The following is a 60,948-nucleotide window of genomic DNA, read 5'->3' as shown; positions in this document are numbered from 1 at the left end:
TTTTTATGTAAGACTCCTATTCATGCCAACAAATTCATCAAAAGGAAGGTTGGAGAGCTGTAACTTAGAAGTCTCTTCTGCAAATATTAGTAATAATTCAGTTTAGAACAGAAAGTGATGAATTTTGAGAGCAAGGACGTGTTCCACTGCAGGCTACTTTTTTTTTCCTCTCTTGTATTCGCAGTAGGTTTCCACTGCAAATCACAAACTTATTGTAATGGTCTTTTCATCAGAGGCCACATTATTACTGTTTGGACAGACACTACTTGCAAAAAACCCCAAAACCTACATCTGTTTTTTTCTTTTTAAAAACAGAGAATTCACTATTGTGGCTTGGCAGTCTTACTTAAGCACAGTAGTCTTGCTACAAATGAGCAATTCAATGAGCAAGGAGAAATTGTCTTGTACATTAATTACTTTAATATGTGTCAATCAAGAAAGAGCTCAAACATAAAACGAGTTTTAGCTAGTAAACAATTTTACCCTGTTGCCTGACTGGAATTATTTTGGTCATTTGTCACATTTTAAGGATATAAATGATTATAAAAATAAATGCTGCATAGTACAAAGTTTACTCTATTGGCAGAACTATTCAATTTTACTTTAATTTCTATAAATATTAAATTACATCTATAAATACTAAATTACAAGACTGTCCAGTATGTAGATATTCAGCATTAACAGAGATACTAAAAAGAAAAATATTGTTTTGTTTTGCTTTTTTCCTTTTCTTTTTTCTTTTTTTTTTTTTGAGAGTACTTAAAGTGAAAAGTTTATTAAAAATTTGCCTGAATTTGAATACAAAATTTAGCAAAATAGTTTTGTTTTAAATTGACATCATACAATCAGACTTTCCACTTCTATAATAAGCTGATATGACTGTTGAATTCTGGAAGTAATGAATGCACTGTTTGGAATTCGAATACAGCACTTTTTTAAGCTTGGTTGCTAGGTGCACATATTTCAGATTACAAATGAACTCAGTTGACACCTCATTCTTGAGAAGAAAAGCTACTGCCCAAGTAATTCATTATTATGATTACATTAGCAGAAAATTAAAAGCATGACCAGAAAACCCAACAGGAATTCTTATGGAAAATACTCACATAATTGGACTTTTAGTAGGGGAAGACCAGAATGCAAGAAGTAACAGCATTATTTTAGGAAATTAGATGTTTTTCTGCAGCATGCCTGTATCTTTAGCAATTGCTGAGCCTCTTGAGAAAAAAAACTGAGTAGTTTGTATTAACCTACTGGTGTGGTTAGCTCAGTTCTGTACATTTCAGCAGGACCTCTCGTGATGATTATCCAAGCCCTGGGATAATTGGACTCATGACTTAAGGTTGAGGTATTTTGTATGTTTTTATGTGGTGTTTTTTTGTTTTGTTGTTTTTTTTTTTTTAATGGAAAAATGTAAACTTTTAAAAAGTAAAGGGGATGCAAGAGAGTTAGCAAACATGATTTGCATTTTGAAATATGAGTGAGAGAAGAAAGTGAGCTCCTCATAGTTCAAAGTAGTATGTGAGAAGGAGCAAGATCAAAGGAAAAGGTCACTGTACCTGAAACAGTGAAAGGAAACCACAACAGGGTAGCTGAGGAGAATTATCTTGCAGAGGAAAACTAATGCAGAAAATTTTGTCACCGTACTATGTTCTCACTGCCCAGCTCAGTGTCTTTTTCAAAACACCCTTTCTGCTGCTCAGATGGTGTTGGGGAGCTCAGGACTTGTGTCTCAAATACCCTAAGGAAGAGCACAAATTAGATACAATAGGTAATTCACATCTCAGAGCTTTTGTTTAGAGTTCCATGTCTTAATGGAGTGGAGCACTGTAACAGGCATTCTTGACTTATCCACGTTTTTTAACTTTGACAATTGAGTATAATTGCACCTGGGCAGAAGATGATGCTCAGTAGAGATAAATTCTTATGCTGAAATTCAGATATCTGGTTGTTATGACTGTCCTTAGAGAAGGCTGAAGAATGATTGTATGACTAAATCTCTGATGGATCCAAGCTGGAAGTCTGAAAATATATGTGAAGATCACCCCACTCATTTCTTTAAATAGACACCTTTTTCAAGGAAATACATACTTGGAAACAGGTTGCTGTTACTCCCTGAAAGCAGTACAGCAGTCAATGAAAAAGATTGATGTGACAATGTTTGTTTTACATTTAGCAGATCAGGCACTTAATAAACTAATCTGAATATATGAAGCAGTTATCACATTCAGAAGCTGAGTTTTATAATAAATGCTGTAGTTTGACACTAAATTTTAACATTTTATAACAGAAATTAAGTGAAAACAGTGGAAAAAAATTGGCTTTCTTGAATTTCTGTTTCTGATGCATAATTAGTAAAGCTATTGGTTCTGTTTCTTTTTGCTGTATGGTCTTTTATGGAGGTTACAATGCTTCCACAGGAATAATCTTCCTCTCTTGTTAATCAAGCTGTGTATCATTCCCCTCTGTCTCTTCACAAGTACTTTTGATCTACATCATGTTTTTAAGAGTCACCATTTTTTTTGCCTTTTTGGATATCTAATAAAATATTTGCATCTCTTTTATTTTCTCCATTTTCCTTTTCCTCAGTGTGCTTATTCAAACACTCCTGACTCCCTGTTTTGCTTATGTCCTTTTTCACTCTATGCTTGTATTCAGCCCCGTATTTGTTTGGCAAATTATCTCCTTCTCTTGTTACATCTGTTTTTTTTTTCTCCTCTGTTTCTTTTTTAAAATGACACTCCTAATAGATGTGAGTCTTGAAAAGAAATAAAAAGAAATCTGGAACCAGAAGTATTCAACCTCAGTGTTTGATTAAGAGTAACAGTCAGTTTAATTCAACACTATAAGTTTCCCACAAATAATATTCATTCATGAGTTTATTTGACGTTTAGATGTCATTGGTTGAACACATCTGTCTGTTATCCCCATACTGTGGTCCTGAATTTAGTTTTTTAATTCAGGTGTTTATATATGTCTTCTGAAACCACAAGTTCCCCTGCCTCTACCTCTTCCTTCCCCACACACACATTCTGTGGCTCTGCTGGCTGAAGTACTATTTGTAGTGCTCTCTCCTTTCTCTGAGCCATCAGTCTAAAAAAAAAAACCCAGTGCCTGGTTTATTTTAGCTTTATGGATCACTTATGGAAAGACAGAAAATATCTACTGATTGACTGTGTCACATGAAAAATAATGGTGGTGATGCTGTTGTTATGACAGCCTAAAGACATAATCAAGACAGATTTTCTTGCTGAAAACAGTATCTTTTATTAGACCAGCTTGTACCACTGGCAAAATTAGATGAGTTTTTGGGCATGTGAGTCCTTTTTCAGGTCTGAAATAGAAGCAGAAGTCTTCAAAGCTAAGTACAAGTTGAGCACATTGTCTTAACACATTAGTGCTCAGACCATCTCAAAGGGAAAGTTAAAGGAAGGAACAGTAAGAAAAAGAAGAGTCTGAGGAAAAGATACATCAAGGGGAAGATGGGGAAGTTTTTTTCTCCCAGAAGTACTGACTCTGAACTCATTGGTTTGGATATCCAGCAGATTTGTCAAAGCACCCAAGTTTTTCTTTGGAAAATGTTGTAGGAATCCTCAAGGGTCTGGCCTAAGATATTCAAAATGCAGTGGTTATCTTCTGAGAAATACTCTCTCCCTGATAATTGCGGAACTTCTGTGCTTTGCTTGTGTATGTTCTTTCTTTCAGCTACCCTGCAGTTGCTTAGTTTCACCTGCATAGTTACCCTCAGAGCCCTCAATGCACCTGATAAAAGGTCCCAGAATTACAGGCATCAGATTTGACTGTTAAAGCATATTTGTTGTGCTGGTAGTGGAGAGATGTTGGTTAAGTGTTGTGCTTGTGAAGGGCCTAAATTCATTTAGTTTGTTTTGGCCACAGGCAGCTTGCCTCTCCCAGTGGGTTTAGTGAGGCTGGGGCCTGTGCAATTGGAAGGCAGGATCTGGAGAGACCTATTTCAAAAGAGGATTGTTTTCTAACACATCTTTCAATGTTTGTATGTGTGTTCCAGCACATGAAATTTCAAGTGGGAAGGATGTATAAGGGCGTGATGATCTGCTACCACTACACTACTTCAAGACTGTGCATGTCCAACAGTTGGAGCTGGTTTTCTATTTGTAACAGACAGTCTAATAAAATATATTATTAATAATAGAAATACGTATTATTAATAATTATATGCACTTGCTTTTAAAAAATAAGTCCTAACATTAAAAAAAATAGGATAAATGATGTTAAGATTAGCTTTTGTACAGTCTGTGTCACCATTTGCCAAGAATGTTGATTGCACTGTAGTTAAAACAACATTTATGAATCACTCCGTGGGGGAAGATTTGCTTCTAGAGTTACATTTAAACTTTTCCCTAAATCTTTTTGTTTAGGAAGGAGTGCAACATGATGATCAGTGTATATGAGCCTTGTTAACATTTGTTAACCTCATCTTCATCAACCTTTTTCACTTCTGCTACCAAGGATCTTTCTTGGTGACAGTGGTGAAACACTGTGTCCATAGAGTCCAAGTGAATAGTGTACACTGTCCTGTTCACTGTAGGGAATCCAATCTGTGTCCAGATAACCAGACAACTGTGCCTCCTCTATTTGAGCAATGATTCACAGTCCACTTCTCCCTGGTTTCCCATAAAGCTGTCTCATATCTTCTCTTTCAGCCAAGTATTTTCCTCAAATCCTTGTTCCCCAAAGCTCCAGTTGTATATTCTGTCCCTACATGACCATGGGTTCCACAAGAGGGAAATCTCTAGAGTTTCATCAAGTACATAGTATAGGTGGGTAATTGGCTTTTGTGATATTTGTAGCATTAGTATTACAGCAAATAATATCAGCAATATTATTTAGTATTAAACATTGGAAAATGTACTGAAGTAATGCTATGAGTACTTGTAATTTTTCAGGGTTTAGAGATGACAGTGCTTTTCAGGAAAACTTCCACAAAGCATCATATTTCTTAGCGGAGCACAAGGGAAAAGAGCTTGTAATTATTTGGCAAAGGGCAGTGAAAATGTTCTCACTGTGTCCCATCTGAGAGAAGGATCTGAGGAACCTGCAGTTGGGGCAGAATTTTTTCTAAGTGTTCATTGGGTGATAAGAGTGGAAAGGAGAGATTGCATTCAGGTAGACCATGAGTTTTGAGAAGATAAAGGTAACACTTCCTCATGGGAAAATAAAATAATAAAAGTAAAAAAGGAGCATGGAGCCTTGCAGCAGTTCTTGATGTCCAGTGCTTCCTGAACTTGAAGATTTTCTCTCTCTACTTCTCACTAGAAGCCAGACACTTCAAAAGCAATTCATAGTGTGCAACTGTCTTATTTTCAGCTAGAACATTATATTTCCAAAATGCCTTTCCTTTTTTTCATCCTTCAAAATCACAGAAAACATGAAAAAGCCTGAGGTTTTAATAATGGCCTCATATGCTGCTGTTTTCAGCTTTTAGAGGATACTAATTTAAGGCTCTTGGATAAAGGCTCTTGTGACCTGTACTTCATAGTCTGATTGTAAAATATTGAGCAGAAACCTTTTGTTTTAAAATTGTCTTCTTTCATGTCAAAACTCCCCACAGTGTTTTCTATACCTTCCAGCTGGCTCTACCAGAATTGTTTCATTCTTTCCCAGTAGAGACATATATTATGGAAAGCCATTTGTAATGGTGTATGTTCAATACAAAGTATAATGTCAGGTAAATTCTTTGTGGAAAACTAAATGTCTGCAAAGCAGCAGTCCTCAAGAACATACCTGTAGCTCTCCCTCCCAGGGTGACAGCTTCGAGGATCCTCTCACATTTGCCCCCAGTCACCACCGTGCTCAAAAGCCATCACCTCCCTGAGTGATATTTCTCTTTGGTCCATGAAATCATCATTCAGAATATGGAATTATTTTTCAGAATATGTCTGGGTCATTATATCCTACATGGGATGTAGAAAAATGGTTTCATTCCAGACGACCCCCCCTTATAAGTTTATGAAGTATTAGGATTTGTCATCTGGAAAAGAGTTTTTTTTCCCCCATGTTTAGAAAACAACAGAAAGCATCCAATTTTGTTATTAGCTGAGAATACTATGCAATTCTCCAGTAAAGCAACTGTTAAAATTTCTTTTCCAAAGAAATGCAATTTACACTAGCATTTTGCCATTATTAATTATTAATAATAAATAATAATTCTAAAGTAGAAAATGAAGTATTAATCAGCAAGGTTTAAAAGGATGTTGTACATTATAAATATGTAGTATTTTAAAAATAAGGAAAGATTTCTTCACTATTTTGTTTTTTGTGTTTGCAGCTGTAGACTACACATTCAAATATAGGTGAAACAAACTGCAAAACATCCTTGGTGACAAGATAACAGGGTAAGATTTTCACCACAGACAAATTTTTCAAATGTTCTTAGACCCAGTTTAATCTTTGTTCATGAGAGAATGAGGAGGAGGTAGAGGGCATAAACTCAAGTGTACCATTTCTGTTTTATGTAGCTACATCCAGCTTTAGCAGGCATTAATTTATTTCAATCAGCATGAATCTTGGCAGTTGTATTTAGTATATTTGGCTCAGAATAATCTGTTTAAAGGCAGAAATCTTGAAGTGCACTGCAGCCACACTGCACTGTGAACTGATTACCTGAAGAACAGAAGGCTGTTCAGACCTTTAAAGACATGGCAAGCCATAGAAAACTTGTTTCATCGGTGCGCTTTGGGGAAGCTGATGACTCAGTACTTGACTTTCAGCAGTGTTCATCTTGCACACCTCTGTGTGCAAATCCTTCACATTCCTTGTTTAACCAAGCTAGTCTGTATTACCAGCACACAACAATATTACTGCTGGGTATCTCAGTCACGGATTTTCAAAGTGCTATTGCAACTTGTGTGTAAACAGCTTAAGGTCTGCTGCAACACAAAGTCTTCAGGGGACTTAGCCAGTCACCCTCTTTATGCTCACACACTGCTCAGACTAATGTCAGTGACTAAATAAATACAACTGACACCTCTTTATCAGACACTTTATTTTTCAAAGGCTAGTAGAAATTAGCTTCTGTGTGTCTGACAAGTGGGAAGTTCTTGCCTTCACATTTACAACCTGGCAAAGAAAGTCAAACAGATCAAGTGTCTTGTCAAGGACGCACCAGAAGAGAGTGAGGTAGCTGGGAAGAGCTATTTTCTGCTATTGAGTCCATGTGCTTTAACCCCAGGATCAGACAAATGAATGCAGGCAGAAGCCTGACCTGGAAATAGCAGATTTTCAGTTAAGTTCACTAATGAGGATTTTAATTAGTTGAGTAAGTCAGCGTGAATACAATCAGTAAACCAAGCTCCATGACCTAGCAGCCTACTTCTTTCTGAAGGCAACTGTACTGTAGAGAAGTGGATATCAGGCCTTTCTCAGCCACTTTTTACCATTTATTAGCACAAGTCCAGCTTCATTACTTAGTATCTTAATTCATTTTAAATAACATGGCCCTTCTTAGAGTGTAAATCCATTCTGAATGCTCTCATCTGGACTGGGATGGCCACCCATTTCCAACAAGGGCTGGTATGGCTCTGTGGTTCACTTGTGGGGACCTACTAGCCCCATGTCTCCTTCTTCCCTGGCAGTTGGACTTTTCCCCTCCCACCTCTCCAGGCTGTCATTACTTCTCTTCATCTGGTCCCAGCAGTGGCCCTCCCTGGGTTGCAAAGGGAACTTTCCACTCTGGGCCAGTGGTTGTAGGAGAGCTCCCTCCACAGCATTGCAGGACATGGCTGCTCCTTAGGTAAAAACAGCTAAAACAAATCTTTCAGCAGATTTCACTCCTCACTCTGATTCTTATTTTTTTAGCACATTACCATTGTGAAAATCTTGGCACAGTCTATACTATCACAGCTTGAAATTAATCTAGACAATGTGCCCATAATATGTCTATGTTCTGTGGTAGAACAGGGTCTCTATCCTTTTAAAGTAGCATGACCACCTGTGGAAAGTATTCTTCATCGGGGTGATTTCTTATGTCCCTGGTGTGAATTGATGCTTACAACAACAGTCAGGAATGCTTTTTAGCTGAAGGTTTGTGAATATGCAACAACACAGTGAATTTTGAATTTGCAAATAGCTTAAGAAGACGGCCTGCATTATAAACAATAGGCTTGCAACAATCACAAGTGCAATGCTTTGTTCAAACCCTGAACTTCCACATCCCACAGAGCTTGTAAATAAGACTGAGTGAAGGGGGAGAGGAGGGCTGAAATACAGCTGGATAGAGATGAGATAGCTGACAGGCATCAGGGCAAGGAAGAATTAGGAAACCAAGACAGGAATAGTAGGAGAAAGAGGTAGCTTTATTACAAGCTCCCTAGGAAGATAGAATACCTGCACAGAAGAGGAAATGTGGAAGGGAGATAATAGTACTGCTTTGCTGGGCTCTGCTGGATGAGTTGCAGAATGTCTCTGTTATCATTGCACTGGGAAAGCTGCACTAGCCTGTGAATACACCACATAAAACAGCCACAGGGCAGAGTTAGTTCTGGCACCAAGAACTATTTCACCAGTAGGATTAAATGGCTTGCTCAATAGCAGTGGCTGAAATAAAATTTTCTGCATTTTATTTATATCTCTCTTTTATAGGAACAGCACATATTGGTACTATGTATCTGTAGTAGTGTAACTCTCGCTTATCTTCTTTTATCATTTTATGAATTTTATGTATTGCATTTTAATTTTATTAAAATGAAACAGGCTTCCCAGGGAGATGGTGGAGTCACCATCCCTGGAGTTATTTAAAAGATAGAAGACGTTCTTAGGGACAGGGTTCAGTGGTAATGCTTGATTAACAGTTGGACTTGATGATCTTAGTGATGTTTTCCAACATAAATGATTCTATGATTCTCTCATTCTGAGGAAGAAAAGCTCCATCTGAATCAAATCTGCACAGAACTAAGTAAGAGAAACTTGATGCTGGAAACAATGTGTTGGCAAGGGCAATAGAAGGCCTTTGCAGCTCTCCATTCCACTGGCAAATCTGCATCTCCTAAGACTGAATACAGACAGAAATGTAAAACACCCTCAGGAATGAGAATGCAGGGCAAAATTGTCAGGATAGGTTTGATAAAAGTTTGGAGTTAAATCAGATAGGTCAATGAAGATACAGATACAAAGTCAATAACATTTTAAAACCTTTAAGCTGGGATCTGAGTGCTATTGTGAATGAAATGGTAATGCACAAGAGGTACAACAAGCAATCAAAGACAAAGCCAAAAAAAGTTATAAATTAAATCCTCGTGTCTTGGTTTTACATACTATTAGATGGCAACAGAATAATGTCAATTTGTATTGATTCTGCCATTTATAGCAGACGAAAATGGGCTCCTATTTTTACCCATCATAAGTGATGTGCTGGTAATTAAAAATATCACAGCTTAAAATAATTTTCTAATTCAGTAACTTTTCTTCTACCCTTTTACCCAAGTTCAGAGTGAATGAAAGGAAAAACATCTTAAATTCTCACCAATTAAAACTTTAGCCAAATTCTGTGAAGATTACTTGATTAATTTTTCATGTCCAACACTTTTTACAGGAGCATGATTTTTATGAAAAGGAGTGACAATTTTAATGGTGTTTGTCAACCAGTCTATTTTGACTGTTTCAGAACCTTCTTTCACTTTTCTTTTCATGCTTTCCTTGCTAGACTAAACTCAGATCAATTTGTATTGATTTTTTTTCTGCTTTGCAGGGCATTCCTACAAGTTCTTTAACTCAGATCTCGTACAGTTCTCTTCATTACATGGAAGACTTCAAGGAAGCGAAGTTACTGAAAGAAGGCCTGTACCATCCATCACTCATCTTTTCAGTGAAAAGCACTGGATTTATCAATGCAACAGCAAGGCAGAACTGTTTTTGAAAATATATTTTGTCAAGTTTTCAGGTAACAGAGCTCATTTTGACCCCACAAATATTGGCTTGATTTTTGGTCCATTTATAATGTGCTCAGAAGTATTTTTTAATTTCAAACTGTGGTCTAATTCTTACCCAGATAGTACTCAGCAGATTCTCTTTTTAATAGTTAACGATATTATATGAAAGCAATAAGCACTTGAAAGGCAAACATATTATTTTTTGTATCCTGTTTATTCCTAGAATGTAACTGTCTTAGCTTCCTTGAGTGCAAAGATATAATGAAAGCTAAAAGGGAGGTAGCAGGTACTAATCATAATAATCAGTCTGCATGGGTACCAAATCTGCAATTATAATTTACAGGTTAAGTGATCACACCACAGAAAATCTGGGAGCATAAGAAAGAATTTTTTCAGACTTAATTAGGACAAGTCATTAAAGCAAATCTTGAGGGGGGGGAGGGGAAAAACTAGGCAATAAGAAATTGCTGTCCTTAATACTTCTGCACAAAGTAAAATCACTCTCATGTGAGTTCTAGTTATGGTAGTGAAATGGTAAGGAAAGGAAGAGTAAGGGAAAAGCAAGGGAAAGAAAACAAAAAGAAGTAAACTGTTGGTATATGAAAGGAGAAATGAAAAAAACCAGGCATTTGGCATTCTAAAACTGTTGTGGGCTTTCTGCTGGCATAGCTGCTGCAGAAAGGTTGATGTTTTCCATCCACACCAGTTGCTGATTTCTTCCCTTGTTCCATATCAGCTCTCTGCATTCTGCAATTGTTAATTGCATTTCTGCTTTTAACTGGTCTGTATTTGTGGTTAAACCTGAACTTGAATCTTTTGATTCTATAGTGCTTTTTCCTCTTAAAACCAAAAAATAACAAATAAAAGAACAAACTTACCTGAACAAATGCCCTTTCCATGCCCCATTATTGCAGTGCAAGGTTTGAAATGCAGCTAGAGAATAAACAGAGAAACTAAAAGACCTGACAGAAAAGAATTCAGCACTGCTCCATTAGGTCTCAGGGTTTTTTTTAGGTTAATTAATTTGAGAGCCTGAATACCAGCTCTGTCCTCCCTTGCTCCCCACAGGCACTGCCCAGCCATGCTGGCTCTCACAGAGGGAACAGCAGAAGCTCATAGCTCACACCATTTAAAGGCTGACAGCCTCCAGTCTATCAATGCAGCAGCCACTTCATTAGGATTATTTATATCCTGGTAGATGTCAGAGTGTGAATATTCCTGTTCTGGCTGAAGGATGCTGAGTGTCTGCTGCCTTTGTGCAGAAAGCTACTTGTACCCCTCTTCACATCCTCAGCAATGCTATTGCTCTGTCTACCTGGCTGTCATCTTCAGCTCTGCTCAAGCCACTCTCATTTATCTTCAGATCTCCCTGGCACCACAGGACTGTTCTGATGCCTGTGCTCAGCCAGAGCACAGCATTTCTCTGACAGTGCCCTACAGTGCACTTAGGGATGAGAAATATATATTGTGGCTCTACTTCACACAGAAATCCTTCCTGGCTGATTATTTCCTAGTGCCCATGTTTGTGTTACAGCCTATTTTGTTCTACCAAAGCAATGTGGTAGAGCTACAGAACAGCTGGAAACCAGCATGGCTTGAGCTCAGGGTGTTGAAGCCATGAAGATGATTCACTGTCAAAATCTTTTGCTCTATGTCCTGTTTCCAGGGAACTGATTTTGCAAAAGCACCCTGCTTTGAACCATTAGTGGAAATTGATTGCATGTGCTGTATTCAGGAAGCTGCACTGTGCCACCCTGGCCTGTGCTGATACATCTTCCCAGTCACACAGGAGGCTCAGCTGTCAGTCCCCATCCTTTCTCTAACCTGGAACTTAATAATTTATTTCCATGGATATCAACAGGACAAAAAAATTACAGTGCATGAGCTCAGTTTGATTGCTGAGTGGAGCTCTCTCTGCTCCACTCAGCAATTCAGCCATAATGAAGAATCATAGACTCAGACTCAGAGAATCATAAAATAATTTGGGTTGGAAAGGACCTTTTAAGAGTCCTACCACCCTGCCATGGTTAGGGATATCTTCAACTGGATCAGGTTGCTCAGAGCCCCTGCAAGCTGCTCCTGAATGTTTCCAGGATGGGGCTTTCTTTGAGCTTCTTTTTCTGGCAGACACACCTGCAGCAACCCTTTTATTTCCCTTTGCATCCCTTGCTAAATTCTGCCTCAGCTGCATCTTGGCCTTCCTGACTTGCCCATACAAAACTGGCAAGCATCCCCATACTCCTTCCATCTCTTTACCATCTGGATTTGTAGCAAGCATTACAACTAATGGAGATACTCTGCCTGAGAGTAAAGTAAGCAAAATTAAGAAAAGAATATGAAATCTGCATACCCTTCCCCTTTTGCTACCTTTTGCTGCCTACCCCTTGATATCTGTATATCTTGCCCACTTTGTGCCTATTGTTTACTTGTAGATATTACTAGGAGGAGCTGATTAAGAGTACCTTCATGTATCAAGAGAATTACTGGCAGCAGATGGATATCATAAGCTGTGATGGAAGGTGAGGATGGCTTGGTATTCCACTGAGTGACCAGAGCGAGGGGATTGCTCTAGATGGCAGTTAAAGTGGAAGTGAATTCTACACAGTGATACAGAAAAATAACAAATATAGAACAAAGGCCATAGCTGCCCATGTACTGACATCATATTGGCAGCAGGTCAACAGGCATCTGATATCAACATTGTATTTTCCAAAGAGTGTCTTTGTAAATATTTCTTCACTACCAAATAGCAGAGAGACTTGGATATTTCACAAGTTTTATCTGACAAAAAGATAGAGAAGAAAAAATGTGAGTATAAGGGTGGAAAACTACTCAGACATTCAAGCAGAACAATTTTTTTCATTTCCATAAAATAGCTGATTTATTATCTATTAGCTATGATTAGTTCGTTCATTATTTATGCTTAATGTGGAAATTCTGAAAAGGCTGTCCTCGATCCTTTTCATTCATGCTGTTACATATTGGAAACAGTCAGAATGAAAAAAAAAATCTGTCTTCTGCTACAGACATTGAGGCAATCCTGTAAAGAAAGAGGAAAGTTTGAATTTTAGCCTCATCTTCATTGGACTTGCAGCAGGTTGTTATACATACATGTTATTCAGAATATGTAGGTGACACTTTACATTGGAGTTAAGCCTGTACGTCTCGGGACTTTTGCTGGGGGCAGGAATATTCACATGGCTCTGGTTCTACTGCTCTGAGCAGAATATCTGAAAACAGCAGGCTCTTTTTCCTGAGAGCACCAGGCAGAGGAGTCGTCCCTCTTGTGGAGTCAAATGTGACTCCACTGGCAATTTAAATTCTGCTTCTAAGATGACCCAGTCTCAGAGACAGACAGGACCTAAGATAGCAAGAGAAAGATGGATGTAATCTGCAGCATTCCTCATATGATGGCACAATATAGGCAAGAGGAAGGTCTAATCAGAAATAAGGCAATATCACTATGAAGACCGTATTCTGACCCGAACACACATTGTGCATTGCAATAGTTCTGAAATTCTTTTGCACATCAGGCATCTGGTTCAGCAGTTTGTCCTTTAACTTATGACCATTACTATCAAAATTGCCCTTCTTCTGTTTCGAAATGACTCTTTACACTTCTACATAGCGGAAGGATTTATTACAGTTTTAAACCAGTATATGCTCTTTTCCTTTTTTTTTTCCCCTCTGGTCTCTGCATGTAGGTTGAATGTTTTCCAATATCATCAAGTAGGTTTTCTTCCAGTGTAAACTCTTTTTGCCCTCCCTCCCTCCTTCCCTCCAGTAGGTGTGGCTAGTAAGAGGTTGAGACAAGAGATGCTGGACTTCAGGTGGCTCTTCAAAATACAGTTTATTGTATCCAAGATGTTACAACAGTCCAGGGTCCTGGGTGACAGAGCCTGTGTCTACAGCTGTCAGCTCCAGCTGTAGACAAGTCTGAAGACCCTTTTGTTTTGGCTACAATGCATTATATACTTTTATTTGCTGAGCATCTTAAAACATAAGAACCAATCAATACCTTACTATTACCTATAGCCTATCATAACTACTATCATTACCATATTATGGTTAATACTATCCAATCACATGAGTTAGTATGTTACAGTTTAAGTTTAAAGTTGTGTTTCAGTTTTTCTTGCAGTGAAAAATTCTTAGACCTTTTTTCTACTTGCCACATTGACATGTCTTTTTTGCCTGTGGTATCTTTCTGCTTGGTCAAAACATCCTTTTGTTTTTGGTCAGCTTATCCTTTGCTCTAAGTCATAAAATCTTTTTCCAACTCGACATAACCTTTGCTTTCTTAGTTGTCTAGTAAGACTGGCTCAGCAAACCTCAATTTATGCATCTATTATTCTTCTATATCAAAACTTGCTTTCATTTCTATTTCATTCTAAGATTCTACATTCAGAGACCTTTCTGCCAAGCATACATACCTGTTAAACTTCTTGTCAAACTTTCATCCTTTCCAATATCTCCCCCAGTCTGATTAACAACAAAGATGCTAGAAACTGTCTTCTTATTCATCATTCTCTGCACACATTGAAGTGCAGAGGGCACCACTACTATAATTACAATTATCACCACTAAAACAATCAAGCCTGCTTTACAAAGTTCCTTCAGCCAAGGTGCAAAGCTCCAACCATCAAACAAACAGTCTAGCCAAGATGTTTCATCTGTTGGAATTTGGTTAGCTAAATCTCTTAAGTTTTGCAGCTGTTTATGAATAGAAGTAGAATGATCTGACAAGATCATACAACACAATCCTTCAAAATCTTCACAGCCATGTCCATGTGCTAGTAAAAGAAAGTTAATAGCAGCTCTGTTTTGTAAAGTGGCATGTCTGACTGCCTCCTCATCTGTCAGCAAATCACTAATCATAGAAGAGGTGGCATTTACTTCTTTACTGAGCCAACACCCTAATTTGTTTTACTGTTTCAGTGCAATTGAGGAACTTAATGAGGCAAAAAAAAGTTTGTAACATTTGATTTTCCAGAGTTCCACGGGTGAAAATCGCTATCACAGTTGCCCTCATAATGATGCCCCAAGGAAGATCTTATTTTTCTATTTTTCTTTTTGATTGCTTTTTTGACACTGGGAACAACTATTGTAAGTTATCCCAGGGGCACAAGGGCCACCATCTAGTTTTGAGGGAATACCTTGCCAAGCCCTGTCTCCACAAATAAGCCAAATTTCTTTAGGAAATCAAATTGGAAGTTTGTTAAAACGATCTCTGTGAGGTTCATCATATGTAAGAAGCTTAGTTTGATAACACCAAGTCATTACTACAAACTAGGTGATAAGGAGTAACATTTAGATGAGGGCCATTTTTCCACAAAATGAAACAAGTAACAAGTGTCCATAGTTAATGAGCCTAAAAATTCTAATTCTTGAATGTCAGATTTATCAACTTTATAATTACCAGCATAAGTTTGGTGTCTCAGGCTGGGAGTTGGGGAAATGTGATGATTTGGCCAATATTTATCAAAATGTGATGATATGGCCAATATTTATCAAAAGTGACACTATCAAAAGTTTCTGGGAAAGGCACTCCAACCAAACAAGTTGAAAGAGTTTTATCAGGTGATTGTGTTGGATAAGCAGATGGTGTCAGAGCCTGTGGACTTGGCTAAAGAAACCCAAACATTTGTCTTTGGTTGAGTTACAGGTAAAGCTTCACTGTAAAAATAAAAACAAAAGGGTAAAAGCTGCATTCACCCACACAAATAATAATAAAACTCCATTATTTCCTTGAACTGTTTCTGGCAATTTTAACTGGGTGATTCTGCGTAGTTCACGTTTGCGTGCCGGTTTCTCGGCTTCCACTCGTGGGTCACTGGCTGGTGTGGAACCATCCATTGGCTTTGATGGGTGGTGCAGTTTCACGTTTTTTGCTGGCAGCCACTTGAGTCCTGTATCTGTAGAAATACATGCAAACCCCTTGCCCCATGTTATAAGATCATATGGTCCTTCTATTTGTCCTGATTCTAGATTTTTAATTAAAACTGGGGGGTACTCTTTTCAGTTTTGCTTTTTTGTTGTTCATGAAATATCTGTAAATGGGGGCATCAGGCTCTTCTGCAGAGCTATTCAAAAAAAGTTATAAACATACAAAGCTTTATTCAATCTCCTTTGAGGTGTATCCCAGGCTCCCCCCCTTTCTGTTGATCTAAAATGTGTTTCAGAGTTTGATGTGTTCTTTCTACCATTCCCTGGCTTGTGGGAGAATAGGGAATACCAAATGTATGGCAAACACCCCAGTCATTTAAAAATGTGGCCAATTCTTGTGAAGCATATGAAGGACCATTATCAGTTTTGATTTCTTGAGGGACACCTAATGAGGAAAATGCTTGTGAAAAATGTTGGCAAACATGCTTAGTTGTTTCTCCTGTATGTACAGAAGTGATAACTGTATTTGAGAATGTGTCAATAGAGACATGGATATTTTTAAATTTCCCAAAAGAATAGTACTTTGTGACATCTGTTTGCCATTTTTGAAAACTTTCCAACCCCCTTGGGTTGGTGGCTTCTGTAGAAGGGATAGGTTGGACAAGCTGGCAGTCGGGGCAAGCCCATATAATGGCTTGTGCTTGCTCTAGGGAAATGTGAAAGTCTTATCCGAGTGCCTGTGCATTTTGGTGAAAAAAGGCATGACTCAGTTTGGCTTGTCCAACAATGTTAGGCAAGGTAGCTGCAGGAGGCACCAAAGTGGAATCTTCAATGTCTCCTGCAGTTCCCTCACCACATGCTGCTGATGCCAATGCATCAAAGACAGGTGGGTCAAAGACTCAATTTGTCATTACTAACATCTTTTAAAACAGACTCTTCAATTCTCTTGACAAGGTTAGCAACATATGCTGAATCAGTGACTAGGTTAAAAGGCTCTGGAAAGAGCTGAAATGCTCTTACCACTGCTGCCAATTCAACAGTCTGAGGAGAACCTTTGACTTTTTGAACATCTTGTTCCCAGGATTTAGTATTTTTATTTTGCCATGTAACTACTGAATTGTCTGTCCTGACCCATCAGTGAAGAGATTCTAAAGGTTCTTCCCTGATAAGAAGGGGAAGAAGGGGTTTCTCTCTGTAGCATAACTTAGCTTTGATCAATTTGTGTGCTGGATAATGAATGGAGCAAACACCTGGAAAATCTAAAAAGGCATACAGCAAATCTTCTGACTTTTGCATGGCCCAATCAAAATAGGATTTAATTATAGGTAAATAGATGATTGTAAATTCGCAACTTGCAGTAGAAAGAAGCTTTACTCTGCTTTTCATGATGATTTGAGAAATCATCTCTAAAGATGTAAAGATTGTCTTTGGTGACCTGTAAGAAAGAAAAACCCATTCAGTTATTAGCAAAGGCAAATTTGAGAGGAGTCCCATTGAAAGATGAGGCTACACAGTCTCAATGTTTCTCCTAAAACTGCAAGGAAAAAAGGTTTATCTGGAACATAGCGATGTGCTTGTCTATTTTGCAGAGCATCAGTAATTTTCTCTAAAGCTTTGCAAGCTTCAGGCGTAAGAAGTCTGAGGGATGAATTGGTGGGTCCCTCAGTGCTTCCTGCTGGTGGCAGCGACCTGGTTAAGAGATCTCCTCCAGTCACGGGGGAAGCTCTGGGATTATTTGGAAAGAAATCTAGTTGGTTTTTGGGGTTTATTGGTGATGGATTTAAGGATTTGGTGTTGGATTTAGGGGATCCCCCTCATCCTTCGAGGTAGAGTAGCTTTTAGTTTGTCTACCTCTCTTACTGCAGCTGCAGTTGGTGTTTTCTTCTCCCTCTTCCTCCTCCCCCCTCTCTTGGCTGGAGAGGCGGTGCGGAGGGTTCAGGTGGAATGGTGGGGGAAAGGGAACTGCAGCGGGGGTTTTCTGGAAAAGATTTCTACAAACACGCAGCAAGTGGGGAGTAAATCTGCTGCTGTTTTGTCGTGGCAAGAAATAGCATTATTTCATTTGACCCCCACAGAGTCCCAAAGGTCTCTGGTAAACACAGCCGTAGAATCAGCATTTGAGAAGTTGGTCTCAGTCCATGGTAGAAGATTTTTAAGCTCTTGTTTTGGTAATTTACTTGGACTGGAATTAATTAGAGATTTCAAATGCTGATACACGTCTCTGATCAGCAGACACATTGTGCCCCACTGATTCCCCAGTGCTCACCTGCTGTCCTCCTTGCAGCAGGTGCTGTACATTGAGCTCCAATGCAGATACTGTCCAGCACCAACACCTGTCTGGCCTCTGGTCACCTTCCTTTCAGGTGCCTGTTCCTCCTTGTGGGCTCTTCCTTCTGAGTTCACCAGGAGGTCTCTTACTGCTAAAAGTCTGAGTTTGCCTACTAAAATGTGGGCACCATTAGTAAGAGTCTGAGACGAGAGATGCAGGACTCCAGGCAGCTCTTCAAAATGCTGTTTATTGTATACAAGATTTTAAAGCAGTCTTGGTTTGTGGGTGACAGAGCCATGCCTACAGCGGTCAGTTTCAGTTATAGACAAGCCTGAAGACCCTTTAGTTTTGGTTACATTGCATTATATATTTTTCTTTGCTGAGCATCTTAATACATAACCAATCAATATCTTTACTATTACCTATAGCCTATCATAACTACTATCATTGCCATATTACGGTCAATACTATCCAATCACATGAGTTAATATGTTACAGTTTAAACTTACAGTTGTTTTTCAGTTTTTCTTACAGCGGAAAATTCTTAGACCTTTTTTCGACTTGCCACATTGGCATGCTTGTTTGCTTATGGTATCTTTCTGCTTTTCCTAAGACCTATTTCTGCTTGGTAAACATATATTTTTGTTTGTGGTCAACATATCCTTTGCTCTAGTCACAAAACACCCTTCCAGCTCGACTTAACCTTTGCTTTCTTAGTTGCCCAGTAACGACTGGCTCAGCAGTTGTCAATTTAGACATCTATTATTCTTCTATATCAAAACTTGCTTCCATCTCTATTTCATTCTCAGATTCTACATTCAAAGAGCCTCCTGCCAAGCATACATATCTGGGAAACTTTCTTGTCAAACTTTCATCCTTTCCAACAAAGTGCTTTATAGTTTCAACATGTTACATGATAACTCAATATTAACAAACAGAATTTTAAAAAGAAATCCTGGAAAACAGAGTGTTTTATAAAACCATCACAACTTAACTGACATCAGACTGATGCACAGTACAGTGGTTGGTACTCTAGTATGACTGAACATACGGGAAGAAGTTCAGATGATGAAAATTGTTCCAGATAGGAGATGTCAAGGCACAATTCTCAATGTCGAGGCAACTCTATTTACTCTTAGCTGCTGTGGGTTCCACGTCTATGTCCAGGTCTGACAGAGCGCAGTAGAAGAGCATCTGAACATACTTCGTTGTTGTAGCTGTACTGGCAAAAATGTGTGACAGAAATTTAAATATATCTTAGACATACATCTGGATTTTGAGGATTTGAAAACACTATACAGATATTAGAAAAATCTTGAAACACCTTAATCGATAAAATTAGGCATAAGTTATAAATAGCTAAAAGCAAAAGAAGCCAATTATTAAACTGAAATTCCTGTTTAATCAGGTTTTCATCAACATTTTCATTGAATTGATAGCTGAATTCAAAGTATAAGAAATAAAAATATTAAAGATTTGCTTTTCAAGACTGCCTAAATTTGAGGACTGGTAACTACCCTTCAAGCCAATAATTAATTATTTCATTGTTTTTGAAAATCTGCGCACTCCTCTGATTTGGATTGTTCCATTCTTGGATGGAAAGTGAAGTAAAGATGTTCTGGTATTTCTGCCTTTCAGGGTATTAAAAATATTAGGTTTAGTATTCACAATCCTACGTGGCTTTTATTGAGCCAACATAGTTATGACACCTACATATTGGACTGTTTTGTACAAGTAAGCATGGTTTTGTTTTCAAGACCATGTGATAAAGCAGATGATCTCAGACATGCCACATACCAAAGCTTAGCCAAGCTTCATATAAATAAGGATTTTAGGAAAAATTATTCTTTTCTTCTTCTGACCAAAGTTTTGACATGGTGACTGGGACATGATGTTGCTTACCAGAGAGCCAAAGTAGACATTTAGGTCGTTTTTCAACTGGCAGGTAGACTCCCAAATAATATGCAGGAATGCCTGAGAGGGCAATACCAACACCAATAAGGGAATTGATTGTGTCACTGTAGAGAGGCACTATAATCAGGAATAGGGAACACAAACAATATACTATAGGGAAGAAGAGGCTAAGCTGTGAAGACAAAAGAAAAATACAGCAATTACTAAAGATGCAGTAAACACTCAATTGCAAAAATTCATGCTTTGCAGATTCAAGTTAGACATGTCAATAATAAAAGTATGTACTGAATCTTTTTGACTGCTTACAGTCAGCATAATTTATTAACTTCTGTGTACACTGCTAAGAATCTCTTATTTGGTACACATGTGAGCATCTATTTTATTTTTTTCAGGCCTGCATAAACTCAGTTCCTTTACAATTAGTAAAAGATCAACCTTTGCAAGAAGTACTTTAAGTAATGGGTAGCTTTCTCTCCAACTTCAGTTAAGAACTGTTACGTGTATTTTTGGTTGGGAACTGCCTCTCTAGACCTTCAATTACATTCTTGATGTTGTAGAACTAAAGGACTGATGTACAACCCTTTTTGTGGACACTTAACAAATATCGTATGACAAATAAGGGAAGTTGGGCTGTGAAGCTGATAAGAAGACTGGAGCACCTTCCCTACGACAGCAGGCTGAGAAAGTTGCGGCTGTTCAGCCAAGAGAAGAAAAGGTTGCATGGACACCTCACAGCAACCTTCCAGTGTCTAAAGGGGGCCTACAGGGAAGCTGGAGGGGGATTCTTCATCAGGAACTGTAATGATAGGATAAGGAATAATGGGTACAAACTGAAAGAGGAGAAATGTAGGTTAGGTATTAGGAAGAAATTCTCCACTGTGAAAGAGGTGAGACACTGGTAGAGGTTGCCCAGGGAGGTTGTGGATATCCCAACTCTGGCAGTAGTTCAAGGCTAGGTTGGATAAATCCTTGAGCAACCTGGTCTGGTGGAAATTGTCCCTGCCTGTGGCAGGGATGGTTATGTCTAGGTGATCTTTAAGGTCCCTTCCAAACCTTGACCTTTTATGATTCTATGAAAGTTTCAAAAACTTCTTTATGAATTTATTTTTCACTTTTTATTTTTCCTGTCTCTAGTAGTGAGCCTTCTCAAGGGTCCAGGAGTTGACATTTGAATTCCAGCTGAAATTGGTGAGAGTTTACTGTTATAAATACTTTTTTTTTCCTTATAAAGGTTAAAAATGTAAGTTGATGAATACCAACTGCTACATTTCAGAAAAGGAAATGGTGTATGTGTAGTTGTGGCGTTGACTAAGCTGGCAAATGCTGACAGGAATTAAACAGTCTTTGTGTAAAATCTGACTGTGATCCTTAGTAGAATCAGAGGCAAAACTGCCAATAAGGCAAGACTTAATCTTTAATCTTCCTCATATTTTGTGGGAAAGTTTGGAAATTGAGTGTGAACATGCTTCAGGAAAATTTAATCTGCAGTTAAAATTAGGAAGACTTCTAGCAGGAGGTGCTTAGAATATTTTATGCCTTTGTTCAAACGTTTTAAAAATTAATTAGGATGTGACACTTAAATGGAAAGAAAATATGTTTGTAAAAATGATGTAGGAGTTTAGGAAGAGAGATTGGCAAAGAAGAAATATTTGGGGGGTGTTAATTTGTAATTATCTTGATTTTTACTGCATCACTGCAGAGCCAAAATGCAGGTCATGGAGCCAACAAACAGGAGCCAGTGCATGGTTTTGTGTGCCTGCTGTGTGTTTCCATCCTTGCTTCCTGGACAATCACCGGATTAAAACTAGAAACAGGTTTTAGGAACACTTTGTTTCTATGCAGTCACCCTTGCCTAACTGATAGTCAAATGCTCTTCTAAGTCAATCATTAAACTTGCACTTTACTCTCTATAACCACTACCCAATGGGAGGGAACATTCAAAATATATTTGATAATTTAGGCTAACTTCTGTGTGGGCAGAATTGTGGATATTTATGGGCTTTGGATGGATTTTACTGTGTTTGTTAAATCATGTAGGCTTGATCAGAGTGTTAACCTCTCTGGAGCTTCCATCACCAGCTCTACTGGGTCTGCTGTTCTCCCAGGATAGGCTAAAAACCTCAGACATTTATTTATTCCTTATTTGTTTTGAAACAAAAATTATAATAAGTCTGAATGAAAGAAGAATAAATGGTGTATATCATTTCAATCTCACAGCAAAACTACCAAAACAGATGTTCTTGTGGACTCTTAATGGGTTTTGCTCCTTCATCTTGTATTTTGAAAGAATTTCTATGGCTAATGAATAATCTATAATATAACTGGTACTGTTATGGTTGTGATATTAAAGGTCATATAAACACATGCATTAGCTGGCTTTTAGAGCTTTCTTCCTGACTTTTTTACTTACTTTAACAGGTCGTGGTCTATGTGGCTGAGTATATCTCAGATAGATTAGTCCTGCAATAGATAGACCCACAAAGAGCCAGTAGTTGAAGCAGTAATAATTAATAAGGAGGAAAACATCTTCCACAAGGAGATAAAGCAAAGTCATTAAGCCCTAGAAACAATAAAAAACAAAGACTTTTTAACATGAAAATAAGGACAGAGTGAAATTACAAACTGACCTGTTTCAACCTATTTATATGAGCTTAGGTATAAATATAAAAAAGCTTAGCTTTTTAATATAAATATAAAGCTTAGCTTTATATTTAAGTCCACTCATAAACTGAGACCATTAGAGTAAATTCTGTGCCCTGCAGGTGTGCTATACTGCCTGCAGAGAAAGACCTAAACCACCAGGAATTCAATGTCTATTTTAACAGATGAGCAGAAAAACTTCCCCTTTCCACATGAAAAATGTGAATGGTGGTATACTGAGAGAGTATAAATCAACTTTCAAACAGAGTCCCTGTGAGAAGAGTCTTTATAATGAGATTATAATTTTTAGTAAATTATTTGATGTTAAGCAGGATGACTACGATAATCTATTCATAAATGATATGTAACACAGGGCAATGGCAGACACCAAATAAAATGCATGCTCAAATACAAGGATTATTTATGAAAATAATTTCCAGTAATTCTATAACACAAGATATCATTTGTATAGTGGCAACAGAAAAAAAGTCAACGGGGTTATAGGCATCCAATGGTAGAAATTTAATTTTAAGAGCTTTGTCACTCCTGTTATAACTACAGCTGTAGAACATCAGCCTACAGCAGGGTCGAAGAGATGTACCTGGCATATTCTGCTCCAGTGACACTTTAAAAGCTCACATAAGAGACATAAACAGCTCTTGTCTATACCATTGCATCTTTAGCCATTCTCTGTTTTCTCAGCAATGCTATTGTACTTCTTAGTATTATTGTTTGGAGAGCATATGAACGAATCAAGGCATTCTATTTCCACTGGAAAAAACCCTCTATCAACACAAAATAACACCACTCCCACCCCCTCAATGAGTTTAAAAGTTGTGGGCATATGCAGAAGATGTCTCCAGGGCAGGAGAAGTCTGTGAGAAGTCCAGGGCAGAGCAGAGATGTTTTACCCGAGGTGCAAACCCCAACAGCCCAGCCAGGCACGAGGCTGGGGTGTCACTTACGTTGAACAGGAGAGCAGGGACCGGTGTGAAGCACTTCACGTGAATCAAGCTCAGACTGACAGGGAGGTGTCCTTCCCTGGCTCCAACATAGAAAAGCCTAAAAAAAGACTAAGGAAACTCAACCATAGGAAGAGCTTTTTGCTTCCTGACAAACCAAAGAAACAATTCTTTTATTACTCTGTTGTAAGTGCTGTTCTCTTCTTAAGTGGCTTTAGTTTATCAAATGGTGCTAATCATGAGAAGACATCTGATTGTAACAATACCTCCATCATAAATGTATGACTTGACATGGCAAAAATTACCAAACTAGTAAAGAATGCAGATTATAGGTTCCTCTTCAATTATTTAAAATAAATCTTCTATTCCATACCGAGATGCTGCAATAATTGATGAGTTTAAGCCACTATAGCAAGACATGGCCACTGCTATAGGAATTATCCACTTGGCATGACTAAGGGTTTCACCTGCAAATGTCTGTAACAGAAAAAAAATAATGGTGAGGCTCACTATGTTAGGCATATGGATAATTCTGAGAAACTCTCATGAAAACACATTATCCCAAATGTAGTGTCATAGCCCATGCTTTTTGATGACACCCAATAATGACTTTGGAAAGTAGAATTTGGAAAAGCTGATCAGCATCAAAATAAAATTGGCAGATACATTAAAAATATTAAAAAAAATCTAAGCCTAGATTAATTCAGTGATGGAAAAGAGGATGATGTATTTGCTTTAAAGTATTCTGACAAATCGCAGCTGTAGTAATCCATGAATTATTATTTTATTTCTGTATAAAATATTGATAAGGTTTTAAAAAACATTTCAGTGCACACTTCTGCACTGAAAATATTGCTGTGGTTGTGCAGCATTAAACATTACATACTGTACATTAGAATGATAACAAAAAAATACTGGTTCTCCAACAACCCAAACTTTCTATAGCTGCTTGGTCCTGGCAAAATCATCTTTCCTATGATGTAGTGTTAAGAGCAGGATTTACAGAGTATAAAAGACAATTTTTCAAGAGCATATTTATTGGATATATTCTTGATATGCCCTTTCTAATATACTGGTATTGTTACATGAAAAAAATGTTTTAAGCAGCCTTCAACATGATACTATTTCAGCTGTTTGCCAATCATGCTACCTGAAATTTTCCTGTAGTGTCTTTTGTTTGAGTTATGTTCCACAACTTACCACAGCCACTGCATCACTTGTGAGGAGAGCTGACATGTCCAATACTACATAGTATGCTATATTAGTCAATAAGTAAATAATAGCTACAATAGGCATTGAAATTGCAATAGAAAGAGGTAAGTTCCTGCAAAAGGAAAATGGAAAAATTATTCCATGTTATTTAAAACAGAAATAATTAAATAGAAGATTGTTCCCAGAATGGATACCTCCATCACGTCTTGTAATCCATCATTTTGAATCATGGCGTTACAAAACAACACACAGCCATGTGTGAAACAATGCCATAAAAAGCTTAGTTTGTTGTTTGTGTGTCTGTCACAAGTTTTAAAAAAAAACCCTTAAAACATTCATACATGTAAATTTAATACACTGTCTGTTATATGCAGCAATGTAAGAGAGCTCTGAAACAATGAGATTTAAGTGCAGACTTAGGTATTTTCTTGATTGTGGCATTTTTTCCCTGACTCATAACCTATGCATGTCTCAAGACAAGATGGATTATATCAGCTTGAGTGGCTGACTCAAGCCAACTCCTACAGGGCTGACATCCCTACAGAAGGGGGGGAGATGATATTTGCCCATAAACAATAATGCTGAAGATCACATCATAAAAGCCACAAATCTGACACAGTCTTACTCTACTGGTGGCAAAAAATGTCTTGGAAAAATAATTCTGCCTAACTGAAGAGATGCAGGAAATTTTAGAGGGCCAGATGCACCTTTGCTTATCCTTGCTTCCAGCAGGGATTTGTTCTTCTTCTTTAAAAATTGTAGTCTGAAGAGGAAGATGTAAAATACACATATACAGGTAAATGATTCATTAGTGTGATGTAACTGATAAATGAGCACTATAATCAGGAAGAGTTCTCCTAATTGCTCCTTCATTTGAAGAGAAGAGAAAATAATTTGACTAATCAGAAACAGAGTGGCTTGTCCTGCCATCACCTGTCAGTGGTTCAAAGGGAAAGCCTGTGTTTACCTCTCAGGATTCTGCATTTCCTCGGTGACATAGTTGAGCGTGTCCCATCCTGAGTAGGAGAAGAGGGCAGAGTAGAAAGCCAGGGCAATCATCCCTGGGTTTGTTGCTGAGCCCTCAAACGGAGCTCTCAGGTTTTCAGTTTCCCCTGTACAAATGGCAGGTGCCAATTGACTGTTACATTTCAAGGATTGCAACTTAGAAGGGCACTACACCTCAAGTGCCAGCTAACCAAAAGGAAATAACACCCCACTGTATCCAGGTTTCATTACTGTATCTAAAACTGCACAACTTACATTTTTAATTAACAATCAAGAGAGTTTCAACCAGATGTTCAGACAGCTACACTTGCACAGGGAGAAAACAGAACATTTTCACACGTTTGTTATTTGGATGTGACTTTTGTAATTCTACCAGAATTCACTGAGTCCCCTCCTGACGTTACTGTTGACCCTAGCGAAGGAGGGAGCCATACCGAGGGCATGCAGCACCCTGTCAGCCAGGATGAGGCGCTTGGCAAACGCGGTTTCAGTTCCTGAATCTGTCTCATATTTCTTCCTAACAGCCGTGCTTTTATTTTCCCCAGATGAATTAGTAGCCACTAGAGGGGGACCTCCTTTAGTTTTCAGTGTGGTGCTCTGACCCACAAGGGGCTTCCCCAAAATTAAGGGATGAAATTAAAAATTTTTCCTTTCAAAATTCTGGTTTAGTTAAGCTCCATTGGTTGAGAAGACAACCTGCAGAGTGCTGCAAAATAGGCCAAATGTTAGTGAAACTGCACAAGCTTTCACTGCCGTGCTGGAAAGGGAAAGAAAGGCCTTACTGAGATTGCAGAAGGAAAGTCTATTATCTAATGAAAATGGAAGTGGGTTAAGTATCAGGAGAAGACAGAAATATGCTGAAACCTCAATTAGGAAAGGAAGTAATGTCTTTTTGTAGTCTTTTTTTTGTAAAATGAAAGCACTGATTCAACGAAGGAGTTTTTAGATACTACAAATGCAATTCAGTCATCGAAGAGCTGGAGAGTGTTTGAACCAAAGAAGAGAAACTATGAGATGTACACATACTTTGGAAAAGAAAATGGTTGGAAGGTAAAAGAAAAAAAATCCAAAATGTTCAAGAAATTTTTTTTTTTTGGGTAAAGACAGCTCATATTCAAAATCAGATATATTTACAGTCCTTTAACTCAAGAAGTGTATCCAAGCACATCAGAAAGAATATGTCAAGGGCTAAAACATCATAACTGTTCTATGCATTAAAACAGCTGCTGAGTTGAAAAGGGTCATTGACCTGACCACAGCTTCCTCCAGAAATCTACATCATTCCTCGTCTCAGTCTTTCCCGTATTTAAATGCTCAGTTCTGCTTAAACAAAGCAGAGATGAGACCTTTACTACCAGTAAAAGCTCTCAGCACTTCGTGTGCCTCACCATAATGTTCCCTCTATGCTTCAACCCTCCCTGAGCCCACAGAGCAATGCAGAGGAAACAAAATGGGCAGTATGTAGGACCAGAGGGAGCAGCCCCTGCACCCAGCAGCACACCAGTGAGCAGGAGGGGAGGCAATTTTGAAGGAGGCAATTTGAAAGCAGGGGTGGTGCTGCTACAGAGGTGACATCACAGAATCACACTTTTGCCAAACTGCAGCAGTTTTATGAGGGGAACTAATCCTTCCTGCAACTGTGACCCTTAAGCAATGCTTCTTCTCTGAATCTTCACCTCTCTGCCCTTAGGGCTGGGTTTGGTTGTCCAGGTTCCTTTAGACTTCAACCAGCTGGTCACAACTGACATGCAGAGGTAATGGCTAAACAAGAAAGCTTTCCTAGAGTCTAATGTGGCTTTAATGGTGTAACACCTGATGCAACTGCAGCCAAGGAAAGGAGGAGGCCAGCAAACAGAAATGGAAAAGAAAGCATGCTTGTTAGGTTTTATAAGCTAATTTAGCAGGAGAAAAAGAAAATTCCTAAACTGGAGAGGGAAAACCACCTTTATTTCAATGGAATAAAGATAAAGGCTATGCAATTTCAAAGAAAGTGAAATTGAGAATTTCAAAGAAATGAAAATGTAAGAACCTTAGTAATCTAAGCAGTAGAGCTAGAACTGGAGGAGAATTCACTGTACTAGAGGCCCAAATTAATAAAATCAAATCTATTGCTATATGCAAAGCTCCAAGGTAGCACCAGAATAAACTGTTCTCCAGCTTTGCAGTGTGTTCAGTTCAGTCCAGTTACTGCTGATAGGAGGTGGCTCATCTGCCCTGTGATGCCTTACAGTAACACCATGCCACAGTGATTCACAGAACTGCACTGTTGCAGTCTTCTCCTGTTTCTAGAAACAAAGATGCCCTCCCACAAATCCCACCTATGATTTACCCTCTCTGGTTCTCTTCTGGGCAGGGTGCTGTGGCTGGGGGGTGGTGCCAGTGGGGTGAGAATGGTAGTGGGGGGAACTGTGAGCACCAGTGCAAATTCTGTTTCCCTGTACTGTTACAGGACAGGTAGTAATGCATGAGTCAGACAGCGAGGCTGACTTTAACTAGTCAGCAGTAAAATGATGTTAATTCAGCTGCTATTTGCTATTCAGACCAAGCAGCACAGGACTTGGCCTGAATAATTAACCCCCTGTTGCTTAACAAGCCATAAAATACATCTGTTCTTCCTATGGCAGACTTTTTTTTTCCAGAATAAAAAACACTTCATATATAAGTGTTAAAGATCTCCCTACTTGGATTTTGAAATCATCATATACGATTAATTTAATGAAATTTAAGTAAATTAAAATGATTCTTACCTTTGCCAATTTTGTAAAGGCCAACAGATATCACCAAGATTAGAGCCATGACTTTGGCATATGTGAAAATATCTTGTACACGGGTACCCCACTTTACATTAACACAGTTAATAAATGTTAAGGAACCTGCAGAGAAATAGAATATGCATGAAAGGAGCACTGGATGTTTAACATCACTTCAGTCATATTTCAAACTTGTCTATCCAGATACCACTTCTCTTTCAAGGAGTAAAACTGAATCAAATTTCACCACTTCAGGACCACTCAGATTTAGTAAAATGAAATACCTGGTTTAAAATTTACACAATGGTTTTCTGTTTTCATGACAGTGGGTAAGACAAAACACATCAATTTTTGAACTTTAGGACTAGCTCCTTCTCCTTTTAAATAATATTTAAATTTTATTAAACTCAACAAGAGCTATTTACATGGAAATGATAGTATTTCTTTATATCCTGTATATCAAAAATTTCTTCCTGCTGAGTTAAGCTCTAGTTTTGGGACAACTTCTGCACAAACATAGTTTGCATGCTGTGAGAAGATACTGCATTGAGCCAGGCCAGCATGCTATTACTCTGTGCTCATGGTTTAGAAGTTTCCTCCTTTCCCCAAACTCTCTGCAGTCAGGCTTGTCCCTCAGCTGGCAGCAGGTCCAGCCAGGGGCTGAGCCATGTGCCCATCTGCTCTCACTCTAGCACACACAGGGCAACACAGACAACTTCTCCCTCTTGCCATCCCATGATTCAAAACAGAGATAGATGAGGAAAGGTGATGGTGTGCTTTGGTACCAGGTATGAAGCCTAGCTGCTGGAGAAGAGAGCAGAAAATGTGTAAATGTGGCATGGTCACCTAGAGTGCTCTCAAGCATAGATCAAAGTGGGATTTTTCTTATCTAGAAGTCTTGTTGGTCTTTCCTTCTGTTTCCTTGACCTGCCTATAATCTATACTTCAGTTTTGAAAGGAAGAAAAAGGGTTTTGTAATTCTCAAAATGAAAATAATTTAGAAATCATTCTATATAGTAAGGGCACTAGCATACAACCACACATGCTCAAAGAACTTCTTGCCTTCATTTTCATAAATTAATCTGTGCATATGACAGTGTCCTATTAGCCAGTTAGGCCAGTGAACCCATAGACATACATGTACCTTTAATCAGCAGTCAAAATTTCTCCCTGCCAAATTGTTGTAATTCTCCTCTCCTCTCTAGTAATAGCAGCTCAAAACACAATACATATGAATAAAAGATTATTAATTCTTAAGAACATGCTTTTGATAGGTAATAATTATTTTCACAGAATGTAAAGAAATAGAAATTTAGAAAAACCTTCTCTGACCATGTATAATTGCAGTTCTTAACTTCTGGCAATCACTACTTACATACACATGCAGCTGCAATCAACCTGACTGCGTCATACGGCGGCTCACAGTGGGGAAAAATTGGCTGAACAATATAGTTAGCAAATGTGATTGCTATCACTGCCTGAGTTGTTGGTTCAATAATTAGCAAGGAAGACCAGAGTCTGATGAAGGCCACAAAGGCCCCAAATGCCTCCAGAATATAGGCATAACTGCCTCCAGATTTTATGATAGATGTTCCCAGTTCAACGTAACACAAAGCTCCAAACAGGGAAAAAATCCCACCAAGTGCCCAGATGATCAGTGAGAGTCCATAGGAAGCACTATACATTAAAACACCTCGGGGTGACACAAATATGCCAGAGCCAATCATGTTCCCTACAATTAAAGAAATTCCATTTAGTAGTGTGATTTCTTTTTTCATCTGCATTTTTTCACTTGTCTCTGCCATATTGTCCATTTCAGCTTTTGCATTCTCAGTTCTGGACTTTTTATTGCAGCATTTTTGCCAAGGGGTTGGCATCTTCAAATCACGTTACCTGAGAACAAGAGGAGAGAACATTTTAGTAATGCATGTGGCATCAGAGACGTGGATAAGATAATTAACATACAAGGCATAAATGATACAAAGAACAACTATTTTGCCTGATTTTATCTTGCAGTTCAGGAACAGCATACTAGTGAAGTTTTTTAACTTTCACAGTTACATACCTTTTCAATGCATAAATACGAGGCCACTGTCTGGTTATGGATTCTGAAGCTTTTGTTAACTCTCAGTTCACTATTATTATCTGTCTTGAATTTTAATTCTATGTTATGTTATTGAAAATATTTTAAGGAAGGAGGAGACACTGTATCCCGGGAAACACGTTCTAATTCAGCTGGAGTATCTTCTACAAGAATACCTCTTCCTAAAATTTGTTCTTATCTCAGAAAGAATTTTAATTTCATTATTATATGTTTTATCAAATGACATTCACTTGAAAACTGTTCTGCTGGAGAACACCAGAGAAAAGACAAAAAAAGAGCCTCAAAACATCTAATCTCACAAAATAAATGTTAATATGAGGGTAAAAAAACTTTTACTGCTGCAGTGAATAATGCAGCTTAGTTAGCTATTAACCTCACTTAACTCAGGAGAAGCCACTAACATTCAGAGGGATTGAGCCTGGAACACTCTGTCCCTGGAATGCTTCTGCTTAAGAGAGTCCAACAAAACATGCCTGTAAAAGCATCTCCCTCTGGTGCTCACAGGACAAGATCCAGTGTGCTGGGAGCTGGGAAGCAGGACCTGACTGCACAGCTCCATGGATCAGTCTGCCTTGTGCACAGCTCTGGGGCTGAGGAACCCAGGACTGCAGTGACTGCCTCAGTTCTTGGGTCTTGCTTATGTATAAGGGGGCTTAGACCAATGGCTACTTTTTGGTATCTGTCTCAAAAGACATTTGTTTCTCTTTCCCTTCTCCCCTCCACGCACACTCTAAAGCACTTCTGAAGATAATTTCCTTAAAATCCTATGATCTAGATCCAAGTTCCCTGAGTAGAACAAAGCTCATCCATTCAACACTGGCAAAACAAAACCCATTTGATTACAAATGTTTACACATTACATTTACACATTACACATGATTCATAAACTTGTGTTGTTAAACGTGGGTCAATGGCCAGTTTAAAACAATCTGCCCTCCCCAAACTTCCTGAAAAGTTTACTTTCCTTGTAAAGTATGGCTGGTTTAGCAACCCTGAATATGTTATAATTCTATGTCTTCCTTCCCAGCTTTTTTGATGCAACTCACTTCCCTAATTGATCAAATAGCGAACAAGGCCCAATGAGTACTAAAAATTAAAAGATGCCAAACTCTCTTTAAAGATTAAATGCTTTTCTCATCCCAATGGCACTTCCTCTAACCACAGGAACACTGTGGGAACACTGGTATAAACTTAAATATTAACTCTTGCCAAAAGTGTCCAAGCATGACTGTAGTCTCCCTTTTGTCTTTTTGGCCTCCTCCTCACACACACAAGTGACTCCTGTTACACATCATCCCTCTATGAATAAAAAACATCATCCTGTTTTGCAGGGAGAAATTTCATGCATCCAACACACCATTCATATATCTTCCCTTGAATTCCTGATGAGCTTCACCTGTTTCCTTCTGTGTGACAGAAAGGAAGAAAAAGTCACCCTCCCCACCCCAAAATACAGGCCAATACTTTCAGAACCTCCTGTCTCCATTTCTGTTCTTGATGGCTACATAAAATATCAGCAGAAACCTCTCCCATGATGGCAGCTGTTTGGAGAGTTCATCATGATAGTAACATGCTAAAAATCTGGACATAATTCTGTATTAATAGTCCTTTTCTAGCATAGCTGGTTTAAAATGATTGTATGCTTCTTATGCTTGATGTATGATTTTTATTTTTTTTTTCAGATTTTTAAATGTGAGCTCTGGCTGTGAGCTGAAATGCACAACTATTTCAGTCAGCACAGCTCAAAGGGTGTGGGAATTTAAAATGCAGTTGTTACCCAGGTGATGTTAATGTGGAGCTATGCAAGCAGTGATCAAACCCAGGGGCTATCACTTTTCCTGAAATGAAGTCTCATTGATCAGTAAGATACAGTTATTTTCCTGTAAAAAAGAATACATCAAGTAATTGGTAGGTATGGGTAACTTGTGTACATGGTATCAAACCTGAACTTGGATGTCTAGTACAGAGGGCCTGCTAGCTAAAGGAAATTTGATCATTTAAACTGGCAATGCTACTGAACTCTAGTAGCACTTTTCAATCTGCAGCGGTCATGACAGCACTAAGGTAAAGTTTAAATTATATTCTTAAGTAAAAAAATGTTTTGCATATTTTTCTCTTATCTCTTGTGCTACCAGAAGTTTATTTCCAATTTCTAAAAATGTGTAGCCGGAGCTGTGTAGGGAAGTATTTCTTCCATAAATAAGTGACTGCTGATTAAAGCATTATGAAAGAAAAACAGTTAGAAGAAACAGTTCAAAATTCAGTACTTTGAGACATGTCACATTAGCAGAACTTTTACCCAGTCCCTCAAATAAGTCCACAAATAGGTATGGCCTGAGAACCAAAGGGTAAGAGATTCAGTTTCCATAACCAAGATGTGCAACTTCACTTTAATTAATTTATATAATCTGAAACTAGAAATTTTTGGACAAAATTTTTTCAACAGCTTCTGCCTGTCCTTCTCCAAGGACCAAGACAACAGTAATATTTCTAGCACTGATTTCATTCAGTGCCATCACAATGTTGGAGCAGTTACTGATTTCTTTATTCAGGACTATGTCCTTAAATAAACAAGATTCACTGAGTCGTGACTGATGCTTGTTCTCAGCAAAGTTTTCATGCTATTAAGAAAATTAATGGGATATAGGACATAGTCTCCTGTACAGATCTCCCTGTATAATAGCATAAGAATAATTTTTTTGTCAAGTGTATAAAGAATTTACTGCTTTTACATTCCAGGCAATGATGAAAACTATTCAAAGATATGCCCAGTGCCTGTTGTCTCATTCTTTACCTCATTTATAGCTTCTGCTATTTTTTTCCTACTGAATCTGGTCAATAGTTCTTCCTACTGTTGTCACTATTACTTCATCTTCATGCCCTCATGTTCTCTTTCTGGGACCATCACCGTTGCTTCTACCTTGAACTGGTGTGCCAAGAAGCTTCAGCTGAGAAGCCTACATGTTCAAGAATGCTTCAATAGCTCTTCTCCATCATTTGGACATTTAGGTCACATTTTGAAGGTGCACATAATCCAAGTGAGAGACAGCAAAAGCTACTGAGAGAGCTTAATGGGGACAACCATCAGAGCTGTAATAAGGTGATTTCTTACAGAGGTGGCCATTTTCAGTCATAAAATCCTGTATTATAATAGATGAAAAATATTTATGGTGAATCTTCTAGCATTCAGAGTGGCTTTCTGAGACCAGAAAGTTTTAATTTATGTAGTAATTTAAAAGCTGAGGTTCTTTGCATTCGCTTTTAACATGGTTGGGTATTGTGATGATAAAAGTTTATGGCAGTGAAATTACCAGTACAGGCATTTTAGTAACTCTTGAGTATGAAGTCTGAAGAGCAAAGCATAAAAGCTTTCTGATGCTAAAGAAGGTCCTTGGTGTCTTGGTCCCACGGAGCGGGACAAGCAGAAAGAGCTATTGGTTTCTGGAACCAATGTGCCTTAGAGGCCACAGCAGGCTGAATGACACAGCTGCCAGCACTTGCCTCTGCCTTGTGTCAGCAAGTGAGCTCTGCTACACAGCTTCAGAACCTATATTCATTCAGGTCTTCCTTTTTCTTAGGCACTCTCTCAATAAATAGAGGGAAATTTTCCTCTTAGGGAAACACAATGCCTTGAGAGCCCAGACAGCCATAATGGCCCTAAATCCTTTGCAGTTTCATGTTTATCTCACAGCTGTATATGCAAACAGCAAGAAAAAGGACCTTGGAGACCAACACCTGAGAAGTTAAGTTAATTACATACAGGTAATTCTCAAAAGGTTGTTTCTTAAGCCACTGTCAAAAGTCATACACAAAAGTGAAGGAAGGGACAAGTAGATAGTAGTTGAAAACTGAAGTTGAAATCAAACACAGTTCTTCCATAAATTACTGTAGGGCTGGTTTGGTAGGGCAGGATTTTCTCAGACACTTCCCATTCTTCAGGGGTCTACATTTCATGAGTGATTGCTTCCTTCTTAAGGAGGTAATTCAACTTTGCCAAATGATTCAAGAAGGCTTGGCTAGGGAAGTGCTTATGTACTTCCATAGGAACTTACAGACTTGTGCAGTCTTACAAACAGCTTCCAGAGGGACTGAGGTGCCTCTATTTGTTAGAGCATTTAGCAATTCTCATATTTTAATTCAAGAAATATTAGTAAATCAATAAGGTCTCAGAGATGAATTATTGCTGCCTTCAGCAGATTCCCTTGGAAGCTGAGGGCATTTAGAAAGTCAGCTCCTATGAAAGATGTTGGAACATGCTGACCATCAGATTTACACCTCATTTCATGGTCTTTTGTTTCGGTGAGTTTTGTCTACCTCCGCAGAACTTCTCAATAATGAAAGTCCACCAATGAACCAGGAAAAGTCAAACCAGCTAAGAAAACTGATAAACTCCCAATATTTTCTAGTTTCAGTCAGAAAATTACTGAGATTAAGAATAACATTTAAAATTAAAATCTAGCACATTTTAATTATATGTGTATTAGAAATCAATGTGCATGTAGAAAGCCATTCTAAAAGTCATGAGCAATCTCTTATTTTCTCTAAGTATATTCTGGGCAATTTTCTCCTGCCTGTACAAGATTGGCCAAAAGTTAAAAAACCCCAAACATATACATTTATATTAATAGCTATTGGAACATGAAATCAGATGAGCAAGCAGTTTTCAACATGACCAAAAATGTGTAGTTCAAACTTCAAAACACTACTACTGAGTATGAGCATCAACAGGTCTCAAAGGGAGTATTCATACTTGTACTGTTGGACATTTCCCAATGAGGAAAGCAAACAAAACAAGATTATGCAGTATGAGGAAACAGCATAAAATAAAATGCTCTCAGAAATTATAATACTAAAAACTCAAACAACAGCAACAAAAAATCCACTTTGATCTCATCTGAAGCAAGTATTTCTCACTCAATAGGAAACAAGCATATTTCCTTTTGGATTTCAAATTCTATGTTTATAAAACATTTAATGAATTATTGCTTCACATGCATTACTAGGGTCACAGATGGCCTTTCCCACAGGAGGGACTTGCTCCACCCCCAGCGCTACATTCCCACCCCAAAACAAATGACAGAGGAGATTTGAGAGAAAAGCTACTGTAGCCCAAATCTAAGGAAAGTATTAAAAAGAGAAGCTAGCAGCTTACCAGAGGGTAGGTGACATGCTTGCTTCCTTTAGCAGAAAGGCTGCTGGAATAGAACAGTGCCTCTCTAAGGCTGCTGCTCTAAATAAACACCTCTGTTTTACCAGGATAGGTAAGTTAACACCCATATGAATAGCCTCTTCTCTCACTTTAGCCTTGACTTACCTGCTATTTTTATTACAGTGGCATGAATATTAAAATCAATGAGAGCTTTCAAGAAAGATCCCAGACTCTCCTGGAATGTGGTTTCCCCAAACAGCCTCAACTGAGGTCATTAGCAGGCAGAAGCAGGCAACTGCTGCTCTCTATTCCTAAGAAAGTTGTGATAAAAGTAAAACAAAAGGAAAGTTGGGGGGGGGGGGCGGGAATCCTTCATCCATATGTCACTGAAACCATGAGTAGCAGTCTAATTCCTTCTTGCTGATTTAGAAAGCCTCCATGTAATTTTTACTAACACTACACAAAGATGTTTATTCTGGTGGCATAACTTGCTAAATCAGAAAGTCTTTCAGAGGGATAGACTAGCAAAGAGCTGTAAACTGAAATTAATAGGTATTATTTAATTTCAAACAACTAAATGTTTTTCTGGGTTTTTTCCCCAAATTTTCTTCTAAGTTTAATCTACGCATTGTTAAATATTAATCAACTCAATTATTTTTCTTATTTTCAGAATTATAGATGTGTCTTTTATAATAATTTATGACATGATGCATGAGACACAAAACAGGCTGATCTGGTGTTAGGATCTTACTTTAATTAAATAACCTTTAAAAAAACCCCTAGGATAAAAATAAGCAAAGAAAGAAATTATTTACCCAGTGTATTCAGTTAGTCTTCTGAAGTAATAGGTTGCCCTGTGATGTCCTGTAGCAAAGCCAGTATGGTATACAGCATACAAGTAAACATCCAGAAAATAAAACTCTGCTTTTTTGGCAGAGTGAAAAGTTAATAAATGCAAGATTTAACCTGGGATTTTTGTTTTCCATGAAGAATGATGTACTCACGTGCCAAAGGGCATCTGGAAGGAGCTGATCCAGCAGGTCAAGAGTCTCGTCACTAGAGCTGAAGCATCAGATAACAGCACTTCATCGGACTGGGCCACTAATCCACACAGGAAAGTAAAATATTTGAATCCAAGCACAGATATTCCTCCAACACACCTGAGCAGCCCAACTAGAAAACAAGCAGGAGCATAGAATCGTGTTGTACATTCCATTCTGTAACCCACCGTGACCAAAAGGAATAATAAAAACAACACAAATCTTTTAAAAGCTCCTCCTGCTTCTTCATTTAAAGTAACATCTTGTATAAACATGCTTTTTGTGGTAGACTGAGACAGCTATACAGTTAATGTTTACACAGAAATGGCTGTGTTTCTTTAAACCCTATTCAAAGCAGGTGTAGGACAAATTCTTTGAATAAACAGTTTTCAAGTTGTTTTATCTATGAAGGATGAGAGCTCTCTAAGTCTGCCTGCCTGAAAAGATTGCACAATTCCAGCTGCCTGCAAGTTTGTGGTTACGTACATTATAATGTAGCAATTTTGGCAATGGGATTGTTTTGCAGGGTTGTTCCTTGTTGGACAAACAGAGGCTGAGCCCCATGTTCCTTAATCAGGGCCTCTGTCATCTTCAATTCTTTTTCTTCTGCCAGGGCAATGTTCACAAACTATAGCCTAAAGCCCAGAATGTATATTTTTAAGAATGTGTAATTACGTTCACTCTGAAATTTGAACTTGAGTTTGTCCTGTTTCTGATCTGGGGCACCAAACTGGTTTTCTGATTGTGTGTTATATTGAGGGACTTTGCTATCAGACCGCCTTTATACTGTCCATTTATCCTGCTCCTGAGCCAGCCTCAGCCCTTCCTTTCAAGTCTGTAGAAGCTGCATGTTCAAACATGAAACAGAGTATTTTCTTCGTTAATGTCTCCCACATTTCTATTGGTCTGACCCTCATGGTTACACACTACTGGACATTTGCCATAGATTTACAGGAACAGCACATAAATCAACATTGAGCAATCATAAAGCATGCACTGTGCACAAAAAGGATTTTTCCTGAGCATTTATTCTGTAAACACAAAATATAATTCCTTTGCCAAGGAAGATTACATTTAATCTTGCATTTTAAGTTAGCAAGATGGATAATGTAAAGAAGTGAATGTGAATGCCTTTGTAACAAGTTTCTCTTACTCATTTTTACAGTATTTCAGGACTTGAGAAGAATGTTTACAGCGAAGCTTCTCCTGTACCAACTTACTGTTCACAGAAATTCTTCTGTGTCTTAGTTACATATAAACACACATTTCCTGATTGAACAGCAAAGTAAGGCATGCTTGCCTGACTAAACCTGTGGCATTTTCTGCCCACACTTCCATTACTGTTCAGGAAAGCTTTTCATACTCTGCACTGGAAACAAGGCTACTTCAATTATTTCCAGAGCCCTCCTCATTCATACCATTGCTCAGCTGCCGCAAACAGCTCAGCGGTGCCCTGCCAAGTCCTCTGCTTCCTCCTGTTCCATAACTCTGCCCACTGTGCCTCAGCCAGCCCGGGCCCCTCCAGTCCTCATCCACAACAGATGCACTTACACTGAACCCTGACTGAAAACACACTGCCAAACACCCTCTACCATTACCAATACCTCTACCATTAGCTGCAAGACACTGAATGACAAACAAAGGCCACCATCAGCATCATCTTGGTAAAACCAGATCTTTACTTACTTTGCCATGAAGTTGATGCAGGAGAGAATGTAGCTCACAGACCAACAAACTTCTTCCAACCCTGTTAACTTCAGGTATGGCAGCAGAACACAAGGAGCAGCCACTACTCAGTGACAAGGTGCTAAAATACCATACAAAATCTAATGCAAACAAACACTAAATAATATGTGTAGTCCTATGTTTCTATTTTCCCCTGTGTACATATAAAAAGGTATTTCTACGTGCACATTTTTAAAAGGCTTTCAGCGAGCTGTTACAACCCAGAGAAAAACCTTTACTGTCAGTCTGAAACATCAGTAGCATTTCCCCTTGGAGGGAAAAAGCAGGAAAATCTGTTAGAAATTGCAATGAAGAAATGAGGAATGTACAAAATACTGTTTAAACAACTGTAAAACAACAGAAGTGTCAGACGGTGGCTCATACTGACTCTCATGTGTGTCACCTCCATAAAGCCTTTGCTCTGTGTTAAGGCCAAGCACACAACCTCCACCTCTCTTCCCCCATGCTGATCTCAAATCATTCTCCTTATGCCCTTGTCTGTATCTCTCAAGCCCCAACTCTGGCTGCCTCCTCCTCCCTTTCACTCAAGGAGATTTGTGTGTGCCTTACACACTGGAGAGGGCTGGTTGATGTTGCCCAGAGTGGTAGTGTCTGATGCCCTGGAAACATTCAAGGTGACACTGGCTCTGAGCAACCAGGGCTCTGGGCAACCTGATCCAGTTGAAGATGTCCCTGACCATGGCAGAAGGGCTGGACAAGCTGACCCTTAGCAGTCCCTTCTAACCAGAACTATTCCATGATTGTACTCCAGCATAGAGAAAGGCTCAAGGTCCAAGGAAAGAGGAGGGAAATTGGCCTGAGTTTTTATACTGAATAGCCTCAGGGTTTCCTTGGAGGGCTGGGCTTTGGCTGGAATGCTCATGGCCTTAGATACATGGGCATATTCAGAGCTGGGGGTGGAAAATTACTTTTCTGCAGCTGTGCCACCTCATGGTGATGGCACACACAGAGGAGCAGCCCATAGCGATTGCAGCAGTGTGACAGCACCATTCCTGAAGGTGACTCCATAGGGCCACATTTAATTGTAATTAAGGGAAACCAAACTAGTTCTGTACTGACAGGCAGGAGTCAGCAGGGAGACTTTGAAAGCTGCAGGATGCTCTTTTCCTTGACATAGCTGTCTTACAGTGGGTCCTCAGGAAAGTTCCTAATACATGAACAATTTTGGACACACATTGAAGAAATGTTACTCGCCACCTTGCAAGACACAAATATTATTTTAAGGACGAATAATATTGAACAATGTAGTTAAATGTGATGTGCAGTGAAACACAGCTCTTGCACCAGCTTTCCTTAGACTTCTCCCTGCTAGACATCATTAGGTCTACTCTGGGAAAAGCACAGCCATTCATTGCACCATAGATTGCTGAAATCAGGGCTAACTTGAATTTTTCAGCTTCCAGAGGGAAGTGGGATAAAAGGCAAATAGCCAGTTTATGTCAAAAACTTTATTAAAAACAATTTTAAACCGCTCCTATCCAATAAACTATACATTGTATTCTTGTGATTCAGTTCATAAAATCATAAAGATATTGAAAAAAGTAAGCTGTTGGCAACCAGTAATGACACTGAAACTTGAATCATTGAAATGGGGCAGGTCTCACATCTCCATAGGTTTTGAAACAACCATCACTTAGGATTTTTCATTTATCTGCTACTTTTTATACAGTAATTTAGGTATATTTCACCATTCTTGTATGTGGAGTTTGGATTTTCCAAAATTTTAAATAGCATGAGCAGAAACTGTAATTATTTATAGCGCTTGCAAAAATAATCTGCCTGCGCTGTGTTCTGACAAATTAAAACAAGTAATTTTTTACTAGTTTGGAAGTCATCTAGATAAAAGTCACTAAGGTCTTGTGAAAGTAACTGAAAAAATACCACATACCTTTTCCTCAGGTGGCCCCACCTGTGCCTCAACATCCTTCAGACAAAAAGGACAGCAGAGATGTGATCTGGAGAAGGTTAAGGCAGGTGATAGCAGAAGAGGCCGCTGCACATTACTTCCAGCATGGCAGAGCAGGACATGATTGATCTCTGTACAGACCCAACTACTTATGTAGCTCATCATGTAAATACCAAAAGTAAAATTGAGTTAGAAGTTTGATCTAGCAACATGACATGAGAAGTATTTATAGCAGATGACAAAGGTAAGGGGTGGTAAGATGGCAGGTGACAAAGGCAAGGCAGGTGACCAAGGAAATGTTAGGTATTAAGTGAGGATGCCCTTATGTAAGTTCTTCCTGGATCTCATCCGACTATGATTTCAAGAACAGCTGAAGTGGTTATAACCAAACAATGCAAAATGCTATAGCTGCAGCCTTTCTCCTGTATCACTTCTGAGCAGAACAAAGATGACAAGCACAACATCCCTTTGGGCTCCTCTTTGGACTAAAATTCTTCTTATGCTGTGGTCTGAGGCACTTGCTCTGGGAACAAAATGGGAAAAAAAGCCAAAAACAAAACAATAAAAAGTCCTGCAAAAATGCAATATAAACTTCCTCCCACCTACCACCCCTCTCCTGTATGCACACCAGCATGGCTTAAGGAAGGAAGTTTATTATACACACAGCAGAACAGCCCTGGAAAAGAGCACCTAGATTTCTTTTTCCCTCCTCTGTGAGAAAGAGCAGATGGAATGAGAAAAACAAACATGCCATGTTAAGATTAGGTGTCTCAATCCTGTGAGGTGAAAGGAAAGGATGTGTATAAACACCAAATATGTAAAATGGTGAACCTTTAATGTTTTTGTCATGTATAAACAAAATACTTTTTACAAAATCAGAAACTGTCAAGTGTTTGTTTTTATGATTACACTCCAAATTATTAATTGGTTACTGACCAAATGCAGGCTAGAAGAACTCAGGGTCATTTCTGACACTCTTACAAAGGCACAGCAAAGACAAAGCTGCACATAAATAAAATACCATATTAGAAACGAGAATCATGTTGTAAGAAATATTCACATGGCTTCATAAAGAAAGAATAAATTTAAAGATGCAGTCTTTGAGAATTAGATACAATATCTGGATAAGGCTGAAGTCCTAGCTGTTTGTTATCTTTCAACTTCTGTACTATAATTCTGGCAAATTCCTCTCCTTGGCTGTCTGAAGTATCAAGCAACTGTCGTACTTTTGATGTCCTTGTAGGTTTGGTGCTTATAAGTTCATAATCTTCTTTCATGAGTAAAAATCTTGATAGAAGAGCATCCAGTGATTGATTCAAACATGCTTCAGTCATCTGATCAATAATTTCTTCTCTTTTACTTTGGATCCATTGATGAGCTACATTCTTTTGTATGGTTTCCAATACAAAATCTGAGATTCGAAAGGATTAGAAAAAAGGAAGGGATGGTAACTGTCAACAAATATTGCTACAGAACAAAGAACAAGCTGAAAAAAACCTGTTAAAATGTTCCAATTTGACAAATTTAATGGTTAGAGTATTTATTCTATCTGAATTACAGAATAATTTAGGTTAGAAGGGACCCTCAAGAAAGTGATCTGATGTAATGGCCTGCTCAAAGCTGGGCCAACTTCAAGGATAACTCAGGCTGCTCAGGGCCTTGTCCAGCTGAATTTTGAGCATCTCCAAGTGTTGGTACTTCTGCAGCCTCCATGGGCACCCTGTTCCAGTGTTCAACCCGACCTGGTACTAAAAAGAGACAGGTGGTAAATTCACTTTCCAGGGGGATTTTTATTGAAGATTACTGAAAACATCCCTGTGGTTTCCTCGATTTTTTCTCAAGGTGAGGTTTCACACAGTGAAAGGGTGTTGATTCTTGTATTTTCAGAAGAGGGATGATGCAATAGATCTTTATAAAGTTGCATGTTATTGTGTGGCCCCTCAAAAAATGTATCTGAATAACTACTCATTAAAGTTTCCTTTTGTTAACTTTTGTGTTAACTTTTAACAGTTATTTGATGCATAAAAATACAGTGTAGTGGGCTCCTAACTAACACAGAGGATCATTACAGGTGAGATGCTGACATGGCTGCTGCTTCTCTCAGCCCCACCATTACTAAATGGACGACTGGAAAGCCTAAAATGTGAAAAGTGACAGGCAACAAGGTGACTTAGTTTGAGCTAAGTTTTCCTCCTGTTCTGCTGGACTGTAGCACGGAAACAGCAGTAGCAAATGGAAATACTATGAGCAGAGGGAATGGGATAAAGAAGACCCATGGCAGCAGGAATCTGATTAGGGGTGAGAAGAAAACTAGTAGCTACAGGTACCTGCATTTGGCCACATTTTACACTGTTTTTGCTTACTTTGTAATATAAGTCTACAAGGACAGAATTACTTAATTTTGCACTCTTAATTTGCAATGTTTTGTTTTCATGTGCAGGTGATTAACAGTTCCAGTTTCCATTTCATATAGACAGACATTCAATGTTAGAACACTTATTGTGGGCGTCGGCATCAAACAGTGTTTGCTGTACCTGAAGGAATCGGTGATGACCGCAGCATGTGGGATGCAGAACTTGGGGCATCTGAAATACCCCTGGCAAGTGAGAGACCAGCACTGTATGGATGCACAAGGAGTTTGGCACTTTGAGTTACAGACAGATTTTCATCTGTGCTCTGGCTGCTAAGAGAGTGTAGACATCCAGAATTTCCATCTTAGGAAAAAAAAAAAAAAAAAAAAAAAGAAAAAGAACAAGCTGTATTACTTCTGTGTACAAATAAAATACACCCATCGGAGACTACTTAGACCAATTTCACAGAAGTCATAAACCAACTACTTTTACATCATATACAACAGATTAGTCCTTACACTCAAATTCTGAATACATTTATGTCCCTCATATTTTACCAAGGCCTGACTATGGTTTGGGGTCCTGCTTTATTTTAAAGAAATATCAGGAGCATAAATCTGGCAGATGTGAACTTCAACAAAAAAGCTCTGTTTGAGAAAAATTTTTGTAGGGACTAGAAGAACAAAATAAATCCTTTCAGTATTTGGAAAGATCACTAATAGTCAGCAGGAAAGCAGACTAATTTATTTTGATGAAGTTTGGCAGTGTAACAAAGATGAAAATATTAAAATAAAGATTCAGATGGGGGAAAAGGACACTAAGAGCAGTGGGAGAAGGTAACATTCAGCGGGAGGCCACTGGAAGCTTTTTGTAGTCCATCAAACAGGATATGACTTCATGAAAGCTTCATGTAAACTTTTGCAAAGAAAAGTAAAAAGGATTTCTACTGGGGGGGAAGTTGAACAGTTTCTAGCTTTACAATTTTTTATAGTAGAAATGGTGACAGATATGAAAGCAGCAGTTGCAATAACACAAGGAAGAGACAAGAAACAGCTGGTGAGAAACAAAGTACAGAACATGTGCCTAACTCTGCAAATAGCTTTGATCAGACTTTCACAGTGTCACTTGATAAAGACACAGTACTAAGATACTAAGTACTAAGAACCAGAGATTCAAGAATTCACATGAGCTTCTAAAGACAGAGTGAGGTAGCCCCATGGACAGTTTGAGATTACCTGTCCAATGGGAAAATCTGAAGTTGTATTCCCAGCTCTTTCTTGACCTGTAGAAGAATATGTCTGTAAGTACACAGAGCAGGAATAGGAAAATGTGGAAGAAACTCCATTCCCAGTATTTTAAAATGGTGGACTAGAACTCATAGTAACTAGTATTTTATTTCATGAACAAGGCAGAAAGTTGGGCAGAGCTATGTACTGTGAAGCACCAGATATTATCTACTGCATGAAAAAGGGATTAGGGGACAACCACTGTGAGTGAAAGATCATTTCAGGAAAGAATTCCAAGCAGCTGTGCTCGGATAAATTGGTATACATTTTTAGACACACAAATTTAATTTCATAACATAAAGACAAAACTACTGGGTTTGTACTGGTATGAGAGAATGAGACCAGTGAACAAAGCATAAGAAAAAGCAATCATAAAATCACACAATCATTTCCATTGGAAAGACCCTGAGATCATCGAGTCCAGCACTGCCAAGTCCACCACTGCCCCACGTCCTGAATGCCACCCAAAAGGATGTCTACGCATCCTTTAAATACCTCCAGGGCTGGTGACTCAACCACTTCCCTGGGCAGCCTGTTCCAATGCTTGACAACTCTTTCCACGAAGGAATTTTTTCTAATATCCAATCTAAACCTCCCCTGGCACAACTCAGGGCATTTCGTCTTAGCCTACTGCTTGCTGCTGTTGCTTGTCAGTTAAGAGGCCCCCACCAGACCATAATCTCCTCTCAAGTAGCTGCAGAGAGCAAAGGAGCAGAATTTCCTCTCTGAGCCTCCTTTCCTCCACGCTAAACAACTCCAGTTCCCTCAAAAAAATGCTATTGAGAGTTAGTCAGATGTTATTCAGAAAAAAAGACTGACTCAAGTTACTCAAAAAGAACCTAGGTGACCTAGAAGAATGGAGTAACAGAAATAGAAAAAGAAGGAAAATTATGAGATACAGACCTTCTGTTTCAAGCTGGGGCTAATGATTAGAAGTGAGATGAGGAATAAAAACAACCCCTAGGTAGATTATTCTGTAATGAAGGATCTTGTGAGAAAGGAAAAATAAAATTCTAAGGTACAGTAAGTAAGGGGGATTTGGTAGACAAAAAAAGTTTTTCATGTCTCCATAATACTACATAGCCTTAGTTCACTTAAGTCAGAACATGTACCAGGAGGACTAGTTAGGATACTATGAGAATAAAGAAGTTTATTTCACAAAGGGATTTCAGAAGAGTGCACCCTGTTCATCTAGCAAAATAAAGTCTATTAAAGGATTACTCTCTGTATCAGAAATTAAATGGGAAGAGGGAAAAGAGCTGTTTAAAGAAATACCCAAGTAAAGCTCACAAGGGGAAGGGAAAAAAAAAGTAAAGATGAAAAGAAAGGCTAAAGACTAAAAGACAAGTCTTAACTCTGTAGAAGCAATATTCTGAAAAAGTATTCTGATTGTATTGATGGAAAAAACAAGAATCTATAGTCATTAACTCAGCTAGACTCTGTAGTCATTAACTTATGTCTTCATGCCATGCCAAAGTCCTCTCTTGCTAACAGCTACCTGGAATAGAATTTTCACCTGAAACAATTGCATGTGAGTTTGAAAAGCAAGATGAATGTTAGTCTTGCTTCCCACTACAACACCACCTGATGCAGCTATTGGCAAAGTAATAACAAACTCTTCTGCAGTAGAGTTTTGTAGGCACTATTTTCACAAGCTTTACAGTATCTATACATAAACACAATAAAGTCTGAGCAATGATTCTATAAAACAACCACCAACTGACCAATCAGATTAATTGTACCAATACATTTTCATTGATTCCCCCCACAGGCAGACACAACAACAATAACAGGAATCAGCAGCAAGAAAGGCTGATATTTATCATTATCTTATGTGATTACCCTTACAGTCCATGCTCATCCTCAAACTAATATTCCATGTTCTAAAATTCATCACAACACACTTATTAAGCTAGGTAAATACAAGTTATTCTTCATCTTTGAGGTTTTTATGCTGTATAGATAAATGCTTCAGCTGAGGTATAGCCAAAGTACCTTGCACTTGCTTTCTGCCATTTTCCCCAGTAAGTGGAAGTCCTTAAGCCTCCTGTGATTTATTCACCGAAGTTCCTCCTGTATTTATACCTTTCTAGTATATTGAGTAGAAGTTCAAAAATGTGTATGTGTTCAAACAGGAGCTGAAACAGGAACTGCCTGTGCTCTCCTACCTCTACCAGAGTATCTGGTTTTGCAGCACCTCAGAATACTTTTTGGCGTCCTTTTTTTTAGCAGTGAAGTCAAAAGTCTTGCCTGCTTTCATACTCCTGGTCCCTGCAATGGCAGAGGACACTCTATTCCTTTGAAATATGTTTACATTCTGTCAAGGGAAGAAACTTAAATGCAGTTTTAGTTTCACAATGCGTTGCTATTCCACCTGGGTTCTATTGTATGTTTCTGGCTTCTGCTATCAGCAAAACCTCAAAATTGAGTTTTCTCAGGGAATTTTGCCAACTTTTATGCATAAAAGGGGACATCTACAAAAGGTCTGTGCAGATACTTTTGCAAAGCAGTCTATTAAAGACATTTTTGCTTATTGAATTAAAAATTATCTGGAAACTTGCACTGGGAACTTTAAGTTTACTCAGCTTCTAGAATGCCTTAAAATATGTAGCCGTTTTTATATTCAGAAGTAGTTAAAACAAAAAAAAAACCAAACAAGAACAAAAACAAACAAACAAATCAACCCAGTTAACTAAACTGCCAAGAGTCTGAAGGGACAAGAAAATGTTAGCTCTCACAACTCTGAATAGGAAAACTGAACCTGTGAGCTGTAAAGACTTCTCAGGTGATAGGAACAGAAAATCAGAGCTTAAAAAGGCTAGTTTTTTACCCAGAGCATAAAGTTTACAAAAGACATTTTTTTCCTGACATACAGAGACCAAATTTTCTACTACACAAAAGCAATGTCACAGAGTGAATGTACAGCTGCAATGGCAACTTAAATTTACACAAAGTCAGGAGTATCTCACCTGATGAAAGGATATTACACTGGTCAATAGACTTGAATTTTGATGTATCTGGAGGGATGCTCCGAAGGGGAAGTGCCTCACACTCTATGGAGCTAGAATATGTTGGCTGAAAGAAATCCAGGTGTATATTGAACAGGCACATTAAACAAATATGAAGCTGCAATGTTTTTACAGAGAACTTTTCCTCCACCATGTTTTCCCTGCTATCTAAATGCTCAATAGGCAGTACAATTAAGATATGGTAAATCAGAAGAAAGAATGTAATCCCAATACTTATATATTTTTAAAGATGACAGCAATTTTGTATACAAGTTTAACTACTAGTAAGAACCAAAAGCAGCAGCATTAAGAATCAAAATATAAATGCAAATCTATATTACCCTATACAAGCAAGCTCCATAGAGGTGTAAGGGAGCAGCAGACAATCCCTTACTATTGGCAGGCATTGTGTGCTGCATTCCTCCTTGAGGGGATCACAGACTCACAGAATATGTGGAGTGGGAAGAGACCCACAAACTGGTGGCCCTACACAGGAGCACCCCAAGAATCATTTGCCCAAGAGCATTGTGTAAACACTTACACTCTGCTGGGCTTGGTGCTGTGATCAATTCCCTAGGGAGCCAGTTCCAGTACCTGATCGCCCTCTGGGTGAAAAACCTTTTCCAGATATCCAACCTAAACCTCCCCAGGACAGCTTCATGCCATATTTAGAGCTTTCCCATATTTAGATGCCCTTCTAATTCCTGTATACTCACCTATTTCTATCTTCACATATATGGCTTTGCATTTGTTACACTCTGGCTCAAGTAATGCATTTTATGCCTTTCCTGACTGTACAGGAAGCAAAGTGCAGAACAGTTCCCCTGACCAAGTTAAACTTCCTTTAATCTCTCAGGATGCTGACATACCAAATGCAACGCATAAAGTATTCACCTTTTCAGGATTCAGAGGTATATTTAGAGGTATCTGCTCCACATTTGCTTTCTTCCCACTCTCGTAAATACTTTGTGATTCATATAGTGACTGGAAGAGAAATATTTACCTGCATTAAATTTCTGCTATAAGACAACATGACGCCCCACACAAATGCATGTTTCAACCAGATACAAAATTAGACAAAAGAAACTCACAAGAAATGACAAAGGAGATAAGACTTCTTTTAGCAAGTGAAAGTTACCAACTTGACCAACTCATGACTGTGACAAAAGCCACTTACCTTTGATCTCTTTAAGAGAAGTACTGCTTCCAGCATAGCTATTTCATCAAATGTTCGCAGAACTGGCTCCAGGTCTATTAAACACTCTGAACAAAGGAAGAGTACTTGGTGAATGGTTTGAAGTGGAAATCAAGTTGTTACTGTACTAAAGTGTCTTTCTTACATTTACAAAAATAATTTTTCTATTGACATGTATCAAACCACTTATGCTGCCAAAACAGAAGCTGCTTGCTTCTCTTAGAACAGTTCACACCACCAAAAGAAATGTGTCCCAAAAGAGATCCAGGATAATGCTAGACCAGGATAATGCAAGTCTCACACTTATAGAATGGAGAGTTTGGTGAGTTTGCTGTATTTTAAAGTAGCCCCATCAAGTCTGATTAGCTGAATAGGACCCAAACACCACAAGACCTCAGAGTGGGCTGCTGTCTTCTCACTCCAGAGGAGGTTAACGATTTATAGCAGAAAAATAAACAAACACACCCCCAACACAGCAATATCCAGAACACATGCCTAAGGCATGAGGCAGGCCAAAGAAGATGGGATAGTCAAAGCACTGACCTATCACACCCAGTGAAACCAAATGACACTGGCCTCAGTGTGTCTGTGTTCCTATGCTACAGTAATTGCTTAAGTTCCCCATCAGTGAGCGGCACTTCCCTAAATTTTGCAATAGTTTTGCAACTTCTTCTTTCTTTTTATGATAGTAAAGTAGTGGCAAAAGCAATGCATGGTTTTTTTTTCAAAGACCATCTTACTACACACATGGCACTGAAAAGAGAATACAAGCTAGCACATACATATGTACATATGAAAGTACACATGCCAGATAATTTTCTCTTCAGTGTGATCACACACTTAAATTACTATTTTTTCTTTTGTTAATTGGTATAGGAAAACAAGACTGCATATGGAAATGTCATGATGTGTCTAATTTTTTTTTTTATTTTAGAAAATATAGTATTTAGATACATTTCCTTGCTTGGAAAAAAAATCCAGTTCTTGCTTGATAAAGGAGATGCAACAATTAAAGTGTCAGTGAAAGATTTACACTGAGATGAAAATACAAGCTGAAGTCACTACAACTTATCTGATATGCAATGGTTTATTGGTGTTGGTTGGATGCTCATAAATCCCATAGTACTTGTTTTATACTTCACTTCTCCCCTCCCCTCCTAAAAAACCCTGAATTATCTTCAACAATAAACAAAAACCTCCAAACACAAGTAGTTAAACAAAACATGCGGCTTTTTTGCAGGTAAGTTAAGAGATGGTAAATGCACAAGACTCCAACAACCAACCTGATTTTATGGCACACACATAATTCCATTCATAAAAGTTTGTTTACAGACATGAAGGAAGCAGCCAAGCACTTTAAGATAAGCAGCACGACCAAGCACACAGATCTCCTGACATCTTTAACACTTCCCTTTCAAGACTATAGCCTTGCTCTGTAAGTACCATTTCAACAGAAATCTGGCAAGGTAAACTCACTTAAGAACGATGGTCTTTCATCTGGGTTTTGCGCCCATCCACTTTCCATCAGCCTTATGATAAGCCCTCGATGAGGAATGTCCATTGATAGACTTCCCTCACTCAAGTCTAGTCGCTGTCCTTGTGACACGCTGTACATTATCTGCAAGGGGTTTATAACTTCTGTCAAAACAGACATTGTGAAGTCATTAGAAATATATGCAATATAAAGAGCTTACTGTATAGGAGGAGTAATTCCATTTGCACACACAGAATTTAAATAATCAAAATAAGGTTATGTTTCTTGATTAAGGAAAAGGTATTCTTAATTTATGAAACAACACTGTAATTAAAAAAGAAAAATATACTAAAAATATAGTCTAATTTGAAAAGTATTTCAATGTTCTTCAATAAGCTTAAAAGTTGAATTATTAGAAAGTAACCCCTATAATTAAGTCCCCAGGTTTCATGTTTAACCTCTAGGTAAGGCATGAAAAATAAATTAAAGGAAGACATGTCCTTACCTTCAAATGGCTGTTTCCTTGACATCACTTCCCATATAATAACTGCATAGCTGTTTACAGGATAAAAATACAGAAAATGTTATTTTAGACTTCAGACAGTTAACAACACAATACGCTCAGCTCTACATTGCATTTAAAACATTTTGGTGAAATGGTCCTGCAAGCACACATGGTACTGACTATAGCTAACTAAAATGTTGACATGAATATATGAAAGCTAGCAAGTGAACTCATCTTGAACTAAATAATACTATTAAGTACAGACAAGATCCATGGCATATAAACTCCTATTCCAAATCTGTATCAACTTGACTCTGCTGATATGTTGTGAATTACGTACATGGAGTTTAAATCTCAGCACACAAATTAACGTGAGCCCCAGAGAGCCAACTGCTGTGTCCTAACTGCAATATTCTGGCATCTTCCCAGTATGGACTGGCATTCCCTGACATTCCCAAGGGAAGCTGGATATTAGCAGGGAGGATGGCTTTGATCCACAGCTCTACCCCAACACATCCTCACAGAGACAGGTAAGATACAAACTTGCACCTGGGACGCCCACTCCAACTTCCTCTCTCCCCATATATGCTTTCAACATCTGCAATCTTCTCCAAAGGGAGAGATGTGACTTACACACAGCATTCACTTTCCAAAACAGACTCTTGGGAAGACTACTCTGAACTAATGCCATGAGACTGAACACACATGTGCTTCCTCAGTGACCTCCTTTTCCATTCACACCAACAGGAATGGCAAGGGGTTCAGAGAGCACAAACTTGCCCCATGTTTAGTAAACTAGTCACTCTCTTCAGCCATCAGGATATATTAGAAAGAGGTAACTTTAAACAACTTTTTGTAATTTAAATAAGGTCAGCTGATTTCATTTAAAAGCAGCATTGAATTCTCAGTCCTTCTCTGCAACTTTTACATACTCTACCATATCTGAATGAAGCTCTATTCCATGAAAAGATCCTAGTATTAATCACAGTACTGTATTGAAGTATCTGCTTCTGGATTTAGAAAGGACAATCCAGGCTAAAGCTTTAGTACTTCCATAACTTCAGAATGCACTCAAGGAGCTGACAAGTGTGTATTTCCATGTTTTCAGTCCAAGTCTTTATAAACATTGTGACAGTGTCATTCCAGAAAGTAATCACCATGATCAACTGCTGCTAAGGCTTGCTCCCCACCCTTGATATGAATGTACTGAGCTTCCTTCCTACATCACTAAGAAGTACCAAATTTTGCATAAAGTTACATTAACTGCCTTAAAGCACTGTACTATTCGACAGCTACCGAATAAGAATTCAAAAAAAATGAAGTAAAAACAAATAACTGATGCCTAAAATCAAATCATATGAACGGATTTTTCCTAACTATTTATCCTGTTTACATTTTAACATTCTTCAGTGATAAAATTTACTTATGTAGCTTTTAATAAAAGCAGTCCTCCCTGTTAGAAAAGTCTGTTTTTGATGTATTCCTGGCAAATCCATGCAATTGGTATAGCAAATCATCCCTTTTGTAGAAGTTAAGCTGCTTGACTGTTGTTTAAATAATTTGTTTCTTTAAGAAAGCTCCCTCCTCACAAATTAGCTTCAGTATCTCAGCAACACTCAGCTGTGATCAATTAATTTGACATCCAGAAAATATCCAGCTATTTAATAATATCTTTCATTCAGTTTGGAATCTCTCTACAGTTAAAGATTATTTTCTCAGTTCTACAGCACTGCAGCACTCCCCTTTACACTATTCCTGTTTTCCTTTCTTATTTCTGCTTTGTAGCATCTCCTTCTGACAGTGAGCACAAAACCTCCTGTGTGGCCTTTCTGGTGGTTCTTCACTGTCTCTGCACCTTCATGTCTTCTTGCCTTGAACATCTCTCTTTCCAATGTTGTCTCAGTCTCTCTTCTTTCTTCTCACATAATCTCTTTCCTTCCTAATTTATCTGGTTTTTATGCCCTTCTGATGTGTTCTCATATTTTCTCCAATTTGGTTGTTATTCCTCTAAAAATATTATTTTCTTTCTAAGAAACATTTGTCTTCTTCCTCTCCACCCATTCATTAAGCCGTCAGTCACCCTTTCTTTCCCCTCAATACACCTTTTTTTCTTTTCAATGTTTTCCTTATCCATATCTTCTCATCAAAGGGTAAAGAAAGCAGGTGTGTTGTCATCTGTAGTCTTTGGACAGAGATGTCAAGGAACTTCATGTGCTTCTTAAGGGATAATGAAGGGAAATAGTGGTTTCCTTGGAAGTCAGTAGGACCCTCTGAGCCTGAACCATCTCTCACTAAGATATAACCATGTGAGAGATCAGCGAAGGTAAAGGTGGCAGACTGCACCAGAATGATGTGACAATATGACTTTGTCATAGTGATTGGCAAGTTCATGCCTCCTCAATCTTCCTTTACGCATAATAATTCCTCCCAAAATTCTTCACATAATCTCTGAGCTCTCCAAACCATTTTAGAACAGCCAATTTTAACTCCAATATCCTCAGAGAGATTTCCTTTTGTTATATGGGTCACCACCACTCTATTTACTAGTCTACTACTTGTACTCAGGAGTGCCAACACAAAACTACCACAACTTTCCCAAAGTAAATTATTCCTTAACAAGATTACTGTAACTACTTTCTCCAACCCCACTATCCTGTTTTTATCTACCTCCTTTCCAAAAATACATTTTCTTCTTTCCTCCAAGTGCATTCTGAAATTATGTTATTTGATTACACAAATTATAAGCGTATGTGCATTGACTTGATCATGTGAATGGCTTTCTTCTTTCCCTGAATTGTCTGTATGTGTACGTTCATTTACAGAAACCAGTCCCCCACCTATTTCTGTAGTCTCAGCTTAATTTTGGAGCACTACACTTGTCATAACACAAAAGTCATTAAATCCAGCTATCACTCAATTCTTTATTTCCCAATTCAGTCAGCCTATATAGCTATGATATTAATGATAATGATAATATCATTGAATAATAAAATTGCTGAGAATATGCTAAAATCCAAGTTCAGTAAATCGTATCTGAGCTCAGATTTCACGCCCCACTAGAGATCAACAGGAGTTACCTGTAGATGTCATGTTTCACACTTGCCCGGGTTTTCTGACTGGGGTTGTAATCCTCAGGTGGCATGTAGACAATTGTCCCTCCTTCCGGCAAGGAGGACTCGCTTCGGGACTGGGACATGGATATGACACGCCATTTGGACATGCCAAAATCTGCAATCTGCAAAGGTCAAATCAGTTGTTCTGAGAAGAAAAACCAGTTTTATCTGCTGACAGTTGCTAGAAATTCCTGAAATACACCCAGAAAAAGGGGTCACCCAAAGCTCTTAACCTGACACACAAAAAGTATGTGGTTCTCCTAGCAACAGGAAACATCAGTTCCAGTCCATAAAGCATTCCCAGGTCATGACTCATGCTATACCTATAGCACTGCCCTAACCTGCTCTTTTAAGGAAAGACTCATGTACACTATGGATGAGGAATCTGCTGTAGATAGCTGTGCCGTATGAAGAAAATCACTTTCTCATGCTAAAAAAAGCAAACAAAAAAATCATTGATTACTTGTAGCTCCCTGGTTGTGAAGAAAGCACAAGTTTAGTATAAATCGCAGAAGTTGTACGTAACTCAGCTTGCTAATATCCAAAGGCAGTTCTTCTCACAGAACAATTTTAGGGCACTTCACCTCACTCCCAAAACTACGATGTATTAAACCTGAATTAATAAATTTGATATTCTGAAATTCTGTGCTGCAAAAAGTTGCTGAATAATTTCTTTACTGTGCACTCTGGGGCCTTGCTCCTTTCTACACAACACAGTGCATTTACATGAAGAAGTAACTGACTTCCCTTTACATCCTGAGACACCCATAAGCCAGGGCACCAGATGTCAGATTAGGTTACGGATAAGGAGAGAGACATTTAGCAGAATGCACCTGCTGGCTGAGCTGCAGTGTCTGGCATACATGGGAGATAAGCAGCCAGCTACCAGCTCTGCACTTGTCCAGCATTTAGACAACAGCAAAAACATTTTCAACAAAGATGCTTGTGCAAGTACTAAGGCAATTAAGACAACAGAAACAAGCTTTCTGAAGAGCATACATCAAAATCCACAATGAAAGTAACCTTTCTTCTCTACAACTCACTCTCATTAAGCCTTCCTCATTGTAATTGGTCTTAAGTCTTGCTCATTCAGTAGATCAGAGACAGTCAGAAGCCTGTAAATACTGTTACTTTTATACATATGCAGTATCTCTTCTGTTTGGCATGCATGATAAACCTTGTTTGCATTTCCTGTCACTGTACTAGTTTAGAGAATCTTGCTTCACTTAAAACCCCAAGGACACTCCTTACAGGAGGCAGGGCAGGTATGCAAGAGTTCACCTCTTCCCTTCAAGTGCCTCAGCAAAGAAACTGCTCAGATATGATCAGGGAGAGCACCAGGCCACACCAAAGCTGTTAGAGATTAAAAACAGAGTGGATAAAAAAATGACTTGGACTAGCTCCCTGATCAGGTTTATCAGGAAGCTCGAGAGATGGCACAATTGAGCACAATTGAGTGGGAGGAAGTATGACCAGCTGAGGGTGTGAGCGGAGACAAAGCCATGAGAGGCACTTTGCTGCCAAGAAAAATTTCTGTGCAATGGAGAAAGAAGAAACCAGCAGTGGATCTTTGCTCTAAGGAGTCACAAGGAGAGTCAACTTACAGTAGCAACTAAAACATTCACTTTTCAAGTATAAATTTAGTGCAAAATAGCTCTTATTTCCATTTACTTGAGTAACATATTCTATCAATTATAAAACCAGATCTTTTTAAAATAACAACGAACAACAAAACAAACTCTTGCAATTATGGAAGCACCTGAACATTTTGTCAGAAGTACTTTCAGTCCCTTTTTCATATCATGGCAGTGATATTTTAACAGGCAGAATTAAAGTTTTTAATTACTGATACTTCGGCATGTATGTTTGCTTGTTCTAAGGAGCTTCACAAAAGCCACCTTCCAACACAGTAAGATTTTGGAGTTTTGCTTTACACATTCTGTTACTACCCCAACAGAACAGAAATGTCTATATTGCATGGTAAGTATCAAATGGAGCATTAACATTTGAACTTGACCTACTGCCTATCAGAAGTAACTTGTCAGAGCATCTCAGGCAAGAACACTTTCTGTTTCCTTCTGAGGAAGGGCCAGATATAGCTAGCCTTGGAAGGCTGACAAACAAGAGTGTCACCACTATCGAGTATCAGCTACTGCTATAGCAGAAACAGCCTAACTTCTATCTTCCTGGTCTTGTCAGACAGATAAAATCCACAACTGAGTAATACAGAGTTTCCAAAAGAAAAACTCCAAAGTTCTGTCTGCAAGGATAGAAATAAAAATCCACCATACAATTACATCCTCTCTGTATGGCCACAACCTCACCCTTCCTCCTCTACAATAATGAAAACACTTTCACTCATTCTGGATGCGGAAGAATGTAAGAATTAAATAACCCTACCTTGACATGAAACTCATTGTCCAGCAAAATGTTCTGTGTTTTTAAGTCATGGTGCAGCAATGGAGGATTCATGTTGTGCAAATAGTTTACTCCCAAAGCAATTTCATAAAGAATGCGGAATCTCAGGCACCAGGGAATGTCGGGATATACATCTTTCTGCCAAGATAAAACCACAAAACCAGAATATAATCCTTTGTCCTAACAGCACACATAAAGACTTATTTTATAAAAAGAAGAAGAAAGTGACTTGGGCAAACAGTAATCTTTTAAAACATACAAAGTCCTTAAAAAATTGTAATGGCGCATTAAGACTCATTAGCTGTTAAAGAAACATTATCAAAAAATAAGAATTATGCAGTGCTATGTTTCCATTCCCTAGCATTCACACAGTAGTTCATGACTGCTATACATGATGTTGAACATTTACTACACTACTCATTCATATGGAAATATGAATTACAGACGAACTTCTGCATCAAACTTGTGACCATAATTTATGACTCCTACACAAAGAATGGCAAAAATCATATCTGCAACTGACACTGGGGAACAAAAAACCCTGTATTGAAACTATGCACTAAACACTACCTTTATAAATAGTAATACAACAAGAAAAATGTAGTAAAACTCAACTGAGGTCTTAAAAGTTATATTGACACTAATGCCTTTATGGAAAACAGAATTGAGCTCTCTAGGCATGAGATGTGTATTGATTAAAGGTAGAGAAGAGACTTTAGTGCTATTGAGACACAACTGCAGTAGCTTTGCAGCAGCAACAATGTTCAGGCCAAACTAATGGGAACAACTGAGAGTTCAGCACATGAGAAGTTACTCAAAGAATAAGGTGTCTGGTAGAAATAATCATACCTGCTTATATTAGCAATATTTAGCTTCTATAAAGTCAAAATCTTCATCTTTTTTTAACTATTCAAACTCATGGAAAAAAAAATCAATATTTGTATTGCCAGCAATTCAGAAATCCAGACTGAAGCAAGCCTAAGTATTTCAGAATCTAATTAGAGAACAACTGAGATTTTTAAACTGTGTGTAATAATTCAACATAAAAACTCGTTATATAAAAACAACATTAAAGGAAGAAGTTTAACAAAACTTAAGTCAGCTGAGTTTAGCTGTGTTTTTGAGATACACAGGTCTATCTGAGCACCAAAACTACTAGGGATACTGACTGTCTTCTAGCATGAAATATTATAAATAAAATATTTTACTATACTAATTAAATATGAAAATTGCAATCTACTTGAAGCAGCCAGGTAACATACTTAAAGACCATAAGTACACTTACCCCATGCAATAGCTGGTTTAATGACCCACTGGTCATGTATTCTGTTACTATCCCCAGAAATTCAGGCTCGTTGCAGATTCCCAAAATTGGCAGAATGTAACTAAACCTGGCTTTGTGTAATATCTCTGCTTCTTTTAGAAGGTGGTTTCTATCACTTAAAGAAAACAAGCAAACAAATAAAATGCATTATCATACCAGTACTATGAAACTCCAAGCAAATGCTGGGGTCACTATATTCTCTGTCAATTCCTTGTATGCACCACCTCTTCACCACTTGATTTCTACCATGCTGCTTTGAGAACAAGACAGTGTAAGACAAATCAGAACCTGCAAATGCAGACAAGACAGCTTCCCTGGTTTTGTTGTACCACAGAAATGTATTTCCATCACACATTTCATCTATGTTTCCAATAAATTAGGATAAAGTCAGAACTTCCAGCTTCCACCATATGCACCAAATGCAGCTGATTGTAATCATAATGGTAACAATCAGCTGCATTTCTCCCACTTTACTGAACACCTTCAAACCCCAACTTTTCACTCAAGCCCAATATTTATCTCCTAGAGAGTGGAGATTTTAATACATATGATTCTCCAACCATTTAAATCTAGTCAACTCTACGTACACTAATGTAACAGGGGCTAAAGGAATGCACTTTTGACTTCTGAAGGAAAGTAAGTTCCTTTCTGATGGAAAAGGAACAATTAACCATGCTTTGTTTTCACATAAATTGCTCCCTCAAACAGTTCCGGCATTGAATTGCTCTATGGAAAAAACATCCCCTAGATGCACAGGAAGCAGGAATAGACCAGCCTCATGATGGGTGCCTTTGCATGCCTGAATTTGACTGTGTGGATCCACTCTGTTACCTCAAAACTCCTCATAAATGTGGATTTGATGCATCTTTACAAATTTAGGCCTTGCAGCATGTGGCTTTGAGAGGGTCAAGTTTTATTTGAGTATGATTCCGTGCCTGAAAATAGAAACCATTTGGTACGCTTTATATCTCAAACAGTCTTGAAAAAAATGGGTTTGTTGTCAATGAGGCTAGTTAGACCATGAAGCATAATTCAGTGAAAAAAGCACTTAGATCTTAGTGGAGACTGGTACAGGTACAAGTATATGACTAGGATATTCAAATACAGGACATTTACAGCACACTGATCCTTTGGATGCAAGCCAGTCTGACTCAGAAGCAATAGGGCTGTGCTGGGGCCAGGGCTATGCCCACCACGACTTGTTCAGCAGAGCACTGTGCTATGTGCACAGCACAGCTCCAGGGTGAGAGCTGGCTCAGGGCACACCCCGAAGCACTCAGGGCAGTCTGGATCCATCAAGGTGGGTTTACCACTCACAAAGAAAAGGCTGTCAGGATATATGGGGAAAAGAGGAAGCCTCGTGAAGTAAAGCATGCAGCTCTTGGCAGCAGGAAATTCTGAATTTAGATAGATATGAAATTAAGGTCCTTTTATCTGTGTGATAGAAAAAGACTTAAAGGACACCCTAGGAAATGACAGAAGTAAAAAGGCAGCCTTTGAGACAAGCATGGGATCGAAGAGCCAGCCCTACACCTTCCTCCCTCTCTCCAGAAATGACTAGGTCTGAGAAAGTTTGGGGTTTTCCAAGACAGCAAGGCGCATTAGCACGGGATTCAGCTTTGGCTGGGAAATGAATTGCGACATACTGCAGTCTATTCCTGTGCCTGTCAGTCACCTCACCTTTGTCTGCTCCATGCCAAAGGGCACTGACTAATGCCTAAATGAGCACATTCCCACAACAGCTTCCCACCCGGCTTTGCTCTTTGGCTGATCACATACCATATTCTAGGATGCACAGCACATGCTTCCCACTCAGGGAATGAATATCATCATGAACTCGTCCCTTCTTTTCCTGACAACACTTACAGACTGGCATTTCATATTGCCTACCGCACAACCAACAAAGCACTTGCTGCTCAGACTCGGGTATAATGGATTTTTTTATACCATTGAATCTTCTGACAGCATTTCTGGGCTTTGTGTGACATGTAGTGATGCCTTATCAAGGCTGACCTAGAACAGAAGCTAGACAAAGTAGGTATTTGTTAAAAGGCCTCACTGGACACACCTTGGGCAGTACAAGAGCCCAGCCAAGGCTACATCCAAGATGAAACCAAAATGGTCACAAAATGGACAACAAGTCACAAGGTTTCTCACTTTTATAAGTGCTGGACCATTAGCATACTGGAGTTAATTGTCCAGTTATAGCTTTAGGTTATGAAGTCTGATCCTTTTTGTTTTTCTCTCTTCAGTCCACGTTGGGCCTGAAATTTGGGTGATTGCTCTTGGTTCCAAGCTAGGAAAAGAATTGTTTTGTCTAGCTTCTCTGCGAAGAGAGCTTACTATCCCTTAATATGAAGCTCAGAACTACATCCTAAAGCAGTACAGAGTCTGAGAAATATAAAACCTAAAACCTAAGGCATCATGGTAAGTGACTGAATTATTCTGACTACCTCACTTGCCCTTCTAATCATAATTTCACAGGTTAGATGTCTCACTAATCCAAATTCTTGCAAAGCTAAAAATGGCCTTGGTATTTTCTCCTAGCTGTGTTCTGAAGATAAATACTGTATTTCCAGCTGGATTTAAGCAGACATTTAAAAAAAAATCCCAAAACAAAAAATCCCCCCCAAACCCATCAGTACTCTCCCTCCCACAGCTTATCAGAAAACACAACATAACTGAGATTCCACCTCTGGCAAGATTTCAGAGATAAAGCCTGTGTATACACAAACCTGAGCAATAAGAGGTGAAAGAGCTTAAAACAACTTGTCTTGTATTCGAGTATATTGAGTCATAAGACTAGAAGCCTTTCTGGGTGAAGCTATTCTACCGAAAGGCCTAATACTACATCAAAGAAACCTGAGGCAAAAGCTTGAAGACAGCAAGACTCAGAGGCAGGTTTACAGTCAGGCAGGCTTCAGACAGCCTAAGAAGAAGCAAATTTGCATTGATTCGTTAACAAATTTTAACTATGGGGATTGAATAAGACAGTGACAAATGAAAAAGTACAACTTGCTGTATCCTTACATGGAATGACAGCTCCTGTAATAAATATGCTGCCCCGTGGATACCTGGAAAACAGGGAACCCGACTGTTGCATGGAAAATACCAGCTTTACAGGGGGGTCTACAAGCCTATTATTTTAAAACAGCTTCTCTCAATACTGTGAGATCTGGGGAAAAATAATAGTTTTGCGTGGTCTCAGAAGCAATCTCTAGTGGATGGAACAGCATAGTCCCGGTATTCCTCTCTCTATGTAAACACCAAATCTACAGTAATCACTGTACTTTAATATCCTGCAGATACCTCAGCAAAATGGTCAGCAATCAATAGACCCAGCAAGAAGCCAAACTCTGTCAACCCCACCAAGAAGAGGGCTCAAGGTGCACAGCGCAGAAGGGAGAAACTCCAAAAGAAACAGCTTAGTGTGTCAGAGACGGAAACCGAAACCAGCCCTTTACAATAACAGAAAGAGGGGAAGCTCCGGGGCTGGTCCGTGCTTTCTCTTGGCCCAAGCTGAATCATCCTCGTCGGATCCCTTCTCCCCGTGGAATTAAAGCACGGTTGCCTACCGAAACACCAGGATCTAATCCACAGACCTCAGAAACCCTCGCCGGCACCTTCGACCGGCACCTCGACCCTTTCTGGGGGCTGACTCAGGGAAATGCGGTTCGGCTCGGCCCTGTCCCCGGCGATGCCCCAGGCCGGCGGCCCCTTGCCCACCCCGTTACCTGTCTAGCAGCGGCCCCTGCAGGCATTTGAGGGCCACCGGGACCCTCCAGT

At 38.7% G+C, this 60,948-nt stretch overlaps 2 protein-coding genes across 5 annotated transcripts in view; both read right to left on the bottom strand.

Moving 5' to 3' along the window:
- Positions 1–19,116: 19,116 nt before the first annotated feature.
- LOC115917325 (Y+L amino acid transporter 2-like) lies at positions 19,117–30,420 on the bottom strand. The gene is made up of 9 exons (XM_030971235.1): positions 29,919–30,420; positions 28,541–28,666; positions 25,756–25,900; positions 24,777–24,900; positions 23,950–24,053; positions 23,580–23,676; positions 22,385–22,534; positions 19,963–20,146; positions 19,117–19,277 (listed from the first exon to the last, which is right to left on the bottom strand). The coding sequence occupies exons 1-9, from the start codon at positions 30,418–30,420 to the stop codon at positions 19,186–19,188; spliced, it is 1,524 nt and encodes a 507-aa protein (XP_030827095.1). The 3' UTR covers positions 19,117–19,185.
- A 9,808-nt stretch (positions 30,421–40,228) lies between these two features.
- RIPK2 (receptor interacting serine/threonine kinase 2) overlaps positions 40,229–60,948 on the bottom strand; it is a 21,022-nt gene continuing 302 nt past the window's right edge. The window contains exons 1-12 of one of the 4 annotated variants that reach the window (XM_030971566.1): positions 60,897–60,948; positions 57,124–57,277; positions 55,821–55,976; positions 53,385–53,542; positions 50,308–50,357; positions 49,805–49,966; positions 48,311–48,396; positions 48,028–48,117; positions 47,095–47,200; positions 43,023–43,202; positions 41,715–41,899; positions 40,229–41,011 (exon numbers count right to left, since the gene is read on the bottom strand). The exon at positions 60,897–60,948 is cut by the window's right edge and continues 302 nt beyond it. In XM_030971566.1, coding sequence (XP_030827426.1) covers positions 40,916–41,011; positions 41,715–41,899; positions 43,023–43,202; positions 47,095–47,200; positions 48,028–48,117; positions 48,311–48,396; positions 49,805–49,966; positions 50,308–50,357; positions 53,385–53,542; positions 55,821–55,976; positions 57,124–57,277; positions 60,897–60,948 — 1,475 coding nt within the window. In that variant the 3' untranslated portion in view covers positions 40,229–40,915. Of the gene's footprint in view, positions 41,900–42,071; positions 42,237–43,022; positions 43,203–47,094; positions 47,201–48,027; positions 48,118–48,310; positions 48,397–49,804; positions 49,967–50,307; positions 50,358–53,384; positions 53,543–55,820; positions 55,977–57,123; positions 57,278–60,896 lie in introns of those variants that run through there. The other 3 variants (XM_030971565.1, XM_030971568.1, XM_030971567.1) reach the window with 3 other exon arrangements.

The sequence above is a fragment of the Camarhynchus parvulus genome, chromosome 2, assembly GCF_901933205.1.
Source record: "Camarhynchus parvulus chromosome 2, STF_HiC, whole genome shotgun sequence".
NCBI lineage: Eukaryota > Metazoa > Chordata > Aves > Passeriformes > Thraupidae > Camarhynchus > Camarhynchus parvulus.
The sequence above is the reverse complement of the archived record's forward strand: the minus strand, read 5'-3'. Positions and strand labels throughout refer to the sequence as shown.

Bases quoted from the DNA above. Each gene is read 5' to 3' on its own strand.
- LOC115917325 (XM_030971235.1), bottom strand. From the start codon at position 30,420: ATGCCAACCCCTTGGCAAAAATGCTGCAATAAAAAGTCCAGAACTGAG. The intron at 25,901-28,540 runs GTAAGAATCATT...CCATTTGTACAG, and splicing joins CCTTTACAAAATTGGCAAAG to GGGAAACTGAAAACCTGAGA. The intron at 24,901-25,755 runs GTAAACACAGGC...TTCCTTTTGCAG, and splicing joins GAAATGCAGAATCCTGAGAG to GAACTTACCTCTTTCTATTG.